Source organism: Mus caroli, unplaced genomic scaffold, assembly GCF_978045245.1.
Source record: "Mus caroli unplaced genomic scaffold, Mus_caroli_1 scaffold_13, whole genome shotgun sequence".
Lineage (NCBI taxonomy): Eukaryota > Metazoa > Chordata > Mammalia > Rodentia > Muridae > Mus > Mus caroli.
This window is the reverse complement of record NW_028227268.1, coordinates 100598977-100670579: the sequence shown is the minus strand read 5'-3', so window position 1 is coordinate 100670579 and position 71603 is coordinate 100598977. Positions and strand designations below refer to the sequence as shown.

At 45.8% G+C, this 71603-nt stretch overlaps 2 protein-coding genes and 1 non-coding gene across 5 annotated transcripts; 2 read left to right on the top strand and 1 right to left on the bottom strand.

Annotated features, from left to right (window-relative positions):
- Positions 1–19564: 19564 nt before the first annotated feature.
- On the bottom strand, positions 19565–44970 carry B3gnt2 (UDP-GlcNAc:betaGal beta-1,3-N-acetylglucosaminyltransferase 2). 3 transcript variants are annotated; one of them, XM_029483244.2, is made up of 2 exons: positions 44693–44970; positions 19565–22032 (listed from the first exon to the last, which is right to left on the bottom strand). In XM_029483244.2, the coding sequence occupies exon 2, from the start codon at positions 22021–22023 to the stop codon at positions 20830–20832; it is 1194 nt and encodes a 397-aa protein (XP_029339104.1). In that variant the 5' UTR covers positions 22024–22032; positions 44693–44970; the 3' UTR covers positions 19565–20829. The 3 variants fall into 3 exon arrangements, with proteins under 3 accessions (XP_029339104.1, XP_021031487.1, XP_029339103.1); XM_021175828.3 differs by lacking the exon at positions 44693–44970 and adding an exon at positions 43968–44196; XM_029483243.2 differs by lacking the exon at positions 44693–44970 and adding an exon at positions 43278–43596.
- LOC110304432 (uncharacterized) lies at positions 44787–47437 on the top strand. Its single transcript, XM_021175830.3, has 2 exons — positions 44787–45054; positions 45305–47437. The coding sequence occupies exons 1-2, from the start codon at positions 44807–44809 to the stop codon at positions 45420–45422; spliced, it is 366 nt and encodes a 121-aa protein (XP_021031489.1). The 5' UTR covers positions 44787–44806; the 3' UTR covers positions 45423–47437.
- Positions 47438–53747: 6310 nt separating this feature from the next.
- Positions 53748–53854, top strand: LOC115032599 (U6 spliceosomal RNA). The gene has a single exon (XR_003838243.1). It is a non-coding gene; the product is annotated as a U6 spliceosomal RNA (small nuclear RNA).
- The last annotated feature ends 17749 nt before the right edge of the window (positions 53855–71603 follow it).

Here is a 71603-nt window from a genome sequence, read left to right as displayed (position 1 = left end):
ACACACTGAATGTGAGAATCGTTATCGACAATGCCCTTCTCCTCCTCCTCCTCCTCCTCCTCCCCCCCATCCTCCTCCTCCTCTTGTTATTATTGTTGTTGTTTTTAGGCAGGACCTCTCTACATGGTCCGAGCTGTTCTGGAATGCCTATGTAGACCAGGCTGGTCTTGAATTCACAGAGATCCACCTTCCTATGCCAATGAACTAAGCAGGGCTCAAGAGATGGCTCAGCATTAAGAGCACTGACTGCACTTCCAGAGGACCTAGATATGGATCCCAACACCCACATGGGGAGGCTCACAACTGTCTCTAACTCCAGTTCCAAGGGGTACTCTTAGGCACTCCATGCACACTAAAAAGGCAAAGCACTCAGACACATAAAGTAATCTAAATCTAAAAAGAACGGAGGGAAGAAGACAGACAAAAGCAACTTACTGGTGAAAGAGGTTTGGCTCACAATCTGAGGCTACTGCCCTTCATGGTGGGGGAGTCAGGGTACCAGGAGCCTGAGGCAGTTGGTCACAGGACACTTACAGTCATGAAATAAAGAGGAACAAAGGCTTGTGCTCAGCTCTGTTCTCATTTTTGTTTAATTTTATTTTATGAGTGTTTTTCCCTTCATGTTTGTCTGTGTACCACACTTATGCATGGCACCTTCGAAAACCAGAAGAGGTCCTTGGATCCCCTAGAACTGGAGTTCTAGATGTGAGTTCTGGGAACCGAACCCAGGTCCTCCGAAAGAGCAGCAAGCACTCCTAAGCACTGAACCATCTCTCCAACCCCTCATTTCTCCTTTTAATACAGTCCCAGGTCCTATCCCAGGGAACAGTGGGATCCACACATATCTTCCCACATCAACAAACTGAATCAAAACAATCCTCCAGAGGTGTGCCCGCCTCAATGGATGGTTCTCGATCTCATCAAGTTGACACCTGAGATCACGTATCACACCAGCCTTGCCCTATCCCACTGAGATGTGGAGTAAATGAGACGGGAAGCCACCAAAGCATGGAAGGGCAGAGCCATCAGAAGCCACCGGAGCACGGAGCTCTTTCAAAGAAAGAGTAGCTGCTGGTTGTCTTGGGCACCTGCATTAAACAGTTCCTGCAGGGTCCTAACTGCCCTAAACAGCTGCGTTTCCCTTCTCAGCTTGGCCTGAGCCAGATGTGTGGTGAGCGTAAACAGTGTTCTCACACAGGAACCCTGCACAGCACACCTGCCTCTCCCCCTGCTTTGTGGCATAGCAGAGAGCGGTAGTCCTGCATCTCATTGGTTTTCTGCTTTCTCCTTATGACACATTTTTATCGGAGTTTCAGGAAAGCACATAGAGTCTTCTTGATTCCGTTTCTTCTCTCTGCCAGGCTGATGTTGTGTGCCTTGCCTACTCTCTCCAGGGATGGAACAAGGCCAGGGAACCTGGGATCACCAGATGTCTGTCCTGTCCCCTCAGGACTTGGGGGTTAGGTTTCAGCAATCTTCAGTAGTGGGGCCTCAGTTACTGCTCACCCCTGGCAAAAGTAGAAGCCATGTCTACCCAACCCTTGAAGAGAAGAGCTCAGCTGAGCTTTCTCTCCTGGTAGCCCTAACCTTGGTGTTTTACATCAAGGAATTCTAGGAGTTGCCTTGGCCTTCGAGAATAACATTGGGCTCCCAGAGAGTGACTGTCTCTGATAGTTCACACTGCTCTCTGGACCATTCATAATTCTTTTCCTAGTTATGAACTACAGAATGTGGCTCACAAGCTTATCTAGAGGAACCAAAGCGGGGGTGGGGTGGGGGTGGGGGCTTTAAACCTGACAGAACCACTTTGTCAGTGAAGGCTTCTATGAGGGGTGGCTGGGGCAAGTTCATGATGGGAAAAAGGCAAGCCTAGCTCTGAAGTGGCCTTGAGGAGTGGCCTGGGTGGGGCCTAATCAGTGGGAAGGTTGGTGGGTAATCCTTGATCTGTGATATTCAAGGAAATTAGGCAGAGGTACATAGCTCTAATGGATGGGATGGGCCTAAGATTAGATTGAAACGCCCTTCATCTAAGGAACAGAGAACACAGGGGTAAAAAACATCAAAGTCTGCAGCAATCATGATGGCTATGCTCTCTGTGAGGTCCCTCTCCCTGGCACCTCACCTGAACCAGGGGGGAGGCACTGACACATAACCCTCATTTTATAGATTGCAAGCAGTTACAATGTACATCAGGCATCCCAGATTCAAGTGCCAGGTCCCCTGCTGGGTACTGTCTCAGGACCAGGGCTATGAATACAAGTCTGCCAGTCTAATCTTCCTGGATATTAAAAAAAGAAACAAATGGAAAAACAAAGAAACAAATGAAAAACAAAAACAGCATCTCTCTGATGCTGGAGTTCACCAGTTTGGTTAGGAGCTGGCCAGCAAGCCCCAGGGATGTCCCTGACTCCATCTCTGGCAGGGATTACAGCCTTGCTTTGGTTCTCAATTCTGTGTTGGTCACATCCTAACTCTTCTACAGTCAGCACTTTACCTGCCAGTCACCTTCACGCCACTGTACCTTTCTACCTCCGCAGCCGGGCTAAATTGGCCCTGCCCTCCAACTGACCAGATGGCAATTTACCAATTAGCTTTGGGTCTCCAGGACCCATCCCACACCCCAGGCTGCTGGAGGGTGGTAACTCCTCCTGACCCAGTCTGCTGCCTTCTGACCGCTAAACAAATCTCAGTGAGAGGGATGAGGAGGGAATAGCTAGGCATGGAAGGGGCATGAGCAGACTCTTTGTAGCAGGATTCTCAGCCCTGGAGCCTGTATTGAGGGTATTTAAGAGTGGCCAGTATGAATGTAAGTATGTATGTATGTATGGTTTAATATATATTAAACCAGAGGTATACTTACCACCTATGTGCTTTCTGCTCTGTTCTTTCTGTTTGGGGTAGCATCAGTCAACCCTGTAAACAGACCAGTAGCAATGTCGAAAGACGGACTGACTGTGCTTGTCCCTTAGCCAGTGGAGTCAGCACTGGGAGTCAGCCCTGGGTTGTGAGACTTCCACACTCAGGAGACTTCCTCCCAGTAATTACCCGAGTCAGGCATTATGGCTCATACCTTAATTCCAGTGCATAAGAGGCTGAGGCAGGAGGATTCCTTTCGAGTTCAAGGTCATCCATGCATCATCCATGGGGGCTACACAGTGAGTTCCAGGAAGAAATAGAGTAAGATACTGTCTTAACCCTGATTTAAAAAAATTAAAAAATAAAATAAAATAAAAAAGCTGGATGTAGTAGCCCATAGTTTCTTTTCTATTGTGATGATTAAATATCATTGAGGCAACTTATAAAAGAGAGTGTTTGGCTGACTTTGCTGTTCTAGAAGGGAGCTGAAACTCTCAAGGCAAAGGGGAGAGAGGAGCGGGTAAAGAACTCGGTGTGTGTGTGGGGGGGGGGGGGAGACTGAGAAGGGAGGCAACCTTTGGATGTAAATAAAGTAATTTAATAAATAAAAACTGAAAACAGTACAAAGCTCCCATATACTATATACAGCTTCCCCTTTAGCAACATGCCATAGTTGTAGGTCATTTATCCTAACTAAAGGGACAGAGTAGTGTTACTGGCGAACACCAGAGTCTAGAGGCGTCTGCCACACGTCCTTGTGTCCTAGAAAGGGAGACTGGGCGTGCTCATGTGGAATAGAGGGTGAGTGGGCCAGGGCAGGGGGAAAGGTCAGAGGTTAGGTTATATTTAGGACTTATTTGCAAGTCAACCACATTTCCTCCGAGGGAGATGTCTAGTCTTCCTCGCTGCCACAGGTTTCACTTCTCTATTTTTTTTTTAAAGTTCGTTTTATTTTATGCATTGATGGGAGTGTCTGCATGAACTTATATGCATACCTCTTACCCAATTGCTTGGTCCCCTGAAACTGGAGCTATAAACAATTATGAGCTGCCAGGTGAGCACTGGGAAGTGAACCCAGGTCCTCTGCTAGCACGGAAAGTGCTGCTAGCTCCTGAGGATCTCCCAGCCCCCGTCATGGGGCCTTTAATGCCTTTCAGAACTCCTGACCTCTCCTCAACTCTTCACACTGCAACGCTTTTATTATAAAGTCCACGTTTTATGTAGTGCCTGGTTTATGTCTAATCTTTTCCTATTCCAGGGTCCAATCTAGGAAACAATACCATGCTTAGTGCTAAGCCTCCATTAGGCTTCACTTGGATATGAGAGTGTCTCCATTTCCTGATTTTTGATGACCTTGGTGGCTTTAATGAGTTCTAGCTTAGGTACTTTTGAGATTAGTCTTCAAATGAAATTTGCCTGAAGTTTTCTTGCAATAGAACTAGGGTCTGGGACCATAGGGAAGAAAACCACTGGAACAAAGTCTTTTCATCATACTGATGGAGGCTGACTTCTCTCCTCCCTCCCTCCCTCCCTCCCTCCCTCCCTCCCTCCCTCCCTCCCTCCCTCCCTCCCTTCCTTCCTTCCTTCCTTCCTTCCTTCCTTCCTTCCTTCCTTCCTTCCTTCCTTCCTTTCCAGAGTCTAGAGGCACCTGGCAGCATCTCTATGTTCTTGGGTCCTAGAAAGGGAGATTGGTGTGCACACATGAGCTAGGGCTGGGGGACAGGTCAAAGGTTAGGTAACATTTATGACTCATTTACACATCAACTTCATTTCCTCCTTTCTTCCTTCTTTCCTTCTTTCCTTCTTTCCTTCCTTCCTTCCTTCCTTCCTTCCTTCCTTCCTTTCTCAAGATAGAGTTTCTCTGTGTAGCTCTGACTGTCCTGAAACCTCAAACTCAGAGATCTGCCTGCCTCTGAACCTCCCACCCCCCTAATGCTGGAATTGAAGGTACACAGCACCACACTGTCCTTCATCATCTTGTCAGGTTCCCACTGTAAAGTTACCCTTGCTTCTGTAGGGGATACAGGTTCAGTTCCCAGTACCCACATGGGGCAGCTCACAACTGTCAATTCCAGTCCCATGGGCTCTGACATGCTTTTCTGGCCTTTGTAGACCCCAGGTATGCACACAGTTCACATTCATACATGTTTGCAAAACATCCATAAACATAGAAACAAATACGTAAATCTTTGACATTACTCTCTGCCTTCTTTGCACACAGCCTTTGAAGGAAGCCAGCTCATATAGCTCAGACTTACAGAGTGAGGCTATGTATTACATAAGTTATCAGGGATTTCCTGCATATGGAGAGTTGTGTTATAATCTGGCACCAGGCATCTCTATGATGCCCAAGCTAGTCTCAAACTCACAGGCTCAAGTGATCTTCACATCTCAATTTTTTTTTTAATCACACTCAGAGCCAAACCAGTAAGAATCCACATGGCCTGTGCACTCCCTCACTCAATCAGAAAGTCACTAAGGGGACTCAGGGAAGGGGTCCCATGTAGTAAAGACTTGTTCACGACCCATCTGGTATTGTGCAAACATACCTTCATGCCTCTGTCCCGTTCCCCCCTCACACACACACCAGGAAAAATTAAAAGCTAGAAAGCTGCAGAGTGGGCAAGATGGCTCAGCAGGTAAGACACACTCAGAGACCCGAGTTCAATCCTTAGAATCCTTGTAGAGGTGGAAGAAAAGCGCTGATCTGAGAAAGCTGTCCTACGGTCTCCACAAACATGTCTTCCCCAACATGCACAGAGTGATGACGATGGTGTGACTTTTGAGAGAGACAGCAGAGGAGATCTGTAGACAACTTTGAGGCAGGGTCTTCTGGAGCAGATAAGGATATCATCAGTGAAGTCTGCTGTCTGACTGGCTACCACACAGGGTGTGATGAATGGACCTGAAAGACTTATTTAAAAAAAAAAAAAAGATTTTAAAGTGTGTGTGTGTGTGAGAGAGAGACAGAGACAGACAGACAGACAGACAGAGACAGAGACAGAGAGTGAATATGTTTGTGCGTGTGAGTGCAGTGCCTCGGGAGTCAGAAGAGAGTAGGAATCGCCTGGAGCTGGACTAACAGGCAGTGGTGGATGCTGGGAGCTGAACAGGGAACCTCTGAGCCATCTATCCCTCAATTCCCTGGAAGACTTATTTTGAACTCACTTTTGGTTCCATCATCTTTGGACATCAAGGAGCCTTGGTAGAGCTGAAAGCTGTGGATTGGGGCTCCGTTAGCTCTACTCGCACTGAGGCAGGACAGAAGGATAGGAAAAATCAGAGGACTTGGGATGGAAAAGAAACCCCACAGCCAAGTGTTGGTTGATGAAGCCCTTTGCCATGCACGAAGCAGGAATTCCAGCACAATTAGCATCTGCTAGAGAGAATACTCCCTTCATATGTAGACTTTTGTTAGGCTTAAGGTCCGGGTCTATTTAACCTTCAGTAGGGCCTCATTTTTCTACTAGACAGCTTATAATATAGATCTCTTAACTTCTGGCATCCAGGCAATCCATGGTGTTATCAACTGCTATCCTGTCAGGTGGCCCTCAGGAAACAGCCTATCAGCGAACTAGGTTTGTTAGGCACCTTTAAAGATGATAGCGTCAAACTCTCAAAAATCCTATAGATGACTATTGTAAAGACAGTGAGGTGCCCCTCAGATCAGCCCACACCTGTTTGCTCTCTGCGTGTCTCTTTCTATATTATAGTGTCTTTGTTAAATCCTGACTCTCCTTCACAATGGCTAGTCCTGAAATCCTCTTCTGACCCAAAGCCACAAATCTCAGGCCCAAGCTGAAGCCCCTGAGAGACTGGGAGAGGTCTGAAGGCTGCTGTAGGTGACAGTGAGGAGCTGTGTGTCCCTTTCCCTGCCCATCACAATGCTGACACCCCACAATAGCTCCATGCTTTGTGCCAAGCCCACAGACTGCTCCCCTGAGCTGCTGTAGTGACCTAAGGGAGGGCTCCTGGCACACGATTTGGGAAATGACATGCACAGAGTAGTGCAGCTAATAGCTCAGTCTGTGGTCACTAGGCTGCTAACACTCCTGGGAGGGAGGGCAGATCCTGACAGGACGCCTCTTCCTTGCCCCAGGTGCATGTTGTCCTATTGGCGCCTGATCATCCAGGGGGTGGAAGGTTGACAGAGGGTGGGGACAACGGAACACCGTGAGTCAGCCTCACTGGGACTGGGACACAGTGACAGTGCAGCTGCCCCTGAAGCACCTTTACCCTGTAATTAACCCCAATAAATTCATGGGCTTGCCAAGCTGGATAGAGCACTCTAGTCTGTTAGTATCTTCTTTATCTGGAACAAATGAATGTCTCTTCACTCTAGGAAATCTTGTGACAGTCCTTGTGAGGACAGTGTTTTGGATGAGAAAACTGGCACTTCATAACAAATCTTAGTTAGTTCACTCACCAAGGTCTAAAAGCTTAGGTTTTCCTGGGCATAACAACTCACACCTTGATCCTGGCTCTCACTCACTAGGTAGAGGCAAGCAGATGTCTGGTATTAAAATGAGGCCCCACTGAAGGTTGAGCAGACCCAGACCTTAAGCCTAACAAAAGTCTGCATATGAGGGAGTATTCTCTCTAGCACATGCTAATTGTGCTGGAATTCCTGTGCCTGTGTCTGGGTGGAGGCCAGATGTCACCCAATGTCCTACTCTATCACTCTCTACCTTTTATGTCTCTCACTGGGATTGTAGGTACAATCCACCACACTCCACTTTTTTATGTGGTTGCTGGGAACTCGAGTTCCCTTACTGATGGGGCCATCTCCACAGCCTCGTTTTTCTCTTTCCTATCTGGTTTTCAGACACCAGCCCACACCCTAAGCCTACCTCCCCAACAATTTCTCACTCTTTCTCTGAAGGACACTCCCCACCACAAGCAATCTCTTGTAGACTTCCCTCACAAAGACTGCCTTCTTGGCCTCTAACAAAGGCAAGACTTTTCCCCACAGCTCTATCTGCCTTCTCTCCACTTTGGTCTCTGTCTGTCTGTCCCCCATCCCATTTCGAATGACACTGTCCACAAGTTTCCTTCTACATGTTTTTAAATCTTTTTCTTTCTGAGGCTAAGACCCTGCTGAGGAGACCTCATGTGCGGACAGTAGAGAGGCTGGTGCTCTCTCCTTCACCTTACACACCAAGCAAGAGTCTCACTTGAACCAATTCTACAGCAAAAATGGCTCGCAGCCTTTCTTCTCGGATGTTTGAGGGAGGTTGTTCAGCTTCATGATTCAGCACTGGTAATCTTATGCCTGTTGTTAATACTTCTGCAAATCTGAGGTCACTATCAGGTTCCTCTGAACTAGGAGCTATGCATCTTTAGGGATTTTTTTAGTGTCCGGTGGCTTGTTACAGATGCTTTCCCAAGACCCTACTCTTCCACTGTGCTGTTAATATTTCATTGTGACTTATTCTGAGTTTTACAGCCACGCCAACATTTCCCAGAAAGACAGAAAAATACCTTAGTGAGAATCTCTACAGATGTGGGTCCATGTATGGAGTGAAGGGTTTGGGGTTTCCACATATGGATTGCAGGGGTTGGAAGGCCTGAGTGCTAGGCCAGGAGTGAAGATGAGGGATGGGGTGTGGTGTGGTGACTGAGGACAGATATCCACTCCTCTATGTAAAGGGGTCAAAACTGCCAACGAATCACCGAGACTATGAAGAGTAACCTAGTCTACTTACTGCTAAACTCATGGAGGATGCCACCCTGGCTTTGAGTTTAACTCTGCCCCATCTAGCAGCCTCTTTATCTGGGTTTCAGGCCAGCAGACCCTATCAGCATTTCTATCTGACTTCTGAAACTCCTAGAACTCGGCTGCGGGGCCCTAACTCTCTGTGGTCTGTAACCAACAATGTACATACATTGAGATGTATTTACTATATGATTTATGTTCATATCAGGAGTTAAGATTGGAATGCAGAACCTGTGTGCTCCTTGGTCAGGACAATCAAGACAAGCAGGGAAATCTGGCAAATCGCTGCCAAAGAAGCTAACCTACCTTGTGAATTTACTGTTAAACACATTTTGATATTGTGAAGAGACAAGATGTTTGTCTGTTTCTGACAGTCCCAGCAGGCTCCAGAAACAAGTTGTGTTGTACAATAATTTCAACTCCTCATCTGACAGAAGAAGAAATACCAGATTGTAATCCAATTGTTCATGCTGTGACTCAGGTCTCAAAATGAATCATGAAATATGGGCTAGGCACCAAAGCAAAGCAGAGGCAGCTTGAAGTTAGAATCCAGGAGAACCGTGTGGCCTGAAGAAACTCTTGAGGTAAGGGACCAGGGTCCACAGCTAACCATCTGGCTACCCTGCACCAGCAGCTCCCTCAAACAAAGCAAAGGGACAGGGTAGACAGAAAGGATACAATAGTGAGATACCATGCAACAGACACATCCCTCCACTCTGGAGGGAGTCTGTCATCTAACTTCAACAATAGCACCATGCTCACCGAGCTCACTCAAGGATCACCTATTGGTCACTGATTACTAACAAGGGATAGATGGAGCTGATCTCAGGAGAGAGCACGATTGCCCCTACGGGAAGGAGTTTTCGTTCACTTTCTCAAGAAAACTCAAGAACAAATACTAGGTTCAAATTAAGTCAGTCTGTGTGACATCTTAGGAAATACCGTAGGAGTTTTAACCACCATCAATTCAACTCTCACACATCTTTTTTCTATAAACAACACTGTGCTTGTTCATTCTGCAACTACCAACCGAGCTAGCTGGTTATGGGCTGGTCGCTAGCCAGAAACAACTTCTTCGCCCTTATGGAACTTCCTACCACTTTCACATAAAAACCAGGGGAGAACAAGCTAAACTCAAAATCAGTCCATCAAGTTGTTACATGACATTGTGAGAAACACCTTGAGAACCTTGAACTGTTGGAACAGGAAGCCACTATGCCCAGGAAATGACTGTTATCTGTCCCACACAGCACTCCTGCTTCCATGCAACCATCTAATGAGCAGGCAGGGGCTCACGGTGTCATGGAGTCAGAAGGCTGCAGTTTTAGTGTCAATGGAGACCTTGGGCCTTTGTCTTGCCACCAGCACTGCAGGTCTGTGTGCTGGATCCGCCAAAGAGTTGCGCTCTCCGAAGGGGAGAGGGAGTCCGATCACTCTTCCAAAGCTGCAGCTGCTCCAGCGTCTGTGGGATGCTGGAAGCTGAGGGGTGCAGCACAGCTGAAGGCTAGGAGCCAAGGTCAGGGCCACTGAGCAGGAAGTGAGGTCGATAGGCTGGAGCAGCTTTCAACAGTGAAAGCTTCAGGAGAGAACTCTCTTCCCCAGTGTTATAGCTCTATTAGACGAGACACTCTCGGACTGTCTTTGATGAAATAGCTCGTGCACTTTAGTCCTTGTGAATAGACAGGGTCTTATATGCATTTGGGGGTGATTTGGGGTATAAAAGCAGATGCTTTCTCCTGGCTTGATTTGAGATGTTAGGGATGCCTCATCTGCATGTGGAGGGGCTTCGGGTGTTGCCCCTATGTGACTGATTGTCACAGTCCTTCTCCATGGAGTGTCCTGGTCCTGTGATCCAGGATAGGACCCTGATCGGGGAGTAGATGGAAATGCCTACTGTACTCAGATATGAGAGTACTGGGATTTCCGAATCTGCTCAACCTTGCCAAGTTTTCTGTCTGATGGCATGGTCCACTGCCCCACATAGCACTAGGAAGGTCAGGGAAAGTTCATCCCATTCTGGGAGACATAGTAAAAGCACACTTCTGATGCCCAGTGACCTTCAGAGCAACTGATAGAAGAGGAGCAGTATAATTTATTCAGTGTGATACCCTTATCTCAAGACTTGGCATTGGGGCCCATGGACATTTTATTGATTTAGGGTCAATGAAATGTTATTCTAATACAAATTTACTAAGATATAACTTTCCTGTTTTTTTTTTTTTTTTTTTTTATTGTTCTGACAAAATACATCACAGAAATAAGGGACAATGTAGTAGGTAGGACCCAGAGGGGGAATGCTTTATGGGTGAGTCAGTCTCTCTCTCTCTCTCTCTCTCTCTCCCTCCCTCCCTCCCCCTTCTTTTCTTTCTAAGATTTATTTTTTACTTATATGTATGCATGTGTGCTGCATGAGTTTGTGTACATGAGTGTGTAGGTGCCCACAGAGACCAGGAGGTGGCATCAGATCTCCTGGAGCTAGAATTATACACAGTTGTGAGCTGCCATGTGTGTGTGCTAGGAATTGAGTAATAAGTACTTAACCTCTGAGCCATCTCTCTAACCCCACTAGCTGGTTTTCTACATTTTCCTTGTCATTTTATCTGTGGTCCCAAACTCCAAAATGGTGCCACCACAATCAGCTCTTCCCCCCACTGCCCCTCCCCCACCCCATTACTATGCCCCACATGTAATCAATCATATATCTGCTTTATTAGCCACCAAAGGCCCTTCTCAACCCAATTAATTTGGTAATAGAGATTAAGCATCTTGAGGCCACCCCGTCAACGTGGCAAGCAAGCCCAAGCACTCTATGACATATAACAGCCATCCTGTATTGTTTCACAGGGAAAATGTGCCCACTCTTCAGAGTTTAAAGTCCCAGCATTGTCCAAAAGTCCAAAATCGAAGTGTCCTCTGGGACTCAAGGTAAACCCTTACCTGAACTGTAGAAGTCAAAGGTCACTTAGCATGCTTTCAAGATATACAGAATAAACATTCCTAATACCAAAGCAAAGCAAACCAGACGGGGTCAAGAATCGTGTCCTGTACCTGATTCCGACTTCAGAGTACATGGGTGAAAGCCTTCCAGCCCCATCATTTGCACCCTCTCTTGGGCTGGCACAGCTTGACCTGTGTGGTTTTTCTTGGCAGGTGTCCCACAATCCTGGCATCTAGAACTTTCTTTGCTCTCACAGCTTCCCACCTCGTCCCCTCAGGGGATCCCCACAGGAATTCCAACCTGCTGCATGCTCATAGGCTCTCTGAAATCAGGCAGAACCCTCCATGGCTGCAGAACTCTCCTGCTTGCCTCATACTGCAATCCAATGTCGTGCGGAGGATGAGTCTAAAACCCAGTGAGAAGTTGGGTCTCCTCATCCAGGAGTCTCCAGACCTGCCCTGCACTCATCTGAAAAAAAAAGGAAGAGCATCCCCATGGCTTCCTATCTTTTGCCACTTGTATTCTTTGCTTCAAGACCAGTATATCTGTGCCCTTTCCAGGACCCAGGAGTATGTCACAAGCTGTCCTCACTGTGGACATCTTGGGGTAGGAATCTGAGGCACCTGCAGCTGGATTCAACCTCAAACTTAGGAAAGCAACTGGACTCTCATGGTCTCAATTATGACCAAAACCATCCACTTCCAGCTAGCTTAAGCCAAAAAAGGAAAAAGGAAGCTCACATGGCAGGAAGCCCAGGGCAATACAGGTCGAAAGCTCAAAGGCTCTCCCATGCCTTACTTACTGCTCCAGAGATGCACAGCTCTGATTCTCACCTTCATAAGCTTTCTTAAGGTCCCCAGAAAGATGCCAGTAACTCTATTACCCCCATTTAATCAAGCAAAAAAGTAGCTTTCATGTCGAAGGCTATGGGCAAGTCACACAGGGGCACTTGTCATTCCTCCCACACCCCACCCCCACCCCCCATCCTAGGCGCATCTGTCTCCAAGCGAAGGGTGCAGGACGGCTACCTGGTGGCCACAGCAGCAGCCACACAATCCTCTCCATGGCAGCTATTTGCAAACATGAGAATCATCCCATCTCTGGGTAAAAATAGAGCCAAACGCTCCAAAGTAGGAAGAGTGTCTGGGAGAAGAAAGCTGCCAAGGACAGCCATCCTGTAAATAAAGTTGTGTGCTGGTACAGAAGGGGCCTCCTGAGGAGCAGTCATAACTGCTGTGCTTGCCTGCTCGCTGGCTGAGACAGCAGAGAGGGACTCAGCTCTGAAGGCCACTCTGAGAGCAGGCCAAGGTTGCCTTGCTCTGGAAGGGGCAGCTTCCCACAGGTTTTGGGGCTCTCTCCACCCAACCTGGCCCTCCTCCTAAAGGTTACTCTTGCAGCAACTCTGTCCTAGCCAGTTGGGACTTACTCCTGCCTCAAGCACTCAGCTATATGGGTTATCTCTCGATCCTGTCCAGCTGGGTATTGTCCAGACCTCCAGCAAAAAGGGATGTGGTCCAGCACCACACCCTCCCTATGAGGCAAGACACTGCTAGCTTAGACACACCCAGAGCAGAGGACCACCTGCCAGTTGCCCCCTATGCCCCCACATTGAGTTCAACTGTCTTGGTTTGCTTGGTTGTTTTCTGAACTGGGGTCTTGCTATATATCGTCTTGCCTGGCGGGTCTTAACCTGGCAGCAATCTTCCAGCCTTTGCCTCCTGAGTGTTGTGGCATATGCCACCATGCCCAGCCTTTCTGACCCCTTAAGGCATTTATCTTTAATATCCACAGATATTGGGAACGGATAGCCAGTGACTGTTGGAGTGGGTCCATTTGAGCACAGGACAACGGGCAGCGAGTGTGAAACAGCAGAGCAGCAGATGCCCACAGAGGCCACACTGATGTAGAAGCAAGCTAATCACTGCTGAGCAGTTGTTACATGCCAGGCTCTGGACACTGCACACACTAATGCCTTTGTTTACCTGTACATTTCAAATGTACAAACACCCCTCGTGACATGTGTCTTAATTACAAAGTTTCTTACTGTGGTGAAACCCAGCGAGTATTATCAGTAATCTCATAAACCTGATGTCACACCTGGCATGGCTCTGTGGTATTCTTGTACACTACACAACACCCAAGCCACTCTAAGACAAGCTCGCACTGAAGAACATGCTATGAATAACCAATACTGACCAAAACCATCAGTCATGAAGACACGGAAAGACAAGACTGAGAAGCAGATGGGAGGCCAAGGAGAAAACAAAATTAAATGTCATGTGGGGCCATAAATAAGGTGCCTAAGCAACAACAAACAGACCTGAGGGTTTGCCAGAGGCCAGCCAAGTCCACGTAAGCAATGCAGCTATAGCAATGTTGATTTCCTGTTGCTGGCTGGTCTGCCTTGATAACTAGCACACAGTTAAAAGTTAAAGGAAGCTGGAAAGAAGCACACAGATGTTCTGTACTGTTTTTGTGTCAAAAATTAATTTAAAAAAAAACCAATTTTAAGGGCAGCTGGAGAGACCGTTTGGCAGTTCAGAGCACTTAGTGCTGTAGCAGAGAAGCTGAGTTCAGTTCCAAGTATCTACATGTTGGCTCACAAACTGCAACTCCAGTTCCAGGGGATCTGGCACTTCTTCTGACCTACTTGGGTTCCTACAGCATGTGGTGTGCATACATATGCTCAGGCAAGTAAGTGTGTGTGTGTTTGCGTGTGTATATGTGTGTGTGTACATGTGTGTATGTGTGTGTGCGTGCATGTGTATGTGTGTGTGCACGTATGTGTGTGTGCATGCGTGTGTGCGCGTGTGTGCGCGTGTGTGTATGTGTGTGCGTGCATGCATGCACACATAAGTATTTTTTTAAAATATACGGGCTGAATAGATGACTCTGCATTTAGGAGCACTTGAGGCTTAGGCTGAAAAAATAACTTCAAGGTTAAGGAAATTTGTTGTTCTTGCAGAAGACCTGGATTTAATCTCTGTGGATACACAGTAGCTTGCAAATGTCTATTAACCCCAGTCCCGTAGGATCTGACACCTTCTTCTGACCTTTGTAGACTGCAAGCATGCACATGGTGTGCAATCATACATGAAGCCAAAACACTCACACACACTAAGTAATAACATAAACAAACATTATTGATATCTTTTAAAGAGCATTTCTTGCAAAGAACCAGTTTGGCTCTTAGCACCTTGTAACTCCAGCTTAAAGGCTGATGCTCTTTCCTGGCCTGTGGGAACCTATAGAGACACACGCATACACATAGTAAAAAAATAAGAGGAAAGTTTACATTTTAAATTATTTTTTAAGGTTTTCCAAATGAAGTCACTCAATAAGTCACTTAGGATATTTAGCTCATTGGGATGGTCTACGGCAATGAAGAGGTGCCCTGACGTGAAATTAAACATACTTTAAATTTTCTGATACATTACTGAACACATGCCACAGGGAGTGGTTTTTATTGTTTTGTTGAAACAAAGTCTTGCTTGGTAGCTGAGGCTGGCCTCACAGCAAGTGCCAGCACAGGGACCTTGTAGGCTTTCAGTTGCTTTGTCCTCGGGATCACCCCTGTAGCTGAGTTTGTATTTGACTGCAGGGTGGGACCCCACTTACATAAGACCTTCTCCCACTTCTGGAGGTATGACTTGTCTGCCTTCTAGCATGGGTGCCCCTCCCAGCTGGAGACACAACTGAGAAGCAGTGGGCTCCCAAGGGGCTGCTTTGCATCTTGTTTGTCTTATTCTTGGGTCCAGCAGGTCTCTGTAAGCTTCCTAGCCTTCTAGACAGTACACTAGCACCCCACCCCCTTCATTCCTTCCGTGGTGACTCACTTGAACTTCTGCAGTGGGATAAATACGGACATTCCCACCGAGTTTAAGCCCTATAATGTACCTTCCACTGCCTACTGTTCATTTCTCATTTCCCACAAGACAAAAACAAGACCGTGTGGCTGTTGCTATGTGAGCGGCTCACACGTGCCCACATTTGATTAAGGTCTTTATTTCTGTGTGCCTGGGCTCCTCCATCTCACCAGACAGGAGAACAGATCCTGCTGCCAGAGAGTCTGAGTGCAGGCCTTAGCAGCAGCTTGGAATGCAGGACTGACTTGTAGCTTGCCCAGTGCTGGGTCTCTGAGCAGGTAGGAGGTTTCGCACAGCTTCCCCTCTGCTGCTGCTGCTGCTGTGTTCTGCCAGCACAGCTCTACGTTTTCAGCTTCCCTTCTCTACCCAACAAAGTGCAGACATGTTCATTCCCATCTCAGTCCTGGCCATGTTTTGCAATGCGGAAGAAGGTATTTTGACCCTAGCTGCCTGGAGCCCTTGGATGAGAGAGAGGGAGAGCTACACAGGGTCACTAAACAAAAGGGAGGCAAGACCTGGGGTTTTCTCTGAGGTCTGAGCCTAGCCACTTACCACCCGTCCCAGCAGGGAGCTGTTGAACAGACTTGGGTGGCTGTGAATGAGCCCAGGAATGAGCTCGCCTTCCCAGAGCCATCCCCAGCTACAGCAGTCTGTGGCACAGCTGCACAGAGGAGAAGACAGGGGCAGAGCTCTGCTGCTGCTCTTTCCTGGGCAATTCAGTTGGCATCAACAGGGTAACATCCAAGCAGGTGGCCATCTCTGCAAGACAGTCAAAGGTGGGTCAGCTCTGGGGCATCTCTGTAAGACAGTCAGAAGGGGCACAGCTCTTCCACTGTAGAGGACAGAGAATGCTGACCCTGACCAACAGGTCAAAAGAGAACACACACTAATCCCACAGACACGGACACTGAACTTAGAGAACAAGTTATTGCCTTGATCTGAGGGGACAATAGCCTGAGTCCCGAGCTACGCAGAGCTAAGGTACTCACCCCATCCCCATACACACCCCATTCCCTGCCTACCAGGTAAGAACACTGCAGAAAAGAAAGGAGGGAGGGAGGGAGGGAGGGAGGAAGAAAAAGAAAGGAAGAGGAGGGAGGAGGAGGAAGAGAACAGGCAAATTATTATTATTTTGTTTTGTTTTTTTCGAGACAGGGTTTCTCTGTGTAGCCCTGGCTGTCCTGGAACTCACTCTGTAGACCAGGCTGGCCTCGAACTCAGAATTCTGCCTGCCTCTGCCTCCCAAGTGCTGGGATTAAAGGCGTGCACCACCGCGCAGGCAAATTATTTTTAATCAGAAAATGGACCCTTCCATTACTATACCAAGTGCTCCTTTGCTACAGAGCATTGGAAAGAGACCCGCTGACCAGGACGGAGACAGGGTCAGAGGCCACCACTGGACTCCACGATACTGGAAAACTCACGAGAGACATGTGGGACCTCTCAGTCCTTCTGCATTTCAGGAAGAACCCAAGACATCCTGCAGAGGTATCTATCACCAAGCAGTACTGGGAAGAGTAAGATCACCGAGTCTAGGCAGGGGGGTGGAGGGCACATGTGAAGGTTTCCTGTTGGCTTAATGACCCAACGGCCTCTCAGGACAGAAGACTAAACAATGAGTCTGACCCAAAGGAAATACACAGTATTTTTAAAAATGATTTTCTAGAAATTGTTACATGTCGTGTGTCCAGATACAACCCTGAGGAGAAAGGAGACAGGTATCTAAGGATAAGGCCAGGATTAGAGAGTTAACAGGAGAACAAAGATTCCAGATGATGGATGGTACATCACCACGCAGAGGTTTCTAGGTGGGATAGTCAATGCTGTAACCCACTGCAGAGGTCAGGACAGCAAGACAACACAAGAGTGTTCCAGCTGAGGAAAATAAATGGAATATTTGCTTCCCTTCACAGTAAAAACACCCCCAGGACACCCAGCGACGGCCTAAATGGAGATGGCATCACCAGTTTCTCTAAGACATGGAGTTCTCTCAGTGCACTGGTGGAAGGGAGAACGTTGGGCGGAAGGCACAGAGTGGCCTTCCCAGAGAAGCTCCTGGTGTGCAGGCAGATCCCTGGAACCACACACATACACACTTGCACACACACAATGGCACACACACCCTGGCTGGGCCGTGTTAAAGCTCAGCTGCCTTCCTGTTGAAGTTCAATCTGTAGGGTAGGAAGGAAACACAAGTTGCAGAGCATAGAAGGCAGTTCCAACATTTGAGATCAAAGCTGTGGGGCCCCATCCTGCTTCGTCAAAGACAGTAAAGGAAGATACCGTCACTGGGCATGGTGGCCCACACCTTTAAATCCCAGCACTCAGGAGGCAGAGGCAGGTGAATCTCTGAGTTCCAGGCCAGCCTGGTCCACAGAGTGAGTTCTGTACAGGACAGCCAAAGCTGAAACAGAGAAACCACAGCATGAAAAACAAAATCAAAAAACCCCAAAAGACTCAAAGGGATCCACCCAGCTGCAGCCTTCACGCTTGGAAGCTGAACTTGGGGTACACATCCTTTAATATAAAACATTTCCTGAGGGGCCAACAGGGCCACTCAGTGGGTGAAACAGAGCCAGACTCTGGAAGCCACATGAAGGTGAAAGGTGAGGACTCCATGACATTGTCTTCTGGTGTCATGGCCCATGTATGTCCACATACACACGATACAGAACAAAAACTTAAGGCGTTATGAATTTTTACACAACTGTGTTCTTCATATAACATACCAAGATCACTTAATATCCCCTTCTCATGAAAATAACAGCAACACAATTTGAGATAACTATGAAATACTAACAGGGCTAATTCATTTTCAACTGAGTTCATAAACAACAGACTCCGGTAACACAAGCAACCAGGAAACATCACTGGGGTTTTTTGTGGACGGGAAGTCAACAGGGCAGGTTCTCGTGTATCCTGGACTGGCATGCAACTTCCTATGTAGCCAAGGATATCCTTGACGTTCTAAGAACCCTGCCTCCACCTCTGGAGAGTGCCAGGACACAGGCCTGTGTCACCACCCCCCATCTAAGTTTATGTTGTCCTAGGGTTTGGTTCCAGGTCTCTGTGCATGACGTGCAAGCTCTCTACCAAATGATCTACACCCCAGGTCCTGGAATGCATTTTCAAAAGGCAAAAAAGGGAAAAGAAAAATGACCACAGTTAGGCAATGGTGCCACAACCTGGTAACCTCAGCATCTGAGAAACTGAAGCAGCGAGTTGGGGGTGGGGTAACACTTTAGAGTCACCTTAAGCCACAAAGTAATATCAAACTGAAAAACCTGTCATGGTCCAACTGACATTTTTCTTCTGTAGTAGATCTGTAGTGAGAGTGGCAGTGTAACCCTGAAGCCTATATTTTTTAGAGCTAGTGTACAAACTTTGTGAGAAAGTATGCCATCTCTAAAGCGGTCTTAGAAAAAGACAGCTCCCTTGGACTTCAGACACAAACCGTGTGCACTCAGCACCTCCTCGGGGGTTCTGAGCCGATCCCCAGTCCCAGCAGGCAGCTGCCTTCACACACTCCTAGCCACCTTAGATCATGTTCTCAAACAAGCCAATCCAAGGACAGAATATGAGTTTTTACTTTGTATGCCTTTCATAAAGACAGGCAGCAGCCATGGGTGCTCCAGGCCAGGGTTTCTCGGTCTGGGTCAAGTCAGTAAAATGGTTTGGTCGATCTCTCAGGGAGGCCTTGGAGGAAGGGCATGAAGGTGTATGTTAGCTGACAGGTCGAGAAAGAAGTGCAACCCATGGTTGGAAATGCCTGGGTCCTTCTTGCAGACGCTTGGGATGCGGGGGTCCAGGTGCTTTATAGCTGGAATGCATGTCTTCAATTCCATCATCACTATGGAGGCAGAGGGAGGAGCAGCTCTAGGAGTTCCAGGCCAGACTGGTCAACGTACTGAGCCCCAGGACAGCCAGGACCCACCCCATAGAGACCAGAGACCCCCTCAAATCAAAAACAGAAACAAACAAACAAAAAAAAAAACCAGATGGTGCAGCTGTCAGGAAGACACACACAGGTGGGAAGTGCTTTTAAGACTACAGATGCAGTGATGGCTAACCCACGGACACAGACTGTTAATATAATGATGACTGTAATGGTTTCTGGGAAAGATAGCCCAGGGGGAATGTCATGAAACACAGGGAAACAAGAACAGAAAGATTATCACTTATTATACGTGATGATTAAAAAATACAATCACTTTATTTCCACTTTTTCCCAGTCCCCTGTAGCACAGGTGAGAACCCTCTAAAGCACAAAAATATTTCAAGAAAGCATGTTACAAGATATTAGTATATGCAATATTTTGGCAGAACTTTATTTTCTCTAGCAGTTCATACCCCCCCCAATCCAAATTTTAAAATTCAAAAATGAGAGTTAACTTTATCTAACATGTTACAGCTTAACATTTAAAACATCATGCTGGATCCGGGAGGAGATGGGGAGGTGAATACAATCAAAACACATTGTATGAAATTCTCAAAGAATTAAAAAATGAGAAAAAATAAAATATCATGCTCTAGTTAAATATTTCACAAACACTGTATACAAATAAAATATTACACAAAATATTTTTTAAGAAAATGTTTTGGTGTTTGATCTGAACAATAAATAAAAGCACAGGCACTTCTACACTGAGACAGGGAAGTGTCACTACCCAGAATTTTATCTAAGGAATACGTGATAATATGGCAAGAATAGAATCTTGGGGTTTTAACTGACTAATCACGTTCAAAGTTCAGAAGTCGCGAATGCTTCCCAGTCTCACTCTGAACACTCACAGATCCACATGGCTGTCGGGCTACTCAGTCTTCAGTTGGCCATTAGGGAATCACACTCATGATCTTCAAATACTACAATTAGGTTAACTACCATGATGCCACCCAGGAAACCAAACACAAGTAAAAGAAAATCCCCTCTGTCCTCACGGCCATAAGCCCTGACAAGATGAACTGCACGCACTGCGTGGCTTTCCTTGCATAAAGGAAGTAACGGTTTCTAGTAACAAGGACAATACTGCTGGGTGACAGGGAAGGTTGACATCAGTTTACTTTCTAGACAACTTTCAAAATCTTATGAAAATACATAGAATTCCATTTCACAAAACCACCAGGTTGTGTCCTACATATATATATACACATACATACACACACACACACACACACACACACACACACATATAATTGTGGAGGAGAGAGAAAACAAATTAGAAACTGAGGACCGGCAGCCAGAGGAAGGGTCATAACCATTCATTCACCCTGCCATGCTGAGCTGTCTTCAGCCTTCCCTCTTCACAAGGCAAGGGAGGGACTGAGGGCTTGGGAGCCCAGGGGCTACCTGCTCATGAAGGCTAATAGCCTCACACAGAACTCACCTATTGTGAGAGCACACCATGGGAACTAGTCAGGCTAGGCCTTTCTGTGAAATGCAGCTCATGTCTATTTCAGCATTTTAAATTAGGACTTTGCAACTGAGACCAGATATCAATCATCTCTTGAGGTTTTCTGCTATGGACTAACATTAGGTCTATATAGGAACAAATATTTTTCTTATTTTTCTCTTCAATATCAAATGTCCTGAAGCCTTTGTGTTTCTCTGGAACAAGGCCCAGTTTCTGAAGGCACATTCCAGTATAAACATCATCAATAGGGTAGAGATGGACCCGGTTAGTTACATTGTACAGCCTCAGGGCAAGGGGGCCGGAGTACAGGAATCCACCGCCCCCGGCATACGGTGGGTAGACCCCGGTGTAGAAGACTTCTGGGATGTAGTACTTCAGTTTCTTATCCCGATGAGGCCCAGCGTTGTGGATCACGTCACCTATGAACAAGTCTTTGGCTTTGCTCTTGGATAAGCTATTCAAGTAATTAAGGATGTGATGGGTGTTCACAAACACATCATCATCGCCCTTGAAGACAAACTCTGCGTCTGGACAGGAAGTGCTCACCCACCTGAGAAACAGCACTTCCTTCAGGGACAGGTTGAAGAATGTGTCTCTATAGTTCCACATGAGGATGTCCTGGTGCTTGTCACTCTCAAACTTAAGCATGTCCGAAAGATCAGGGTGGTTGTCCTCTGGGGGTGTCTTGCCCAACAGGAAGACCCTCACTACCGTCTGGTTCCCTACGTTGGTTTCTCGGCCCCAAGACTCCCGGATTGCTTGCCTTCTGGCAAAATGTGGAATGAGGGACTTTATCGCCAATAGTAAGAAGGGCTTCTTTGCACATTTCTTCGGTTGATCTATAAGCAGCGAGTAATTTCGGCATCTCAAATACAAGAGAAAGTCTTTAAATCTGTCCGGCAGATTATTAAAATCTGTCACAGCTGTCATGACCGTCGAGTCTGGCTCACAGTAGCTCAGGTGACTTGTGTTTGGAGAGGTGGATAGCTCCCCTGTCTGATTGGCCACCCTGTTCAAGATGGGATTGTACCACCTGTTCAGCTTCTCCTGTTCCCTGTTCCAATATGCCCGGGGAGTGCTGGGTAGCTTCCAGAACTTCTCTTTCGGGATTATTACTCCTCCCTTTCCATTTTTGTCTTGGCTACTGTTTTTGGAGACTTCCACAATCAAATAAATGAAGACATTTGCCATCATCAGGATGCCCAGCAACTTGACTCTTCGACGCCCCACACTCATCTCTCATACCTAGGAAAAGGCAGGGAAGTACGTTAGTGAACTGTGACTCTGATGCCCACAGACACTTTAGGCTTAGCATGGACACATACCTTTACTTCCAGCACTCAAGAGGCAGAGGCAGATGAACTGCCCAGGTCCAGGCCAGCCAAGGCTACACAGTGAGACCCATTCTATATTTTTAAAAACGTCTTCCTAAGAATAAATGTTCTAAAATAAGGACTCCTGACTCATCAGCTCTGTTTCAAACTAAATCTCAACTTTTCCATCTACAAAGGGGGTTGGTTGTACAAAATATGCAATTTTTACACACAGGCTTTTGAAATCCTGCCTGGCCCATTACAATCACTATGTAATGGTTAATGTATTTTAGACACTTGGAGGGCAGAAGCAAATATCACTAAGTAAATAACCTTGTGACTGTTCAACTACTTTGCTTAAAAAGGCACATACATACAAATCAGAGCTTTGCAAACTAAGTCACTTACAATTCATAATAGCAAATTTTTAATTCTGTGATCCAATATGTACACATGCACATAATATCACTATAAATTACATGTTACACTAAGTACAGTGTCATGTAATTTGCTCTTAATGTCTGTCATTTAAAAATGCAGACCAACCCCGAATTATTTCCTAACCTACCAATGTAAATAAAATGAAAATTGGTGGATTGTTTTAAGTTCATTGGCTTCCAACAGAGAATCCCAAACTGAAAGGGGGATTTGCTGTGAAACTTCTACTACGGACACTTCAATCAAAGAAAGGCTACTTGTGTCTCTTATATCTAGTAGTGGGTGGGTAAAGAGCCTACTATAGCCAGCTTACAGTTAAGCCCTCCATAAGTCTAGATACACAGATTGTGTAAATACACGAAAGAATGGGCTGGAGAGACAGCCCAGCAGTTAAGCACCCTTGCTGTTCTTGCAGAGGACCCAGGTTTAGTTCCTAGCACTTACATGTCAGCTCACACTCACTCATAATTACAGTTCTGGGGTTCTAGTGTCCTCTTCAGGCCTTCTCAGACACTAGGCACCCACATGTTACATACACACACAGATAAAAAAACACTCACCCCCACACAGAGTAATTAAAAATAAAAATATAAAAGGAAATAAATCTTCTTGTACCATATATTGCAGAGTTCCGGCTTTGCTCGTCTTCCTTAAGCAACCATGTAACAACTCCTGGTATCTGCAACCATGTAACAACTCCTGGTATCTGCAACCATGTAACAACTCCTGGTATCTACATTGTAGCCCACGACTTAAGGAAAGGAGGGATTACCAGAGAGCACAGGAGCCTACAGCACTGGGATACATCCTGATTCCCCATACTTAGAGGGTAAGGAAGGAGACTGGGAGTTCAAAGTCAACCCTGGCTACCTACCAAGTTCAAAGCCAGCCTAAGCCATAAAACACTCTTTCAAACAACGAACAAAATGTGCCCCCAGGAGAATGTGGTAGATCATTTACAAATGCACCACTTCATAAGGCTTGAACATCCACAAATTTTGTTATCTGTGAGGATCCTAGAACCCAAACCTCCATAGATACCAAGGGCCAGTCAATAAGTTAAAGAGTTTGTTTGGGGGTACTTTATTTTTAGGACACAGGGTCTTGCTACAAACACACCGGATGCCTCCTGAGTGCTTCCTTGGTTTCATTGTTTAAGCCACTGCACTCAGGAAAGGGACACTCAAAGAAGCAGCCTTCTGTCCCTCACTACCCCAACCTCTGAACGAGCAGGGGGAAAAGCTGCTTTATACCTCAAGAAAACAAAAACATAGAACAGGTCTTACTCTTTAGTAGTTTTAAAGCATGCCTGGTCACACAGCCTGAATAATATCTAACTGTTCACGTCCTTCTCAGATCAGATGAACTTTTAAGTAAATCTTTGAAAATCTAACCAGTATCCGATGGTGGCTGAAGAATTAATCATTTCACTTAGGGAAAAAAATCATTGATACTTTAACAGTTTGACCGGTTTGTTTGTTTGTTTGTTGTTTGTCTGTTTGAAATAAGGTCATACATAAAACTCAGGTTGCCTTTGAACTTACTATGTAACCAAACACAACCTTTTAATTTCCCATCTTTCTGCCTCCACATCCCAAGGTATGAGATTACAGGAATGGGCCACATATCCAACTCAGTCCTTCCAAAAGACACTTTTCAAAAGTAAGTGGTTCCCATTCTTCTTTAGAACTTTTGTTTGTATTTTATGTATATGAGTGTTTACCTGCATGTATTCATGTGTGTCAAGTGCATGACTGGGCCCATGGAGGCCAGAGAATGGCATAAGATTCCCCTGGAACTGGAGTTACAGATGGTTATGAGCTGCCCTGTGGGTGCGGGGAACTACCTGGTCCTCTGCAAATGCTCTTACTCGCCGAATCATTTCTCCAGGCCCTCCCCAAACGGATCTCTTTAACTTGGCAGTTCTACTGCTAAAATGAGGCCTTTATGGGGCTGAGGGTAAAGCACTTGCTATGCAAGCAGAGGACCTTAGTGTGAGCGTCTAAAAACCACACAAAGCTGCAGAGCATGCCTGCAGTCCCTGTGCTCCAACAGGAAGCAGGGAGCTGGAACACAAGAGAGACCCCATATCAAACAAGTTAGGAGATGAAGCTTGCACTAGTAGTTGGTCTCATCCTCTACTGAGGATGTGTGCTGTAGGAGCCATGTGTCAATATGCACGCACGCACGCACACACACAGAGGAGTGTGCGAGTACACTTCCCTCAGAACTACTAGTCTTTTGGTTGTGAGCTCTTTCTCCCATCTCCGCAAGATGAAACAAGGAAAAAACACAGAAATGAACAGAGAAAATGACCATGAGGCAAACGTCTGGAAAGGGTGTTCAGGAAAAAGAACACTGCACACTGTGATGACAGGCAAAAGCTCAAGGCTACACATAGACTTTTCAATTTAGTAAGAGAACTGAGAGACCCATAAACAAACGATAACAGTTTACAGAACAGAAGCACACACACACTTCTTTAGCATAGCAGGCTGTGAAATCCTAGCGCTAAGTCTCCTTAGGTACAGTACAAACAGTAAGAAAATGACTGCAGGTAAACCAATTAATTACACACCAGGACTGTGGGGCCAGGGATTATTGGAATCCAGTTTGAGCCATGTGACATTTCTCCTAAGACTACCAATCCTTTTTAAAAATCATCTAATTAACTACATAGGAGTGTTTGCCCACATGTATGTGCACATATTGCGGAAGCCAGTGGAAGCTGTAAGATCCTCTGGAACAGCAACTAAGATTGTTGTTGCTAGGGGCTGGCAAGATGGCACAGTGGTTAAGAGCGTCGACTACTCTTCCAAAGGTCCTGGGTTCAATCCTAGCAACCACATGGTGGCTCACAACCATCCGTAACAAAATCTGATGTCCTCTTCTGGAGTGTGTGAAAACAGCTACAGTGTACTTACAATATAATAAACAAATCTTTAAAAAAAAAAAATTGTTGTTGCTAGCTACATGGGTCTTCTGGATGAACAACCAATGTGCTTCAGCACTGGCCACCTCCCTAGTCCCATTAATCCTTGGGACATGTGAATGGACATGAAGCTCTCTGAGGGACAGTGTCCTCCCAAATGCACTTAAGAGGTCCAGTCTACTGAGAATCTTCCTGGACTGTTACTTACCTCAACCCCCAGCCAAGTTCCCAGGATGCCACTTCATGAGTAAAAAAACAGGGGTGGAGGCAGAGTATTACCTAAAAGTCAGGAGTGAACTGGATTCTGAAAAGTGTCTGTCCTTAGCTGTGTGGTGGTGGTGGCAGCACACATGATGAATCCCAGCACCCAGAAGCAAGAGATCCAAGATGACTGAGGTGGGGCGGGTGGGGATGTGTCTGAAAAGTGTCCATCCCTGCTGTCATTCTGACCCAGGTACCTGGTGAAATTTTAGGAGCTGGCTCAAGAATGAAAAGGTTGGAGGCCTGGAGTCTAGCACACACTTCCAGGCCCCTTCAGGAAGCCGTTCTGGACAGACCCTAAGTCTCCAAAGGCTTGGAGGACCCTTTCCACTATTTGCAAGTGGGTATTCTTCCTCACTTACCTTAGGAGAGTGTCTCAAGTACGCATCCCCCAAAGCTAGACAGCATTTTTACTGTGACCTAGACACTGCTTCTTGTATGGGAACTCTGCTTTTAGACTCTGAAATCGACAGAAGTTCACAGAAAGGGAGATATGAGGCAAAGAACCAAGTCTTTAAAAAAAGAAAAAGAAACTGTGGGAAAAGCTCTCTCTAAGTAGTTTAAGTCCCATTGCAGTCCATTTTGTGGGTTTTGGTGCACCCCAGGAAGTTACATTGCTTAAAAGGAATTTAAGAAATACTGACACCAAAGTTAGAGAAATGGCATCACCCAACACTATGAAGCCCTGAACTAAAACAGAAAAGTCCTACTACAACGCAAACACCAGAATCTTAACTTTCTCCCCAACAAGAACACTTTTCAGCAGCAGCACCACCACCCCCATCACACACACACACACACACAGTTTCTCTGTGTAGTTTTGGAACTCTTTCTGTAGACCAGGCTGGCCTTGAACCCAGAGATGCACTGCCTCTGAGTGCTGGGATTAAAGGTGTGTGCCACCACTCAACTAAGGACAGATACTTTTCAGACTTCTACAAAATTGAAGTTACTTCAACAACAACAACAAACTCCCTTTTTATTTTGCAGCTAAAATATCTGGGAAGGCGATGCTGGGGCGAGAGAGGGATTACCAGACATAACCGCTGTGTTAAGCTACGTGAGTACTCGCAGGAAGTACTTACTATTACTATTGGTTCCTGGGCAGCAACACTGTAACTGTAACACTGAACTGTAACAGAGGCTGGGCCCCACGGCCATTCTTATCTGGAGACTTTGTGGATCCCCGAAGCGTGGCTCCCACCCCCCAACCTCCACAGCCTCCTGAGGCTCTGTGCACATCCCATGCCTAGCTCCAAGTGCAATGTCACTCTTTAGAAAGGCTCTCAGAATGAGAAGTAAAGCATGAGTATGTCTGTTGGCACCTGGGGCTGGCAATCCTTCCAAGCCATTCTAAATGTTCTTCTAAATGTTTGTTGGCCTCGTATACACTGAGCACAGGCAGTAGTGACTGGACCGACCCAAGATCATGCAGCTGCCGAATGGCTGAGCTGGGACTCTATGCAAGTGGATGCGACCATGAGGAAAGAGACGAAGGAGCACTAGTCTTATTTCCAGTGATTATTTTTATTTAAAATAAGTAATTATTAAAATTTTATATGCATACATTTCAACTCACAAAAGTACCATAAATTAGAATTAGATGCAAGAGGCAGGTTAGATTAGTAACATTTATTAATTACTCAGGCAAAATGTATCTTATGCTGACATGTCATAAATGAGGGAAGTTTCAGCTGGGGCAGACTGCCCTGGAACCACATTATGAGGCCAGAATCTTTCTGTCCTTCAGAGAGCCAGCTAGTTTCTTCTTGACTTCATTTCTTAAGTTTCTTTTTCCCCCCACACAAAATATGGTTGTCAAAAGTCACCAATTTCCTGTTGCACTAACCAGCAGCTGTGTAATCCTAGCCTATAGCCTACCAACGCCCAGGAGGTCATCACACCACCACACCCTGACAGTTTAACTGTAATCAAGAGCGAAGGAAGGACTGCAGCTACCCAGGCCAGCCAGACTCTTTCCTTTAAGGTTCCAAAACACTGGGCAATTGCAGCGTTTCATAGACAAGACACTGGAAGCTACCGAAGTGCAGGCTGCTAAGAGGTTCCTTCCAGTTCTGAAAGATATGCAAACACTTAAGCAAATTCATGACAACCTGTTCTCACTGAGCCATGACCACCCCACCCCAATAGCTAACCAGGGACAGCCCCAGCAACACATCCTAGTCACACCTAAAGTCTGTACCAAGATGCCCTGCATCTCCCCCAGTACCAAGGTGCTAGGAGGCTTGGACCTTCAATGTCCTCCAAAGGCCTGGTCCTCTGCCTTGCCACTACCAAGTAGTAGTGGGACCTGCAGGGGACATGTCCTAGTGGAAGGAAGTTAGTAAAATGGGGCCCAATCTATTCCTTTCTTCAATTCACTTCCAGTCATGAGGTGACTGGTTCCCTCAGCTGTATGCTCCCACCATGAAGTACTGGGCCACCACAAGCCCAAATGCAATGTGATAAAGTGACCATGGTCAAAATCATGGGCCAAATAAATGTTTCTACCTTTATTTAAGTCTAGCACAGACATTTTGTCACAGCAACAGAAATCTTGCCAACACACATTAGGAGTAAAAGAAAGTTAATAAACTAAAAGTGACCAACCCAGTCAAGCTAGGGTGAGGCTAGAAGTCAGGCTTGTGACCGTACAAAAGAGAATGCATCCTGGTTTACTGCCAGTCAAGCTAGGGTAAAGCTATTAAGTCAGGCTTATGACTGTACACAAGAGAATGGAGCCGGCTCACTGCTGTTCAAATCCAACCAATCTCACAGAGAGTAGGAGAGAGAAGCAAGCCCAAGCCCGATGCTTTACCACAAGACCAGTCACTGTACATTCTTGGGCCCTGCTGCTCTGGGAGCCTGGCTTCCCTAGCACCTTTACCTCCCAAGATCCAATCTGTGGCCTGATCCTTGCTAGCCTTTCCTGGACCCTGCTCAAACAAACAGAAGCAGACACAGTTTGCAGCTAAGTGCTCCTGTGGAGAGAACAGCTTCCAACAAAACGGCAGATGACAAGTTAACAGGAGGTGACCAGCAGGACCAGAAGGCCTGGGCCATTCCTAGACTTCTGCCCTAATTAGTACATGAGGCCTGGCTAGGTATTGCCAGTGAAGCAGGAGAACCCCGGGAGTGCCCATGGCACCAGGTTGGGAAAGTATGTCTGCCAGGGTCTTCTGTCTGCAAGCCACAGAAGAACTACAGGCTGAGCCTAAGGAACTGGGCTCCTAGTTACTAGTTTTCTCCCCTCTATGATCAAAATTAAAAAGGAAAAAAAGTATTTCTAAATATTCTATTCAGCCACATGTCCCGACAGGCAGAAGTATAGATCAAAGTGTCTGGCAGGACATGCTCTGATCTTCACCTTTTCCTCCTCTACAACCCATTATGGTTCTTTTTCTCAAGTGAAATTTATCATTTAAATAAAATTAATCACAGAGCTAGGCTAGAGTTTATCTCATGGCAGAGCACCTGCCCAGCATGCAAGAGGCCCTGAATTCCATCTTTGGCACCACAAACAAAATGAAAAAAAGAAATCTACCTCTGTATTTATCCTTCAAGTAAATACATGCACACCATTCAGAAAGAGAAGAGAAAAAATAAGCAACAAAGGTCGCCTTGCCCTGTCTTTAATAGAGCTGGAAACAATGGTACAGTCCTCAGTGGAAAGGTTATGTAATTTAAAAATAGGACAAGTGCCAGGTAGAGGTGACACACACCTTTGATCCCAGCCCTTGAAAGGCAAAGGCAGGCAGATCTCTGAACTCAAGGCCAGCCTGCTCTATGGAGATGGCCAGGGCTTCACAGAGAAACTTTGTCTCAAAAACCAAAACAAAACCACACACACACACACACAAAAACAAAACAAAAAACAAAACACCTTTAAAAAAAAAAAAACACCCAGGGCTAGCAGACAGATAGCTTAGACCCACTGTTCAGGCTGAAAACCAGTCTGACATCTTCCAACATCTTCCATCCGATAATCAGCTAAACTACTATTTACTTGACCTCTCCAAGCCTGTTCCTCAGTGTAAAATGGCCTGATAACAATCTACAGACCAGCTTCTTGTCTTCAATACCACATCATTCAACAGCTCTCCTCTGGGGCTCCTGCTTCTGGCACCAAATACTAAATACAGCACATTTCTCCAGTTTTGTTCTTCACTGACTAAGACATTTTCATCCACCCACTGAACCTCCAAAAGGAGGACACAGAGATTAACACTTGTAACTCTTGAAATCCTGAACAGTTTCAGAATGTCTAACAGACAGGGTTTTCTCTGGTCCTGGGCATGGGGGAAAACCCAGAATTTTCTCTTTGGCTTCTTTTTTGCTGCTCACTACAACGCACAACTCCCACATTGATCAGTCCCCTGCACATGAAGCTACCCAAGTCAAGCGCCACTTGTATGTATCCTCACAGGACATCTTCCCACAGGACTCCTGGAGCTGAAGCTCAGGGCCCCCATGGAACACCAGCTCACCCTCATATTCTGTCAGGGGGGCCTACACATAGGCATCTGACAAAGTCACTGAAAGCAGTGAAGATAAAGTAGAAGCTGGACCAATAAATACATATAACCTTTTCCTGAAAAAAAAAAAAAATGGGAAAGTCACTTACCCTGGCGACTGTGGGCTGGTGAACTACACATAAGTATTTACATTTCGTAAGTCGGCCTCAATCTATTATTACTGAAGGGAACAGGGAACATAGGCTCTCTGGAGTTCGGGGACCTGAGCTTCAGAAATAGTGATCAGTGTCCATCCTGAGAAGAAATCTCAGAAAACATCACAATGTTCTTGGAGCCAGGAACTGACAGGCCTTCCCTCTTCAGGAGAATTCTAAGTTACTACAGGGACCAGACCAGTGCAGTTCAGGACACAGCTGCTTAGATGGCTTTCTCACTATACAGCCAGCCGCACGCATTGAGCACATGTAGGCTGGGTGCATGCAGACCGCTGCCATCTCAGCCTCACGGCTTCACTGTGCTCCCAGACTGAGAACACAGCACTGCCAGGTACCAGAGGGGGGAGTGCAGGGCGGGGGTGGGAATGGGGGTGGGGGGAGGGGAGACGGGCTGTGCCTGGCGTCAAGGAGCTCGAGAAAAGCAACCCATACTTTAGAAACGGGACCACCCGTTTACAATTCATAGACAAGAGCCCAAGAAAGAAAACCTCTTTACCTACCAGCAGGACAGGAGCCTTCAACTTACAGAGAGTGAAGGGAAATAGCTAACGGCCCAGATCCATTTTCAGAGGCAGGCAACAGCAGGTGCATCTGCAGCAGACGCGGTAAGTAGCCAATGAACCAGTGCAAGCTGACAGTCTCTGTGCCATCAACCCAAAGGCACCTCTAACCATACTATTGTCCCTTTAACCTGGAGTTAAGGGGAGAGGTCACCAAAGAAGAGCCCCCACTGAAATAAGCAGAGGCAATAAATGGCACAGCTTTAACTGACAGCAGGGACCAAGACAGGACCTGAGGGGGTTGTGTAGCAGGGCTAATTTTGGAAGTATGGCGGCGAGTGGCAGGGTGCACAAGAATTAGGGTGGGAAGGCAAAGCAAGTGCAGACAGATGGCTCTGGAGCCACCAGGACAGGAGTGCATGGGGCTGGTGGATGCAGGGGTTCTCCTAGTTAGAAACTGACTGCTGGTGTTGGGCTGGGCTGCCAGACAGATTACATGTTTTCTTTCACACCTCTGCTTAAAAGTGAAAACAGATCGGCTGCATCACATACAAACAAGAAACAGTCTATGGTGAATATAAATGCAGTTGGCATGCAGGTACAGTTACAATGTTTCATTGTCTTTGCCCCTGCTTAAAGCATTGGATGCATTACTATCTCTGCCTAGCTCTACCATAGGGATGGTTTCTAACATTTTCCCCTGTAGCATTAGCTGAAAGTGTATACAAAATAAACAGATAAAGATAATTATTACTTTCTTTTTTTAAAAAACTGCAGTTGGCTTTGGGGTTCACTGAGGCATGTCTTCTGGAAAGCACAGATGGTTTGCCTCCGCCAGGCTCTGCATATCTCAGACGACACAGGACTGTTTCTCTCCTGTCAACCCCTCTAACTGAAAACGTGACAGTGTGCCACCTAACTTTTCCAAGCATCTGAATATTTTAGTAAAATGGCAAAGACGACACATGCTTTCAAAGTCATTTAGCATGGAAGTACTGTGACCTCACCCACCAGAGAGAGGTCAGACTGGCCTCTGCCACTGTATACCCAGAAACACAAGGTCATCCTCTGACCTCCCTCGGACGTTCTTCTTCACTCCACCAGAAAAGAACATGTCTTGGTTTTCTCATTGATCATCTTCTCATGGGCTTCTTTCCCGAGTTTCCTGCTCTGTCCTTTGCCCAGTATTCTGTCCAGATATCCTCATGTCATTCACCTTTCACAACCAGCTCCCAAGTGTAAAGCAACTAAACTGTGGGGAGCTAATCCCAGTAGGATTGAGCTTTGACCTTTGAACCTGACCTAGAGTCTGTGCTCCTGTGCTGTCTACCACCATCAACATCAAAGAGGACAGAAGAGCAGTCTTGAAATCCCAGCATTTGTTGATATTTGAAGGGGCATAAAACAATTCTCAGAAAAACCAAGGACTGAGATTTTTATAAAACAAAAGCAAAAAAGAAAAAAAAATCAAATTGAGAAAGAAATGACCCATAGCAAATGGTCAACGAGGTACTGAAGCAATGCTGGTCTGGTAGCAAGCACCATTGAGGCCATGGCTGGAATCCCCTGGGTGTTTTATGACTCACGAGTTACTCTTGATTAGTTACTTATTCCCACTACAGAATGAAAGATTGGCAAAGGCTCAAACTAGCCCTGCCACAAACATGTTCATGCAATCCTGTTAGAACTTTTAGCCCTCCGCTCCGTCCAGCAGCAGAACCTGACAGAAGGGAACAGTACCACAACCCAGGCTCTCCTGCCCTGCAACCAACCTGTCCGAGACAGAAAAGGCAATCAGATACAGCACCAGGTACAACTGCACTCAACTGTTCGCTCAACAACCCACACATGCATTCCCACGGGATTGCAGCCCAACTGCAGAAAGAAACACATTTCTAATCCAGGCAACCGTATAGATTTCCTTATTTACAGAGGAAAACCAAAGTCCCCAGAGGCTAGGGCCTCACTATGCTGAGGTCACCCACAGGGAGAACCAACATGTCACTGTCAACCTTCAGGGAGAATTATCATTGGTGACAAGGTCTTTTTCCACAGTCTATTAATTCTAGTTCACTAACAAAGTAAACGAAAAAGCTCCATGAAGTTGAACCTCTTGTTCCCCTTCACCCACTTTGGGGCAGCTTTATTACTTCTGCCTTTGGCATCTCCTGCACGTTTATCTGATTTATCACTCTCTAACGACATGTGTGACAGGACAACAGAACTCTTACTTCCAATCAGTCTGCAACTCCACAGACAACAAAGCTGAGGACAAGAAACTCACAGGGCTCCAGGGGCAGAGGAGGAAACAGGAGGACAGAAAGGGAAGACTTTTCTGCCGCTTTTTTTTCAGGCTGGGTCTTCAACCAGGTGGTCTTGAATTTCCTACACAGGGGCAATTTCCTCAAGGGCAGCCTTGAGGTCCTGGTCCTCATGACTTACCTCCCAAGTGTGCTGAGGTAGCAAGCAGGTACAGCCAGCCACGCCCAGCTTTAAGGGAAGTTTCCGCTTTCTGATCAAGTCTCTAACAGTGCTTGAGACAATCATTCTTGGATAGATTCATACATGAACCGCGATTTCTCCTCTAGTCCTTGGCTGGCTACTTGCCAGTTCTTTTACAGTGAGTTTTGTCAAAAACCTTTTCTCCTTAATACCCCACTTGCTGTTACTAAGACATTACCCAGTAATATCCTCAAGACAGTGGAGATACCTGAAAACACCGCTAGGAAACAGTCACAACTAAGTAGGTCTATAAACAAACACAGGCCCAAGGGATGGGGAAAGGGAGGAAGAAGGCAATTAAAAATTAATAAAAATGCACAAGCATAGATTACCGTACTGGACTAGAAACAGAATCCCATTATATAAAGGGTGTAATTGCTTCTGGAAATAAGCAGGCCACTGATCTTGGCTTGGTAATCTTGGTGTAGAGGTAAGCTGGGGGCTGGGTACCCATTTCTATACTCATACAGTAAAAGCCAGTTAAAACAGTTAGAAGACAAACTTTAAGTAACTATTAGAATGATCATGACCAGTGTGCTCCAAGGGCTCTGATGTCCTCTTTAACCCCTAGGGGCAAATGTGTATGTATGTACACACACACACACTTTAAAATAAAAGTAAATCTTTTAAAAATTTTTAATTAAGGGATAGAGAGATGGTTCAGTGGTTAAGAACACTGGCTGTTCTTCTAAGAACCCAAGTTCAATTCCCAGCATCTCATGAGAGGCTTAGCTACATTGTATGTAACTCCAGTTCCAGGCCTTCTGGCCTCAATGGGCACACACATATGTCGCACGCACGCGCGCGCGTGTGCACACACACACACACATACACAAAGTAAAAAAATTTTAAAATAAAAATTTTAAATCACCTATGTAAAGTTAGACCTGGTGTCACAGTCCTATAATTCCATCACTTGGGGAGTCAGGAGAATCACAAGTACGTATGAAGACATCTGGACTACCCAACAAGACTGCCTTAAAGCAAACACACAAACAACACACACCTAAGCTATTCTCAGCACATACTCTATGGGCAAACTCTGTCTTTCTCAATTCTAACTAACTATATTTGGTAATTCCTATGCTCTATGAAATAAAGTTCAAGAGTATCTCAAACACTGTGTTTATTTTAAGTAACCTAATAAATTGCTTTGGGAAGTTTCAACCTCTCTGCTGTTAGGACAGAGGCTTCCAGTAACACATTTTCCCAAAAGAGAACACGTCCTTGATTACTGTGAAGAAGACACCAAGGGAAATAAGAGACCACAGCCTGAGACTCCAGACCTCCTAGACTTACTGTATTACAGTCTCTTAGAGGACAGCTACCTGACTCTTCTACAAACAGGCGTGAGAACTGGCAATGTGGCTTAGCTAGATGAGTGCTTGCCTAGACTGCCAGAAGCCCTGGATTGGATCCTTAGCACCACACATGCTTATGATCGCATTAGGAGTAGAAACTGGAAGAACAGAAGTTCTTCACTACACAGTAGATCCAAGATCAGTGTGGGTCAAACAAAACCCTGGGCATGGAAACCACAGCAGAACCTGGTGGTGCAGCGCAGTAGCAGAGCACATGCCTAGAATATCCAGAACCTGGGCTCCACACTTAGCAAGGCAAAACAGACAAAGATAACGGAACTCATTACTTGGTGTGTTAATTTTAGCCCAGATTTTCTTTAAGTAGAAAATTGTAAATAACAAATGGCACTCCTAAGTCTTCATTGTGCTCCTTCTAGCTGTAGGTATAATCAAGGGCCCACAGAATGCATAAGCCAGGAAAATGGCTACTAAGTCTCCTTCCTCACTTTAGGGAGAAACTGGCCCCTAATGCCAGAAACTTGGCTGAGATTCTGACTTCTGAGAGAAGCAGGAGGCAGCAAGAAGCAGTATGGAGTAGAGGCATAGAGGAAAGACAGCCACCCCATCGAGCACTCTCAGGGACTTGACCCCTCAGAAGTGCTACTGTCAATGCCTTTGACAGGTCTCTTGATTCTTAGTTCTACCCCATCCCTGAAGGGCCAGGCTCAGTCCCTGCTCTCTGTGGGAACTGTATGTACAATCACCTCCTGGTTCTTAGTGGCCCACACAGAGCATCCCACGCCTCTAAAAGAAGAGAATATCTAGTCCCCTCAATGTACATCTCCTCCCAGGCCTTTTTGCCAAACAGAATGGCTCCAGGAAAGCTGAGACTGGCTCTGAGCCCAGAGAGAGGCAGACTGTACATGCCACACCTCAAGAGCCCTAAAAGATGGATGCCCCCCAGCACCCCACCAGTAAGAACCAAGTCTCACTCTTCCCATGCATCCAGACGCCTCTGCCCTATGGTAAGGGACCATCCATCCATCTCCCCCAGAAGACTATTCCTAGGACATCTGGCTCTGGGGTGACACAAACAAGCCACCCTTCCCCTCAGGCCTCACTTCCAAATCTCTACCCTCTTGGACGTTGCTTAGACTTCAATTTACTGAACGGTATCTGCGGACTGTCTTGGCTACAATTTTTAAATATTTGCACATAGATTTAAAACACATTTACCTTCAAAATAGTAATGTATCTTTCTCTGGCCACTCACCAAGAAAAATTAGTATTCATTCAATATATGGGCACACTGAGGAACTGACTGGAAACCCAGTCTCTTTGAATAAGTAATTCCCATCACCTCAGTACTAAATCCCAGCATGTACTACTACTATAGGAACTAGGGCTGCAGCAATCCACCCTCTAGGGCTGAAGGGGTTTATCTGCCTCACCCTACCCAGGACACTTCCCTCTCCCCTCTGCTTAGAGCCTGCAGCAGACAGGATATGGGTAGGGTGGGGCAAGAACAGGATTGCCTGAGGCTTCAACACATTACCGGATTTGAAAATTTCCATTATAAAGAGTTTTTTTCTTTTTAATAGAAGACCCAATGGAACCTTGAGAACAAAAACTCAAAAGAAAACACTCGGTTAAAAATAGGAGTATATTTTTAGTTAAAAATAGGAGATATTTTAAGTTCATTTGAAGAGAGGTAATTCCTTATGTGGCAAAGAATAGTAAAATGGTTGCCTCTCATTTAAACAAGCAAAGCAAACAAGGTACAACTGGTGCCTATCAAAGCCTCAGAAAGATGCCTCAGAAAGATGGCTGGGCACTCAGCTTATCCTACAGAGCCTGCTACACTAGCACAGTGAAGGGCTAGAGTCACATTGTATCTTTAACTTGTGTTACTTTTATTGTATCATTTTCTATTGTTTGGGTTTTTTTTTTTGTTTTTTTTTTTGTTGTTGTTTTTTTTCTAAATATTTCCCATCTTTGGTTGAATTCTCCACTACAGAGCTCCAAGATTAAGAGGGAAGCATCTGTTTATAAACTCACTTTGATCTTTTTTTTGTATTAGACAAATAACTCAAATAATTCAATTTTTAAATGTCACTGGGCTTCCCTTGACAATCTAAGGCCAGACCTAAAGCAGACCTAAAGGATTCATTTAAGGGCACAGGCACTCGAAAGCCAGGGACCAACAGACAGTCAGTCAGTCTGTCTGTCTGTCTCTCTCTCTCTCTCTCTCTCTCTCTCTCTCTCTCTCTCACACACACACACACACACACACACACACACACACGTAGTGCATTCCAAAAAGCAATTTCTTAAAATCCTCAACATGAACTCTAAGTGTGGAGTTCACGGATCACAGAATCTTGCTAGAATGTCAGCACCTTCACAGAACAGACTTGGAGCATACATTCAACCCATGTGTGAATGTGGTCTCAGAGAGCCTGAAGACAGTCTCAGCAGACCAGGCTGGACTAAAACTCAGAGATCTTTCTGCCTCTGTTTCTCAGAGATGGGATTAAAGTTGTACTCACCAGCCAACTCTAAGACTTAATTTGGTTGTTTTTCCCTCCCAAGAAGGGCAGGAAATACTGCCCTTAACCAGTTGCCATAGTTACCAAGATGCTTGTCATCATCCCCAGAGTCAAAAACCACCATCAATAAAATCTCTACTGGTCTGGTTGGTCATGCTACCCACCCAAGGCCACTGCCCTAGAGTCCCACTCCAGTAACAGCAGACACTGGCCCCTAGGGCCAGGGTGAAGCAGCAGTGTCAATTTCTGCCCTCTCTGGTGGTCACAGACATGCTCTCCTAGCTGGTGCCCTACGCTGACCTTCCCAGCTAGACGGTCATAGTTCTTGCATCCTAACACAGCTTACCGTGATTTCAGCACCACTCTCCTCTTTCTCCTGCCGTTGGCAGCTTTGGATCCCAGGCAGAGTCCTCAAAATGGGGACAAATGGCAGTCCCTTAGGTAGAGCTGGGCCAAGTCTGCTGCTGGGCTTTCCCTTAGCAGACACTCTGGTCCCTGGGTCCCTCTTAGACACCACCCCAAACTCTACCCAGTCAGATCTGCCTGAGGTTCACCCTTCCCCACGTCTGCCTTTATGTTTCCAAATGCCACCCCCTCACAGAGTCGGTATTTTCCCACCTCTAGATTCTGTCAAATGAAATGTACACTTTAACCCTGGACCACTCCAGGGACCCTCAACTTTCCCTTTCTAAAACCAATGAGGTAATTGGACAAATACCAACATGCCTAAAACAGACAGAGGCTGGGGAACAAGCTAACGCTGATGGCCAGGGAGAGCAAGGCAGCACCAGCACCCCTAAGGGGAGTGGTAGGCACAAGAGCCAAAGGGCAGAATGGTAATGGGAGGGAGAGAAGAACAGAGGTAGATATTCTAGTAGACCCCAGAACTGCCAATACATTTCAACAGAAACAGGAGGAGTCAGCACAGAGAGGTGACCTCCAGATCTCAATGTTTAAAGGATCCCTCCAGCTTGTGAGACCACATATGCAGAATACCAGGAAGCAGGCAGTCTGCAGATCACAAACTACACCAGCCTCCCAGTGTGCCTCCTCTCCACCTCAAGCTCATTTCTTCAACATCTGCAAAATCACTCAATGGCCCTCCACTACCTCCTGTCTCTACATGGTCACTAAGGTTGTCACCTCCCATGTTCTCCAAAGCTGGGGTGTGGAGCGGGTATTCCTCTGACCTTGCGTGTTTGAGCCTCTTGCTGTGTCCTCGGCCCTCCAACTGCTTTCTCCTTTTGAAGCATTTTTCATTCATCATTGTGAGGTGAAGTCTCAATGCCACTTCCTCAGGAAGCCTTTCTTGTCTGCTCCCAACATATGCTGTAACTGTGTGTGGAAACACTCCAGACCCAACAGCACAAAGGGGACCCAGACCATAGCAATCTGCCTGCAAACACAGATGCCACAAGCAGCCATCACCTGTCAAACAATGTGCCAGCTTCTATGTGGACAGTCTCAGGCCTAGGTTTTCAAAGACTTGCTATCATCTGCTAGCACCCCCTAAGGCAGATCCACAAGTGTCAATGTTACCTAATGCAGCAACAATATGCTTTTCCTAGTTATTCCAGAAGTGCTGAAAAATGCAGAGGTGAGCCCCCTCGAACGGTACAAATGAAGTCAGTGACAGGAGGTTATCCTTAACTTGCCGTGCAACCAAAGGCATTTCCCTTTAAGATATCTTGAATATTGTTTCTAAGTAAAGTAAATAAAAAGATCCTTTTAGGAGAAAATAAACAAACAAAGCAAAAGAGTGAAGTATCAATCATCCAAGTTGCAGTTAAGAATGAGACATGTGCTAGGCAGTGGTGGCGGGAGGCAGAGGCAGAGGCAGGCAGATTTCTGGGTTCAAGGCCAGCCCAGTCTACAGAGTGAGTTCCAGAACAGCCAGGGCTACACTGAGAAACCCTGTCTCAAACAAAACAAAACAAGAATGAGACATGTCCATTAACAGATGAGGGTGGTTTAACCGGTCAGAGTGAAACATGCAATTAAAGCAACTGCAATGTGCTCTCACTTTTGGAATAATTCACTCACAAAACATGAAGTGGTAAAGGCCGTCTGAGCACCTGAGTGCTTAGTCACGGCTCCTCGAGAACTCTATCACCTCACCTGTTACAAGCTAGCTCATACCAGCCAGGTGCCCAAACAGCTCCAGGTGAGACAGCCAAGTGTGGCCCCTCAGAGATAAGTCAATGAAAAAAGAATAGGAGGTCATCAGCTTTAAAGACACAACTTATTTCAACTAAACGCCACAGAGCAAGACCTACATGTGCTAGGCGTGGGGAGGTGCACCAGGACTTGGGAGGCAGAGGCAGGTGAGTCTGAGTTTGAGGATCAGCCTGATTTATATACTGAGTACCAGGGAGCCAGGGTGGAGAGGGTGTTTAAGACTGTCTCAAAAGGACGGGTGTGGTGGCAAACGCCTTTAATCCCAGCACTTGGGAGGCAGAGGCCAGCCTAGTCTACAAAGTGAGTTCCAGGACAGCCAGGCCTATACAGAGAAACCCTGTCCCAAAAAAAAAAAAAAAAAAAAAAAAGAAAAGACAAAAAACAAAAAACAACAACAAAAAAAGACTGTCTCAAAACAAGACTTATTAGCTTTTATATTAATGTAGTTTATTTAAACCGAAAATACAATTCCTTTAGCTATCAGCATCTTAGGTACTGGTGTTTTATTAAATTTGCATGTATGAGCACATACTTGTGAGCACCAGTCATGAAACAAAAGCAGAGGTCAGAAGACAACAAGTGGGAATTGCTTCTCTCCTTCCACCAGACTCATGAAGTCCACGTCAGGCTTGATGACAGGTACCCCCAAACTCACTGAGAATCTCAGCAGCCCAGGTACCATTCACTTTAATTTTCCTATCATCTCACATTGATAAAACTGAGGTTCAGGGAGACCAAGCAACTTACCCACCATCACACAGCAAGGGGCAAATCCAGCTTTCAAATCTCCCGGCTTATAAAACACTACATATGCTACAGCTGATTCCAATTAACTGCAGGATAGAGAAAACCAATCTATGGTGAGCCCAGAGATGGGCTGGTGAGATGGCTCAGTGGTTAAGAGCACTGACTGCTCTTCCAGAGGTCCTGAGTTCAAATCCCAGCAACCACATAGTGGCCCAAAACCATCTGTAATGAGATCTGATGCCCTCTTCTGGTGTGTCTGAAGACAGCTACAGTGTACTTATATATATAATAAATAAATCTTAAAAAAAAAAAAAGAAAAAGAAAAGAGAAAAGGAGCACAGAAACCTAGTGAAGCAGCTCAGGGTCTGACTGCGTAACATAAACAGAACCTCACACTGTGCCTGATTAACTAAAAGGAAAAGCTCAGCTAACAGACTCCAAGTTCATGCTCCTAACTACCTTACCTTAGCACAGCTCAGGGAGTCTTGCTATAGTCCTAGAACTGATCACCATGACTAGTAAGTTTGTTTCTTAAAGGGAAAGAAATGAATGTCTACTAAGCAATATACATTGTAATTACACCAAAGTGAAGGCTCTACACAAACCTAGTTTTAAATGTAACAATGGAAAGTGGCAAGTATCAATTGCTTGACTAATGGGAATTTCCCTACCAAATAAAAAAAAATAAAAAAAATTAAACCCTGCTGGAGGGAATGTCTATAGACAAACAGAAAATAATTTCAAATAATTTCTTACATTTACATAAGGAAATGTGGACACCTAACCTTACATAAATGTTAAAAATGTGCATTAGACTGTAATCAGATACAATGTTGGCTCTCAAAGAGTTTGAATTTTGTTACAGTAATTAAGCCACACCAAGCAATCAAAGCAGGCAGCAAGAGTTTAAAAAAAAACAAAAACCACCACCACCACCAACAACAACAACAAAAAACTCACAGAAGGGGCAACATACAGTTGAAAGGAATAGAAAACTCAGTAGGAATAATGTTTCCCAGTAGTAGCTGCCCCAGGAACAAGTCCTCCACAAACAGTTGGTGCCTCATGCTTCCCACTCAGGCTCTGTGCAGACTGGCAAACTTCTCCAGCAGTGGGTAGTGATGAAATCATTACATCAATTCTCAAAAAGCCTCACCTCACACATGCGCACACCTCTTAAACAAACAGTAATTGCCTCTCCAGAGAGGAACACATTCATCCTACCATTTGAATATATTCAGCAAGTGCCCACTCCGTCCAGAAAGGGAAAAAAAGAGACAGCCAGAGCTCCATCTAGGGAGGCCAAGGTGAGGTGAGCTGGAGCGATGCACTATCTCCTTTACTGGACCACTTCAGTTGTTAGGTAATACTTACTGCTTTCAAATGAAGTGAGCCTCATTCAATTCACGATTTAATCCGTAATCACTAAAAACTGCCAGACAACTGATCATAATGATTTCTGACCCCAAAGCAATTACAGAAGACCAAAAGACCTCTATGATAATTTCTGAGTTTTGGTGGATCTTGTTTCCTAATATAACCCTTAAAAAACAAGCACACACATTTGAACCAACAGTATAGGGCAGAGTCAACAGGAAATTATCGGTTCCCCTTTCCCTTTTTAGCCTAACTGTACTATGTTAGAACAGGGAAATCCAAATTATTTTTAAATTATTTTTTGGCTTTCTGAAACAAGGTTTCTTTGTAACCCAGGCTGGCCTTTTGAACTCGGGCAATCCTCTCAGCCTCTGCCTCTGAGTACTGGGATTAAAGGTGTGTGAACCACCATGCGATTTTTTTTTAAAGCAAGTATATCTTCAAAACCATAAACCATCTCTGTGCTCAGGCCTTCAAAAGCAATGGGTTTGGGGAAAAACAATTCATAAACAAATTATGTTTCTCTCAAAGACTACCTCTCCCTTAGGTCTTAAAAATCTGCTATCTCTGTCGGTCAAGCTTGGGTGGTTTCAGGCTGGACAAATCTGACAAATCTGAACAGTCCAACCAGATGACTGGTTTTTGGCAAAGGTAAGCTGAGGCCACCAAGAACTTCCTTATGATCTCTATAAGCACTTATGCATCTTATTTGTCCTTAAAAACAATCTTACCGTCCAAGTATCCCATTCCCGAAACTAAATAGGGGATACAAGCCTCTTAAGGAAAAAACATTGTCATTTATCAGCACGTGGCAGAGCAAGCCTCTAGAACGGACTCCTAAGTTTAGCAGAGAATCCGGCATCTACACAAAAAAACACTAAATTAAGAACGGCAGGCTGAGTCCTGAGGGGGAAAAGAAGTATTCTACGCCGAGAAAGGAGTTCCAAGCAGATCTGCTGATAAACACATCTGTACACACTGCAAAGGCCGGAAATTACTCGGGCGAGTTCTACAGGGCTCCGGCACACTTCTTTGGTCTTAAAACCTAACCGTATAAAGAGCTCTAGGACCGGCGTAAAAACTTCCCGGGGTTCCATCGGCTTTCATAATCTCTATTCAAAAGAAACAGAAGTTGGACTAGAACAGGAGGGAAGTGACCGGCCTGCCCCAGAGCCGGTCCCCTATCGAGTGCGCGGTCTAAACCCCACAGAAGTGCGCTAAGGCTGGGCCCCGGTCCCGCCCTCCTAGTTCCACTCAGGTCCAGTGGCCCTCTCATTAACCATCCCATCACTTTCCGAGGCACAAAGAAATACCCTGGAAGAATCTGTAATAACACGAAGCCCATTTTCACCCACTGGCTTCGAAACCTGGAAAAAGCTACGGCTTGGCGGGGAGCGGAGGGGGGCAGAAGAACAGGTTTAATCGTTTGAAGCAGTCAAGTTGGGAGACCACAGTGGGCAGGGGAGCGAAGGCCAGCCGCCCTGTATTTGGGGCAGGAGCGAGCATGGGGCCAGCCCAGGTTACCCAAGTGTGCATTACTTTTCAAGATGACCTCGCACGCACTATGACACTAGAGAGGAGTCTTCACTGAGCTTCCTTCCCACACAAGACCCGGGAGTTCAGAGGACCCTAGGTGAGTGCATTTAAGCAGGTGTTAGGTGTTGCGTCCCCAGAAGGGTCCCCGCCCCTCAGGTGCGCCCACCTGCCAGTCGCAGGGCCAGCTCCCCAGGCAGTCCTGAGTCTAGTTAATCATTCAACGCGGGCGGCATGGAATATTTTTTTAGAGGTCAACGCGAAAGGTTCTCCTGAAGTTTCACAGAAACCAGTCTTTGGGGACCCGAAGATAACAGTGCCAGCGGATGGGGGTGAAGAGCGGCAGCCAGCGGCTCACAAACACCTGATCTGCCCCTGCGGCACCCTAGACCAGCGCAGTGCGCGGGCGGGGCAGAACACCGCCCGCGACGCTCCCCCGCCGCCCAGGCCCGCACCTCGTGCGCGGGGTACAGCGCGGCTCAGGGTGTCGCTGCCCTCTCCCTGTGGGTGCAGGAAGAGCGGAGGTCGAGCAGGTGAGAAGGTCAGGAAGGAGGTGGAGGCCGGGAGACTGGGGAGAAGGTGAAGAGGCTGTGAAGGAGGGGAGAAGGACCGGGAGGTGAGGAAGCGGGACAGGAGGAACGGAGACCGGTGAGGATATCCGGGAGGTGAGGAGGCCAGGGAAATGATGTGCGGAGGCCAGGAAAGTGAGACTGGGAGCGGTGAGGGGAACCCGATGGAGCGTATGCGCAGACACCGCAGGAGCCACAGAAGAGCGGCGAGAGCGCGGGGCGCCCACACCGGCCGGAACTGGCGCGGCGGGGCGGGGACGCAGGGCCGGTGCCCACCCACCCGGCCCTACCTTGTCTAGGGACACCTCCAGCTCGGCGGGGCGGGGCGGAAGACCGCGGCCGCATCCACGTCCCAGCCGCTCTTGCGGCTCAGCCCCGCGACCGCCGCCGCTCTCGCTCCATGCGCAATGCGCGGACGGGCGGCCCGGCGGGGTCTGGGCGGCTCCGGCTCGCCTCAGCTCCAGCACTTGTTGCCGCGGCGGCCGCTGCGCCTCACTCCCGGCCCCGGCTCCCGGCACCGCCGCCCCCTGCCGCGTCCCTTCGGTCCCGCCCCCGCCCGACTCTCCAATCACACGCCGCGCCACCGCGCGCGTCACCGCCGGGACGGCCGCGCTCCCGCCCCGTGGCCCAAGTTTGGGAAAGGCCGAACTCGAACCCTCCCGCCAGTTGGCTCCCAGGTCCCGCTGGGACTGCGCCCCCGGGCCCTTCCCGAGCTCTCCGCCCCTCGTAGCACTGAGAAAACCTAAGGCTTCACTGGAGCGCACAGTGTCCAAAAGACTACAGTCTCCCCCGCCCCGCCAGGAAGTAGCCTCCCCCAGAAAAACAGCTGAGACTTGAGTCCCAAACCCTGCTGAGATCCAGGGTCTGGTCTAAACTCTTCAGCTACCAGGGCGTGGCGCTTGGTGAGAATTTTCCAGCCAGCGCTGGCGTGTAGCTAAGCCTAGACGGCTCCGAGTGGCTTGTGAGCGGGATCCACGAGGGGAGGTGAGAAGAGGGAAACCCAAGTGCACCTGACCTTTGCTCTCAGCGTACATAGTAGCGGCAACCACCTAGATAGATGCTCAAGGCCTGAGGGTGGTGCCTATCTGGCGTCTTCGGACCTTCACGTTGTGAAGCCATCAAAGACACGATGAGGCCTCCACGTGTTTCCACTCGGGTCTCGGGAAGCCAAGAATGCAAGATGCGGGAGGCGCTGGGTGCGGAGTTAGCTCGACGACTTCAGAAGTTGGGCTTAGCAAGACATCTGAACGCTGAACCCCCGTGGTGCCGCTGGACTGAGCACCAACCACACCCAAGCATGGATCACGCGGGACCCGGGACGCTCCCCCACCCCCAACCCAGCGCCTCCCCAGGATCCCCAGAGCGCTACGCACCAAGGTGAGGCCCGGGAAAAAGCCGGGGAGACCGGATGGAGAAGTTGCTCTAGTTTGTAGAGCTGGGTGGGCCGGCCGAGTCGGCACGCCCTCAACACCGAACCTAGAGCCTGGTCCCCACAACCCGGGACGCGCTTGGAAGCTGCTTCCTCTCCCCTCCATCCTTATGGCTAAGGCCTTCGGTCGACCCTCTGGAGATAATCACACTGAGAAGTTAACACTCTACACCTGTTTGCTTTTTTTTTTTTTTCCAGAAGGCTGTCAGATGGAGTTAGTCAAAGGGATGCCATTGACTTTCGAGCGCTGGTGACTGAATTTCAGCCAGCTCGACCAAGACCACGAAGTCTTACTTACAGCCGCAGGAAGAAGTAAGTGCGAGTTGTTTGGGTTGAGCGCAGAGCCACGTGTGTACGGTCATCCACAAGAAGGAATTCTGAGTCAGTGGTCCTGGAAATGTTAAGATTGACAGTCTGCAGACCGATCTGTTCTTATGTTTGTCACAACGTTCCCAAACAACAACAACTTGGATTTTTATATGTACACATAAACTGTTAACCACTGTCACTCTGAACAAGAAAGGAAGAGAAATTGTATGCTTTTCTTGACTCTGAGGAATTTTTTTCCCACGATTATATTTATAATTCAGAAAGCCAATAAAAGAAGCAAATTAGAAGTTAGGTCTGTGTACTTGATTAACTGCAGACTGCCGTATTGATATTTAAACGTTCTGACGAGACAAAGCTGGATTCTTGGTGGACATTTTGTTACTGTGTTTCCCCTTAAATGGCTCTTCGTGGCCACAGACATGCTTTCAAGGATTGCTAGGCAAGAAGTTTTGAGTAAAGTCAGCTGGCAAGCAACAGGGAAATAAAGCTTGAGTCTTCCAGAGCTGCCAAAAGCTGCCCAGGCCATGTAGTTTAAAAAAAAAAAAAAAAAGGCGCTGGTGCCATTGAGTGCAGCTGGAAATGTTCCATCCAGCTTCCAGTGTGACTTTGGGGAAATAACTCAAGTGTTGGATTCTACACCCACTTAGCTGTCCTGCTTACTCTTAGGTTATGAAGGGTTCATCATCAAAAGGCAGAGATAATACATTCAACAAATGTGCTGTCCAACCTAGGCGCAGAGGACCAAAGAAGTGCTTAATAATTAAATAAATTAAAACTATTTCATTACAATTAAGATATAGACCAAAAGAACTGTAAGAAGGTAGGACCATTTTGAGGAGTCCAGGAAAAGTGCTTAGTTTTTCTATTGCTGTGGTAAAACACCATGACCAAAAGCAGCTGAAGAGGGTTGGTTTGGCCGACAGTTCATAAAGGGAAACTGAGGAAGGAGCTGACAGAGAGACAATGGAGGAACCCAGCTTACTGGCTTATCCTGCTTTCTTATTCCATTTGGGGTGTGCTGGGCCCTCTCATACCACAGGTAAAAAACAAGCAAATGAACAAACCTACAGACCTGTGGACAATCTGATGAAGGCATTTCTCAGTGGAGTTTCCTCTTCCCAGATAAGTCTAGTTTGTGTCAAGTTGACAAAAAACAATACAAAACAAAAAACAATACCAAAAAAAAAAAAAAAAAAACTACACCAGCTGCTTCGGGCTTTAAGGGGAAGGTATCGAAATAAGCAGAGTTTGGATTTTATTCAATGAAACATTTGAAGTAGAAATTATATTCTAAAATTTGCATTGTGGGTAAGTCGTTCTCTGCCATATGAAGGAGTAGGGATAGGGCAGGGGCACAGCTAGGGGGTGTTGTTCTATACAGCAGTAGAGAATGGACACCACCACAAGACTTAGACAACCACTCAGATGGTGAGGAATTCTGAAAACTCCTAGGTGGTGCAGCTTCAACCAGGCAGATAGCCATTTCTGCACTGGGGAACCTGTCAAGATTCCAGCTTGGCCAGCGCAGGTGTGTGGCGCCTGTGAGATGCCCTTTTGAGTAGTTGAGTACTAGAGTAGCCGGTGGCCCTGTGGGCAATGAAATCCATAAGGTAGTATAAGGGAACTTAGGGGTAGATAAATAAAGAGGGGCATGGACAGGGTGAGCTATCTCACAGAGGGACAGGATGACCAGAAGTGAGGCAGGGAGAAAAGTCAGTCAGCAGAGGGAACAGACACAGTGGGGGAGGAGGAGGCAACTGCTCTTAAAATGGCAGAGACCCATGTGTGATGTGCTTGCTTTAGTGGCTTGAATGACGTTGGGACGTTTGCAGGTCATGACTGGTGAATCGAAGAATGGCCTAAGGAGTAAATGAGAGATGAAAAAGGTAAGAACAGGAAAGAGAGAAATTATATAATTATATTTTAACTTTTAAAAATTGAAGAAAAATCCCACGCAAATAAGAGCAAGAGTTATCACACACACATATGAATGATAGAAATGTGATAGGTATTATATGTGTGTGTGTATATATATATGTGTGTGTGTATATATATATATATATATATATATATATATATATGATAGAAAGGCACTGAGTCTAGGCAACTCATTTGACTGTGAAAAGTCAAAAAAAAAAAAAATAGCCAGAGGCCTGGAGAGGTGGCTCAACTGTTAAGAGCACATGTTGCTCTTTTTGAGGACCCAGGATTAATTCCCAGTTGTTAGAGCAGAAGAGCCAAGAAGAACCTGGCCCACAGTGCCGGGTGATCAGAGAGAAAGGACAAGACATCAAGTCACTCAATAAGGGAAGGAGGTTAGGTCTCAAATCTGGGTGTGCGGAGGTGAACTTTAGGGCCACAGTAAGCCAGAAAGTGATGGAGTAGGGTAGAAGTGAACACCTAGAAGTGAGTGTTAATACCAAGGCTGAGCTATTAAGTGTCAAGGTTAATGCATGGACCACTGGTGTGACTGAAGCCATCTAGGATGTGGGCAGGAATCAGGAACGCATTGTGAAGACACTGAGCCAGGAGCTAAATTTCTAAGAGTGCTGCCCTGGAGATCAGAAGATGGGGAGCGCCAGAAAGGGGAAGGGAATATGGCTGGATGTCAGTCTTCTCAAGGGAGTATGTGCAGGAGACATAGGATAGTGATGAGATCAGGTAGAAGGTTCATCCAGCCCCTGGGTCCTCGGAGAACATGGGTGAGAGCCAGCAGTGTCACCTCCCAGGCCTGTAGGAGAAGCAAAATAGGTGTTTGATTGTGAGTGGCAGCTGCTGTTGGGATGGGTGCACAGTCTCAGGCACAGGCTGGCACTTGGACTGATGAGACAGCCTTTCATTCGCTTCGCTTGCTGAAGTCTGCAGTTTCCCAGAGACCATGTGGAAGGATGTGAGCTCAGCCACTTAGCAGGAGGGATAGTCAGGCACCGGAAGAGCAGAGCACTTTGTGACCCAACATGCTGGAGCGATAAACAATCTTTGGAGGAATGAAGATGAAAAGAACAAGAGGCACAGTGGGATTCTGCCTCAGTTGTTTCTTTTTGAATCTCTGTAAACAGGGCCATACCCTACCACTTCTCCTTTCCAAGGTTTCCATCAGGGTAAGACATCTGTGAGCCCCCTCCTCCAAATAAGCCCCTGTGGGTCCTTTATGGCACAGAACCTTGAATGCTAAGCTTATCCTACAATGTCTGTCACCTTCTTCCAGACATTTGTTAACTTCTTGATCTTATTTTCACTGTCTATGAAATGGAGCTGTTAAAATGCACCTGTCTCTGATGGTAAAGAACAGACAGATTACAAGCAAGCACTTTCCAAACATTGAAATTTTGTATAAATGTGAGTAGTTTCCTTGTTCATATCCCCCAATGTGCCTCTGGATACACCCACAGCTCTCTCAGAGCCTTTTAAAAAAAACTGAGTCTCTGCCTCAGAGGAGATTATAATTTTGCTTCAGAGACAGACAAACACATCCAAAACAATTAGAGAGGAATGCGCAGCTGGGCTGATTAAGTGCAAAATTGTTAGGTGCTTACAATAGGAGAGCTGAGAGCAGAAAAGGAGCAATTAGCCAGGGTTGGGGGAGCCTGGGAGGCTTCCTGGAGAGGGTAGTGCAGAAGGCAGGCACCCAGGCTGCTTACTTAGCCTGAAGAAAACACTTACAGGTAGGCCTGTTCTGTCTGTCTGACCACACTGTGACATGGATCTAGGAAGAGACCTTAGGTCCTAAATTTCATTCTTTAGACCCTATTTGTTCAGCCTATTGCTACTTTGTGGATCCCTGGCCCCTCTGGGGACTTACAGCTTGGCCCACAGAGTAAACTGACACATTGTACACTGAGTGTCACATAGTTGACTCTTGCATCACATTTGGTGAGGAAACCAAAGGTGATCTTGCACACAGGAACTGTGTACCTAGTGCCCACTTAGTAGTTTTGCCTGTACAGACCGGAAACTCCTGAGCAAGTAGGTCAGGCTGCCTCTCCCTAGTTTTTGAGCTCTGCATTTTGCCTCAGTACCTCTGGCTAGCCTACAGCATACCTACAGAACCAACACCCTGGGTTGCATGTGCCTCCTTGCCTCTTGACTGCCCTTGCCTCACAGGCCAGGACCCCCAACAACCTACCCACTCAGAGCTGCCTTTTCCTTCCTTGGTTGTGCCAGACCCAGCTCATGGGATCCTTTGTGTCATGAAGACCTTCTTCCTCAGTGGCATGCCTCTTAGCCCTGTGGCCTGGTTGGTACTTGTACCTCATGCCTTCTCACCTGCAAGCATAGAAAGGGGCCCAGCATGGCTAAGGGACACTGATAGCTGGCACAAATAGCCAGAATTCCCACATTGGAATATGTTGTGAATTTAGGTCGTTTTAGATCAGTGGGTCATGACTCATAGGAGTTTAACAACCTTTTGACAGGGTCTTAGGATCACTAAAACCATCAGAAAACAGATATTTCAATTACACAGAATTACAATTCATAGTAGTAGCAAAATTACAGTTACAAAGTAGCAACAACAATAACTTTATGCTTGGGGGTCATCAGAACGTGAGGAACTGTGTTAAAGGGTACAGCATCAGGAAGGTTCAGAAATTCTGTTCTAAAAGGATAGCAGTGTTTCCATAGTTTGTTACTCTGTTTCGGGGGTGGGACACTATACACAATTGTATTGAGTGAAGAACTAACTATTGATTGGACCTGTAGAATCTTGACAGTGGAATTCTTAGAAATCTATTTTGAGTCCTTTGAAACTGGCAAGTGAGGAAAATAAGCCTCTAAAGTAGTGACTTTTCAAAAACCACAAACCTTAGTACCGAAGATGTTATCTTGAATGGTGGACAAGAAAGTCGAGGCTAGAATCACCAGCTCTAAAACAGATGATTTGCTCCCAGGGTGACTTGCAGCAGAGGAAAACAGAAAGCCACATCACCAGGTGCAGATGCTGGAAACAAATGCCATGATCCCTGGGGGGTCCATAGTACACAGGTTTTAACAACTCAGAATCTCCAGGTTTGTGAAGCCTAGCCTGCACACAATATTGTGACCTTGGTGCACGAGGTCAGCCATTGGAAAGGGCATGAACAACTGGCTGTCCCTATTAAGAACATCGTATTTGGGAAATAGATCACTCAGTAAGAAGAAATGCAAAATCATACTCATAATTATCATCCAGCCGAAACATTACGTTCAAGGAGAGAGGCCTAAAATTGCAGTGTGGAGCCTGAGGCAGCACTGTTAATATGATTATCGGAGCACAAGCCTATTAGAGAGCTTAATGCCTGGTTTTGGCATCATCTCTTGCAAAGCTCCCAGGGTCTAGAAACCATTTCAATTGTAAACACAACTGTTACAAAGCATCCATTTCCAAGGGGGATAGCAACAATCTGCTCACCTTTACCCAAGGCCAAAGCTGCCTGGCTAAGAAGAAAGAAAACGCTTTAGGAAAAATACCAACTGATCGGCAACTCTAGTTGGCCCTTTTGGAGAAAGTTCATCTGGCTGCAAGTCTTACATAGCAGAAGAACAATACATTTATGGATTGAGGTCTAACCACCATATGTATGAACCAACTCAGATGCAGAGGTCTGAGTCTTGCCTGCTACTAGTAAAAAGCATCGTGATTCCAAACTCAGATCCCACTTTGTGGAATTGATGTTTCTAGGGTAATGGTAGTAACCTATCTCAAAGAGTTCATAGGAAGGAGAGATGTCACTTACAACTAAGCCTCATTGGGGCTCCATTGCCTCTGCTGTGGGACCATCCTCACAGGGTAAAATACAGACAGTATCTTCAAGTCAAATGGGAGGCAGTCTCAACCTCTGTCCTGGACCCACGAGTCTTTCTGCCCTTATTCCAGTGGTACCAGCATCATGGGGATGGGAAAAACAATAGCGACCCCCAGGAGGAACTGAGTATCAGTCATCAGGATCCCATGACTCTTGAAACTCAAATGGCAAGTTTGTCTCACAGCAAACAATCATAGGGGGACAGGGCAGAGATCCCTCAAACATGACAGTAGTCAGGGGGAGGAGAGAGCAGCGGACAGTCTTCGTCGAGCAAGAAGGATTATGCACATGTTCAAGTTACAGAACAACACAGTGAAAAAAGCCAAACACAAGAATCACATATTAAGTTCAAGAGCAAGTACAGTCCCTCTATGCTGACAGAAATCAGAACACTAGTTGCCTCTGGAATAAGGACAGAATTAAGTGGAAAGAAACCGAGGGCAACATTCTCCCCACCGCGTGGGACAATTACCACATTCACATACAGGCTTCTCCTAGTCATGCTGCTGCTTTTCCCATTAAAAATAACAGCCCTTTAAATTAGCTAACTGTGTGCATGATAACACATTTTACTGTTTGTAAATTATCCTTCAGAATAGGAAAAGGAAGGGTGACCCTCACCACTCATCCCACCTCTCGGTTTAGGCAATTTAGTGCCAAACCCAGGCAGCCACAGATTAATTAAGTTATGGGTTGCAGGGCATAGGTTATATTCTGCCTGAGCTAAACATTTAAACTTGAGCCCTCTTCCTTTAGGTGCAGAAAGCCTTCATCACTGTTGCCTTCCCTTCTTGCCTAAGTTCATCCTAGGGAGTGGGTTTAAGGAGTCAATATCCCTCCCAGCTAGCTCAGTATGCACATTATTGAGCAAGTTTGGGTCTCTAGACTCCATGCCATAATTTTATAGAAAAAAAAAAAGGGAAGTGTGGTTTAGATAAATTACAAAAGACATATGGCTGGTCATCAAAAACCAGGAAAGGAGAGTTTGGGTCCTCAGGAAACTCAAGAAGAAGGTGCTACAGCCGGGCGTGGTGGCGCACGCCTTTAATCCCAGCACTCGGGAGGCAGAGGCAGGCGGATTTCTGAGTTCGAGGCCAGCCTGGTCTACAAAGTGAGTGCCAGGACAGCCAGGGCTACACAGAGAAACCCTGTCTCGAAAAACCAAAAAAAAAAAAAAAAAAAAAAAAAAAAGAAGAAGAAGGTGCTGACAGGCTTTCAAAGGGCCAGAAACCAAGGCTGGAGCTACAACACAAGTTACAAACTGCAGAGGCAACTCCATCTTTAAGTATTTGTGTGGTAAATCCCCCCTGCACTCTCTAGGGGATTTTATCCCACAGGACTGAAGCTCACAGGTGGGGCAGGCCCTAGCCTAGCATTTAGTGGCTCCAGTTCAGTTTCTTTGCTGTTGTCTTAGCTTTGCTTTCTGCCTACACTGCTCGCTTTCCACAGCTACCTCAGACGTGTCCTTCAGAGCCAGTTTCTTCTCGACCTTTTTTTATGACGTGAAAACTATCTACATAGTTTTCTTTTTCTTTTCTTTCTTTTGGTTTTTTGGTTGTTTTTTTTTTTTTTTGTTTTTCGAGACAGGGTTTTTTTGTGTAGCCCCGGCTGTCCTGGAACTCACTCTGGTGACCAGACTGGCCTCGAACTCAGAAATCCGCCTGCCTCTGCCTCCCGAGTGCTGGGATTAAAGGCGTGCGCCACCAAGCCTAGCAACATAGTTTTCTTATCATTTCTTCCCACCTCTTTTGCTGTTGTGGATTCATATGACTCTCCTACGACCATCACTGGCAAAGGGGGTGAGAAGAGTCTACCCTCTGCAAACACAGCCAGAGCTCTGCTGACCCAGAAAAATGGAGCCTTGCAGGTAGATCCCTGGCACAAGGGAAGCTGGAATCGGCAGAGAGAAACTGAACTTCAGTGCCATCATGGCCGTGTGGCCTGAGCAGATGTTTCAGAGAGCTCTGGGACTGGGATGGCACAGAGTTGATCCAAGCTGGATGAGCGAATGAGCCCTTTTTAATCCTGCATCAGCTAGCCATTAGATATGGCTGCCCTTGGTAATGCAAGCATGACCTGAAGCAAGTTGTTCTCTTCAGCAAAGAACATTTGTCTCAGAGAGGGGCTTAGATGATAGTTGTGGCCACCAACACTGAAGAATGTTGGGGAAATAGAGCACCATTATCTCCATACCCCACACCACTTTCCTTCGAAAACATGTACCTCCAAATGTCAGCCTCTACTCTGGTTTTAAAGGACAGAGGGAAGGTGGCTGTGTCACCTGAGTTTGGAACAGGATCCAAACCCGCAGACACAGGGGTGTGATGCCCACAAGAATGAAAATCCACGGGATTAGTCTTGAGCAAGCTGAGAGTTTGCTAAGCCCCGGCATCTGCTGCACTTCCCAAATCATACACACAGGACCACTCAGTTCTACATCTCCAGAGTAGGCTTCCTGCCAAGTTTCTCAACACAGCTGACACAATAGGAGACCCAAGGCAGTTAAAGTAATTACAGATAGACAGGTCGTGCTCGCTTCGGCAGCCCATATACTAAAATTGGAACGATACAGAGAAGATTAGCATGGCCCCTGTGCAAGGATGACACAGACAGACTGGTAAAAGAAGCCTTACCTGGGGTTGCCAACTTCACCAACAAGGGTATAATCTGACACTTAGCCTTGAACAAAGAATTGGCAAAACAAAAGGGAAGACCTTTGCATGGAATTTTTTCTGTATCACTGGAAACACTAAAGTAACATGTTACCCAGCCCCTCTAGGCTGCCTTGCCCCCTGACTCCCAGACGCTACTTATGTTCAAGGCATGAACATTCCCCGGCTCTAGTACAGTCCTGGCTTCAGAGCCAGCTCAGAGGAGGGTTACACTAGCGAGTGAAGGGAACTAGAGAAACTAATGCCATACACAAGAGTCTGTGTGCACACGCAGGAATCACAGTCATGTGTTACTGAAACCTCATGTATTCCTTTATGAGTTTGTTTGGCCTTTTTTTTTTTTCTTTTTACCACAAACATCTCAATCATATTATTGTGTAGGACTCCTTCAAGCCAAACAGTTGTGATCCTTGGGAATCCAGCCGTGCCCGCATGCAAAGTCATCCATCCCTGCTGGGGTCCTTGTCTGTTGACCTCCCCTCATGGAAAGAAAGGCTGGGGAGGTTCCGGGATCCTCACCTGAGTGTTCAGTAGCTTCATATCACCTGCTGTATGCAACTCTGCCCTAATTGCAGATGGCCTCTGAGAGGGGCTAGATTATGGGGGGGGGGGTGGAGGGCTGCTGGGTAAAGACTCTCCAGGGCGGTCTTTTGGGGTAGGAAACATGCACATTCCTGTACGTAACCCCTCACCTATGCTCTCATGGTAAACCCAATAAACTCGTTGGCATCCAGTATGAACTTTGGTGGCATGCTATCTTGGCTTGTTGTTGGCACCTAAGGGAAGCAGGAGGGTCTTATCTATGTCTTCCCAGGGGAGGAATTTTAGCCACACATGTGACTTGGTAGCTTGAGAAACTTGAATTCAGTACTGCCAGCTGCTGTAGAGTCAGAGGTTCTCAACCAGGAGTTAACCCTTGCACAGGGGTTGCCCAAGACCATCGGAAAACAGATATTTTCGTTATGATTCATAGCAGTAGAAATTACAGTTATGAAGTAGCAACAAAAATAACTTTATGGTTGGGGGTTCACCACATCATGAGGAACTGTATAAAGGGTCGCAACATTAGGGAAGCTGAGAACACTGGTCATAATCTCCATCTCTTCTTTGTGTTTGCTTTCTTCTTTCTGGTGTTGGGGATGGAACCTGGGGCCTCAGGTACATTCAGACAAGTGTTGGACCCTACGGGACCACAGTTCGAGCTCCAACTCCGTTTTCTCAGGAAAAGCTAGTCTAGCAATAGTGGCACTGGATCTCTTCAGAGGGGAGAGGCAAAGGCCTTCTGATATGTAGCCTAACAATTTGTTGCTCCAGAAAGAGGGAAGTAAAAAATGGTCTTGTTTCCTTCCTCCCTTCCTTCCTCCCTTCCTCCCTCCCTTCCTTCTTTCCTTCCTTTGTTTCTCTTTTCCATCTCTAGCCTGACAAAGATTATTAATCTCTACATTTTCAAAACCGTTTCTGTAAAAATTTTTGGCTGCTTGTTTTTGTTTTGTTTTGTTGTTGTTGTTGGTGGTGGTGGTGGTGATGGTGGTGGTGGTGGTGGTCTTGCTCGAAGCCCAGGCTTCAAAGTCCTCAAACTATGATCCTCTGGCTTCAGTCTCCAGAGCACTAGACTTACAAGTATATACCACCATATTCAGCTCCTCTATGCAATTCTTTTTATTTCTATTTTAGTGTCCACATTTCCACAGAACAAATGGGAGGGTTTTTGCATATGCCCCTGAGCCTGTTCTTAGCTCAGATGGGATGGTCCTTGCATATATGCCCTGAGCCTGCTCTTAGCATTGAGCTACACCTAAAGCCCTCTTGTCATTCTAAAGCCCACAGAGCACTGAAATATTAAAGTTTTTTTTCACAAGATGACACCAAAATCAGATTTGCTACAAAATCCCACAGTTATCTATCAGCTGGTAGCTATGGTTTATCAACCCCATTTTATTTCCACCATGTTCCATTACATATGTGTTCGATCAAAAACATTTGCCGAAATAGATGAATATGAATGTAGTGAAACTTGAGAGTGTCAGGTAGTATATGGGATGCTTGTCTGATTCCTTCTCTAAAACTGGGGACATGCTAACTCTTGAATGAAGATTGTGGGCCAGCATTGGAATCTGAAGAAAGGAAATATAACCCCAGTTGAGGTCAGAATAGTAGGTCCTTTGGAATCAAGGTTTAGTTCCAAGGCTTGTATTGGCCAAGAGCAAAAAGCATTGTATACCTCCTACTATGAGCAGTGAATGCCTAATGGGGAACCACCTCACATCTTGTATCTAGGGTCTACAAAAATAAATAAAGTAAAAAGTCAGGACCCCAACCTGTCATATCTTTTGGTGGCCAGAAGCACTCATTTCTGTTGTATGTGTATATGTACATATACATAATACATATACACATGCACATATACATATGTATTTATGATGAGAGAATAGAGCCCTTGGAAATTATAGCTAGTGAGTGAATGGGTCAAAAAGGCAAATCTAGCAAAAGGAACCGAAGAAGAAGTAGGAAGAAACCTCAGGTGTGGCCCACAGCCGCAGAGAGCTCACCTCATAGAGATGAGCAAGAAGCAAAGAGGGTTCACGCTGCTCAGACCTTGTCTCACAGAGGCCTGGGGATATGCTGAAGCCCAGTTTATCTTCTTAAAGCAAAACTGAAGAGTTTTCATTGTAGGTTCCCAATAAAGGCACTTTTATTCACTTATCAGTGACAGCCACAGAGCAGGGGTGGATTTGGGACAAAAGGCTGGGAAAAGAACAGAAAGCACAGATATGAGAAGTGGGGGAATTTGCTCAATCCATGAACGTTACTTCCTGCCAAATGGAAGAGCAAGAGATCTGGGTAATGAGAACTGGGGAGAGCAGTGTGCTGAGCAGCAACAGGAAGGGCCGTGGCAGATGGAGAAAGGAGATTAATGCAATCAACATTTATCCCAGCTTTAGAGATGGAGCAATTTATAGAAATGAGAGAAATGAAATCAATTGTCCTATTTCAAAACTATGAGGAAGAAGGGAAAGCGAAACCAACAATGAGAGAATCTCTTTGGAGAACAGCTCAATACCAACAGAGCTGGGACTCACACTGAGGCTCAGCCCCCAGTCTGGTGCTGTTTCCACTATAAATATAAACGCTTACTACTGCCTCTTTCTCATTTCCTGCCTATTTCCTTCCTTGTATGAGAATGAGGGTTGGCAGCTGTCTCGTGCATGTGAACTCCCAACTGCTCAGACTGAAACCTTCTCCTTGCCCATGGGTGCCTGAGTGGGTGGGGATCAAGGTTGAAGGTTTCCTCACATCCTGTGGGGAAAGGGCAAGTCTGACAGCACATTTGTAAACTGTAATGGTAGAGAGGACAGCATGCTCCGTTTTCCAAATGGTAATTATTATTTTCATAATCAGCATTTATTGTTTTTAAATGACAGTGTGGGCAGCCGGGGATAATGATTAAAGAGAAACAAGCTCTGTCAGTGTGACGAGAAATCAGCAGGATGTGCCACTGAAAAACCAGGCAAGGCTCCACGAGGAGTCAGCTTCTGCTTCCTTTAGGCTTGGTCTGCTCTGAGGGTAAACTTCTGTGTAAGGTCACAACTTGGCTAAGGGAGACACTGCACTAACCAAGGATAAAAAGCAGACACCAGAAGGTGATGTGGAGGGTCACGTCTGCAATCCCAGCATTAGAGAGACTGAGGCAGGGGGACCAAGACTTTTCAGGACAGCTTGGGCCTCATGGTGAGTAGGAAGCCAGCTTACTATCCAGAGAAAGACCCTGTCTGAAGATAGAAAAGCATTTGAGAACGAGAGGAAGTTGAATTCCTCTGGGGTAACACTCAAATAGTACCGGGTTACTTCCCACGAGCAGACAGAAGAACGAAGCTGGTCCTTGCCCTTCACACATGCGGTGTTTGGTCTCTGCTTTGTTCTCCTGCATAAACGTGCCGCCTCACAAACAGCAAGACAACGTATGTCAGGTCTTCTGGGATCCCACACATCCTTTCCACAACATTTTCAGACATATTAGTCTCAATGGGTGCTCTGTGTTCCAAGATGTCACAAGCCACTGTTTTCCATTTCCTTTAACCAATGCTGTACAGTTGGCCATTACAGAAATGGTAGCCAGGCACTGCCAGAAGACCAGACCCTTACTTATAGTCATCAATGGAACAGGCATTTGCCTCAAGACTGGAAAATCCTCAGGCTTAATGTTAAAACATGCTGTTCTGGATGGACAGGGACTTCAAGGACAGTTTCGCCCTTGTTTGGTGGGAAGAGCCTTGCTGCTGTGTTAAGTCGGAAGCAGGAAGATATTATAATTTGCTTCCAAAAGGCATTTTTTTGGTATTAAAAAGGAGCGTTCAATGTCTACATCTTAGAAGGCACTTCTCAGTAGCTGAAAAAAACTGCCTTGGAAATGTCTCGGGTGTGAATTTAAACCCTTCCCTCCTGCAAGGGTCAGTGCTTATTGTTCCTTCCACTCCTCCTGCGGAGTCTCTTGGTGAATGAGTCTTCCAAGAACTGGAGATTTGGCTTGGGAAACTGTCCTGTTGAAAGTGCCAGCTGTCCTACAAGGGAAGTGATCATTTTCTGCTTTAGAAACTGTAAGCCACAAGCGTAGGACACCCAGAGGTATTTCTGCCAGAAGCATTTCCTGCAGGCCATAGTTCCAGTTTACATCAATGGAATTCTGTCCCAAGTCAACCCAGGAAGAACCTCTCTGGCACTCAGCAGAGAAGCATGCTGCTCACATCAGGAGGGCCATCTTGCTCTGAGCAGACCCAGTGGTGTCTGTTCCCTCCATCCAGTGTCAATAAGCTCATGTCACTGGCACAGTATCAGAGTCCCCATAGCACTGTGACCACACATCACTTGCTCTCTTGCTAGAGCAGGATATTTCTTAGGTCATGGGATTGAACCCAGGCCTGGTTCAGCTCCCAAGTGCTAGGAGGCACTTCAGGAAAGAGGGGGCCATTGTGCCTAACAGAATGCACAGCTAGATCGCCTATCCCATCATCTTCTGTATAGATCAACAACATCCTCAACAAACGTCAAAGACCTTTGTATTTTAAGTGATCCTTATGAACAGTTGTGCTGAGGTATCTAATTGTAATTTAGGAGGTATTTCATCCAATCATGTTCCATAAGTATTCCCTGAGTGGCTGGCTTGTATGCTACTATTAACTATTATTATACTATCAGACCAGAGCCCAAGCATGTTGGCTATGGTCCTGCCCTGTCTTATATCCCACGTTCTAGGAGTAACTATCTGTTTTTCCTCTGAGTTCTAATACCTTCTGCTCAACTTGATGAGCAGAATGCTCATCACGTCACAGAAGCAAGTTAGGAGGACATTTTCTAAAACTGGCCTACTAGGAGTTGAGGGTGATGCGGTAGCAAGAGGGAAGGGAATCACTTCCTCAAAGCTAAGAAATAAAGCCAACTTTGTGGTCCACGCTGGGAACCCAGGAAGAGTACAATTCAAAGGCAACTGGAACTACCTATCTAGTCCCAGCCTGCCCATGCCTGAAGGCACACACGTGTGCTCGCACACGCGCACACACACACGCACACACACACACATACACCAAAGCCAATAAATGTCTTGCATAAGAGCTAAGTGCGGAAAGTTTAACTTGGGGGCTTTCTTCCTCAGAATGTAAGTCTGGCTCCAACTGCTTCTAGTCAAGGAAGTTTTCCATCTGAAATAAAACTAGTTTTCTTTGGATAGAAATGCATTCTTTTCAGTGTTTTATTACATAATCACAAAATACTGATCTAAAAGTTTCTCTGGGTAAGGAGTCCTTGGCCTGATCAGCAGTTTACTGGAACTGAAGTAGCCTATGCCTGACGGGAGAACAGCTTTTCTTCCATTCCATTTTCTCTTTTTAATCCTGATGTGCTTGCTCTCAGCCTCGGGCTGTGGGCACATCAAGCTGTGCTCCTGCAGCTGTGGTGTGAGGCTAAGGAGTAAATGGAAACAGCAGGATTATTTTTTACAGTAATTTGCCCTTTCAGAACACACTAATGGGGAGAAGCACATTTCAGATCCACCCAGAAGGCCAGTAAGTGGTCTCAGATGATCCCAAGCTTTCTCTTGCCTCGAGGGGTAAAATCTTTTCTCAGCAATTTGGGGCATATTATCTTACCTGCCTGAGAATCTGCCAGGCAGATACCCCTCTATGATAGAAACATCAGATTTCCTACCTACTATGCAGATGGGAAAAGACAAAACTTGAATTCTCTGTGCTCTCCTTTCTCCCCTGCCAGGATAACATTTACAAAGACTGTTTCTTTAGTCCTGGCTTCTAACAGCAACCATTTGAAGAAAGAGTCATCCAGCAATTATTAATTTTGCATGGGATCAACTCAGCTATCATTGGAGATGCAGTTACATGAAAACAGCCTGTGTTAATTTCATCCCTCTGGGGTTGCTTGGCAACAAGGCCTCCTTCCAGACAGTCTCTTCTTGGCCTAGGGTGATCTCTTTGGGGTGTCACTCAAGCTAAGACAATCATCACCCTATTACTGCTGCTTTTGGATGTGTCTCTGTGGGTCGGGCTAGTCCAGGGCCCTGGAAGCTCTGCTTCAGCCGCCCTGGCCGAGGTCTGTGTAAGTCCTGGCTCTGTCAGTATAGAGAATGAATTGGGCCTGGGGGATCTGGGATTTGTGCAATGCCCATTAGATAGGAAAGAGAGAGAGAGAGAGAGCCTGAGAATGGCAAAGGGAAATGGGGCTTATATGGAATAAAATTAGAATAAAATAGAATACATTACTACGTTCTTATGTGAAAGTACTTGAAGCAAGTGCTCTACCACTGAGCTATGTCCCAAGCAGGATATACTTCTAAATAATCAACAGGAAGTCCAATATGTACAACGCACAGGATGCTGGATTCCAAATGTGTACAGAAAGGGAATTAAAACTTTAAAAGATAACAAAAAGAAAAACGCCACCACCACCAACAACAACAAAAACCATGGATGTGGTGGTACATGCCCTGAATCACACATTGACTCAGGAGTCAGGGCAGGCAGATCTCTGGGAGTTCAAGCCCAGGCCTGGCTACATAGTGAGACCCTGAGGCTAGAGAGATCAGCCTGGAGCACTTTTTGCCCTGGCAGAGGACCCAGGTTCAATTCTCACCACATTATTGCTCACAACCATCTGTAACTCCAGTTCCAGGGGATCGGATGAACTTGATGGGCACACATGTAGTACACATACATACATGCAGGTAAAGCATTCCTATACATAAAAGTAAAAACTCGCTAAAAGCCGGGCGTGGTGGCACACGCCTTTAATCCCAGCACTTGGGAGGCAGAGGCAGGCGGATTTCTGAGTTCAAAGCCAGCCTGGTCTACAAAGTGAGTTCCAGGATAGCCAGGGCTACACAGAGAAACCCTGTCTCGGAAAAAAAAAAAAAAAAAAAAAACTTGTTAAAATATTTTAAAAATAAGACAAAAACATTTCGTTTATGTTTGCATAAAGTACAGGTGGCCAGCTATGACTGTGAGTGATGTACAAAGTGTAGAGGCTAGAACAAGCAAGAATTTTTGCCTGCTCTTCTTAATACTGTTTTGCTTTGTAAGCGAGTAGAAAAGTTAATATGAAAACTTTAAAAATAGACATAAAAAGTTTGCAAGCCAATGCAAGTTCTTAACATTTGGGGTTTACAAAGCTCACCTGAACTCATCTTTGTGCTAGCTTCACTCTCCCCTCAGACAGGGTTCTTCTGTGTGGCCCTGGCAGTCCTGGACTCAGTGTGTAGACCAGGCTGGCCTTGAACTCACAGAGATCTGGCTGCCTCTGCTTCTGCTCCAGAGTGCTGGGACTAAAGACGTGTGCCACCATGCCTGGCCTCACTAGTTTCACTCTTGATGGTGGTGGTGTGTGTATGCACATATGTTGAATTATTACAAAATTAAAAGTGAAAAACAAAGGACAGTTTCAGTATTAACCCAAACAGAGTTTATACAAATTCCCTGTGCTGTTTAACCCTTCCTGCTGTTGTGGGTGAAGGAACATTTTGAGTGACTGGATAAGTGAGCTACAGAGAAAGCCTTGGGCTAAGAACACTAGCTTTATGGAACCAGAGTGTGCCTTAGTCCTGCCGATAAGAAGTCAATGCCAGCCACCCCAGGGAACACTCAGAGTGCAGAACTCTGATAAAAGCATCACTCCACTTCAGATGAGCCTTGCTGTACCTTTCTGTTCATCTCAGAATGCTGTCCAGTTCTGCCGCAGTGTCTCCACCTCTCATCGCCTCCTTCCCACTTAGCTCCCAGAGGCTCCTTATCACCATATACGGCTCATCTGATACATTCTTTTTTTCTCAGGCTTTATTTGAAAATATTTGTATACACATACCTAATTACAAACAAAAGTTCTTTGGCCACATTGTGCATTCCATCCTGGAATTCTTCAACTTCCCAAAGACTTTAAATTTGCATCTATTAAGATTTTCTTAGCTGAGCATGGTGATGAAAGCCTTTAATCCCAGTACTCAGGAGGCAGAGGCAGGAAGATCTCTGTGAGTTCAAGGCTAGCCTGGTCTAACATAGCAAGCTTCAAGTGCTTGCAAAGTATAGGGATACACAAGAGAGAAGAGGCTCCTCAGAGTTTATGGGCCAGCTAGCCTGGTGGTTGGTGTATGCTGTGGGGAGTAAGAAGAGACCCTGCCTCCAACAACATGGAAAGTGAGACCCACACTTGAGGCTGACCTCTGACCTTCACATATACACCTGCATGAGCAAGCGAGAGTGAGAGTGCGAGCACACACACACATACACCCTTTTAAAAAGTACTTTTAAAAAGAAGGTATTTTTGGCTGGGCATGGTGGTGCATGCCTTTACTCCCAGCACTTGGGAGGCAGAGGCAGGCAGATTTTTGAGTTTGAGGTTTACAGAGTGAGTTCCAGAACAGCCAAGGCTACACAGAGAAACCCTGTCTCAAAAAAACAAAATCAAACAAAAATTTTAAAACTATAAAAATTAAGAAGCTCTGCATACATACACACACACATATATGTCTTTGAGAATGACTTTATATATTAACCTCAAAATTAAAACTCTATTCTAAGATTATTTTAAATTCAAAGAAACAAGTCCTTGTAAGACCAAAAGAACCTACAAGCTATGAGGTTGGTTTATCCCTTTTTTGTTTAAACAAATACTTGCCACAATGTTTCAATAAGGAAGGCAAACAACATGACTGTGAGAACTAGCATTTGCATGGAACCGTGTAACAACCCAGTGAGTCAATTAGACAGAAGTGGCAGTCATTCTAGTTAAAACAGCCAGCTAGCCAACATCTTGACAAGTTGCTTTGCAGCCTCTAAAAATGATGGGTTTTGTTTTGTTTTCTGGTTTTTAATTTTTTTTCCTGTTTTGTTTTGTTTTTGCATTTTGTCCTTCAAGACAGAGTTTCTCTGTGTAGCCCTGGCTGTCCTAGAACTCATTCTGTAGACCAGGCTAGCCCCTGGAACTCAGAGATCTATCCACCCCTGCCTCCTCTGAATGCTGAGTGACAGTTGTGGCGCCTCCCAGCACTGCAGTACACATCTCTAAAACTGGAGATCTCTGCTGGTGGCATGTCTGCTGGTGGCATGGCATGTCTGCTAATGGCATGTCTGCTGGTGGCATGGCATGTCTGCTGGTGGCATGGCATGTCTGCTGGTGGCATGGCATATCTGCTGGTGGCATGGCATGTCTGCTAATGGCATGTCTGCTGGTGGCATGGCATGTCTGCTGGTGGCATGTGCTGCACTATTCTTTCCTATGTGAAGCTCTACTGCAGTTGTACTGTGATGATGTCCAAGAGAATTTTGTGACAGCTAGATAGCAGGCAGTACTATGGCACAGCAGCAGTGTGGCACCTGGTCACAGTATTCTGGAGGCATCCTTACTTTTGAGACCTGTGCCCTAGACACGGAGCACAAACAGGCACCCAAGAACATGAGGCTTACAGTAGGAGAAGTAGGCTAGGGACACCACCTGCTTCCTTTGAACTTTTCTGTTTTCTTTTCTTTCTCTCCCGAGGTCCATTTGAGTCATTTTCTACATTGTTTGTTTTTTATCTTGTTACAGAAATCTATGCTGTGTGAGTGCCAGAGTTTACTTATCTCTTCTCTTGGGTGAAAGACAGTTGGATTGTTTCTTCATTTTAACAACTATGGGAGGGAAATCTGCTATAAAATTCATATGCAGGTTTTTGCCTAAGTACAGGTTTTTATTAGGAGTGCAATTGCTTGGTTGTACATAGTAGTAAATGTTTACATTTGTAAGAAATTATAGTTTGCTTTGCAGAACAGCCATAATTTGTATAATGCTCAGCTTAAGTGATACAATTTTCGTTATTCTTGCTAGTAATTGGGACCATCACCAATTCTGTTTTTACTTCCTTCTGGAAAGCTATACACATTTTAAAAGCAATGGAGACCTGCTATGCTAATTTGAGTTTTGTTTAAGTAAATCTCCTTCAACAAGGAAGGCAAATGCGAGGAATAAAAGGACCTGAGACAATCATCTCAGAGAGACATCAGAGCAGAAGCCATTGTCCAGGTGAAACCACTCACCTAGAGAGAGGCCAGCAATAAGAGAGGAAGAGGGGTCACCACCCAGGTCCTGAAGCTTCCCAGTAGGCTCTGCTGCTTTTGGTTTCGACTCCACCCCCAGACCTTCCTGAGGTGCAGCCTCCTATTAATACACAGGCCTTTTGAGAGGTTGGGAGAGCAAAATGCGTGTAAAGTTCAGGAAACCAATAACTGCTATCACCTGGCTCCAGGGTCTGCTCTTAGAACATGGGGGAGTCCCTCTCCTGCTTGTGAAGGATGCAAGCATGTGACAGGAAGCCAGTTCCTCCAGGGTCAGCCCCCAGAGCTTTAATAATTCATGAGCAGTGATGTTGGTTGGATGAGCCCTGAACCCCTGACAGGAGCTTACATCAGGGACAGCTCATCATGGACCACCCAGCTCAGGGAGGATTCAGTCCTCTGGAAGGGAAAAGAAGGAAACTGACTATCTGGATCAGTGGAGGCTCAATCAGCCATTTGGGGGGAAACAAAACAGCATTTATTTATTGTCTCCAATATGTTCAGGTCAGGCCTGTGTTTCACAGGGAAGTTGGATGAGGCTGGGGGAGTTCTGGCCCTGGAGAGCAAAACTAGATCGAATTTGAACTTTCAAAAGCACCTTACCCCTTCCCTGTGGGTTCTGGTAACAAAGACCCCTGAGTTACAGCCCAGGGTCAACTATAGCCTCGTGGTTTCCAGATCTTAGTCTAAGTCTAGGGTGGGGAGTTCCATTTGCTGACAGTTGTGAATATGGACCAAATTTCATTTCTGTGAAATTAATGGGAATGGGTTTCCATCTCTAAGGAGCAGAAGGGCTTATATGAAAAGAATTCAGTTTAAAAGAACAAAACACTCAACTTTTCCCACAAAGGTCAGTTTTGTCTGGAACAGCACAGCACTCTTCTCAGGACTTCACAGAGCAAGCTTGCTCTCAGGGAACTCTCTGTCCTCCAAAGGCTCTTCTCCGCCCAGCTCTTCCTGCCCTTCATCCCAGGGGAGATCTATTGTCTTTATTCTAATTGGACTTTTAAAAAGTATTTATTTATACTGCATCCTACTTTGAAAAAAGCTTTGAAGAAATTTAAAAACTAAAATATCTTCCTCATTAAGCAGGACAAAAAAAAAAAAAAAAACAACCGAAATTATTCAAAAGGGAACAGAAAAATAGATGAGAATGAGTAAGCACTTGCCTTCAGGAGTACTTCGAACTTCTAGCATCCGAATCAGAAAGACACAACAGTATGAGGCAGCATTTGGCTTTTCCCATGTGATGCTGTCAAAGTTCAGAGTAGACTCCTGTGTTTCCATTTCACTATCTTGCTTTGAATTACTGGCTTATCCACTTAACAAACATTTGGAAAGGGCTTTTCCAGTCCTTTGGCTCCATGTGGACTGGACTTTTATCTAAGGTGAAGCTCTAATCCAAAGTGTGGTGGTGTTTGAAGGTGGGGCCCGTGGAAGGTAATGTTGAGTGGAAGATGGGACAGAGGAGCCCCTCCTCCCAAGTGAGGAACCTCTAAACCAGGAAAAGCCTTTCCATAATTGAAAAGCTGGTATTTTCTAGATATCAAAACTGAGAGAAAATAAATATGTACTGGGTAAGCTACTTAGTTTATGGCACATTGTTACAGCATTTGCAGCTAAGATGGCAGAACCAAGCAAAGAATAAACATACTTTGAGTCCCTCTTGTTAACGCTGTCTGAGGGCCTTGTCTCTTGTGCACTGCCATCTATGGTGCACTGGAGCCTGAAATATTGAAATATTGAGTGCTGGTGGTTTGACCCCTAGGCTCATATATCTGAATGCTTAGTCACCGGGGAATAGAAACCCTTGATAGGATTAGAAGGATTCAGAGGTGTGACCTTGATGGAGAAAGTGTGTTCCTGGGAGCTAGGGGAACTTTGAGGTTTCAAAAGCCCATGCCAGGCCCAGCTTCTGTCTGCCTGTCTCTCTTCTCTCTCTTCTCTCTCTTCTCTCTCTCTCTCTCTCTCTCTCTCTCTCTCTCTCTCTCTCTCTCTCTCTCTCTCCACACACACACACACAGATCAGGATATAGCAGCTCTCAGCTACTGTTCCAGCATCATGCATGATGTCATGATCCTGACCATAATAATAATGGACTAAATCCCTGAAACTGTAAGCCCGCCCTCAATAAAGAATTGCCTTGGTCATGGTGTCTCCTCATATCAAGACAGAAGACCTGACCATGCTACTTGTTGGCAGAATGTAGATTTGGGGACTTTGGACTAGAAAGGCAGTTCAGTGCTTTAAGTGGGGCTCGATGGGCTCTCAGAGACGCTGAGAGTAACACAGAACATGACTCCCTGGCTTGAGAGGTTTCAGAGAGGAAGAACATTAGTCAGTGGCCTGGAGACTGTTCTTGTGATATTATGGTGAAGATTGTGGGTACTTTCTGCCCTTGTCCAAAAAAATATTTCTGAGGCTAAATTGAAGAAAAATTTGTATTATTGGTGTTGGCAGAGAGATTTCAAGATAGCCTAGTGTTGATTGTATCATGTGATTTTTAGTAATCATCTTTTTTTCTTAACAGATTTGGATCTTATTTACTGGGGTGGGAGGGAAAGCACATGTCCCATGGTACCTTGTGGTGATAAAGAGGACAACTTATGGGAGTTGTTTCTTTCCTTCTACCAAGTCCTAGGGATTGAACTCAAGTTGTTAGGCTTAGTGGCAAGCACCTTTACCTGCTGTGCCATCTCTCCAGCCCAGTAATCCCTCTTACACAGATCTGTAAAGAAAAAGAGAAAGCTGGACAAAGAAATACAAAATGTACAGCTTGAGAAGAAAAGGAGCATTGAGAATACAATTTCTGTGTCCAAGGAGATTAAAACGTTAAAAACAACAACAACAAAAAAAAAGCCTGACGCTAAATGGAATAAAGGGAGAGGTGACCTAAGGGCAAGACCCCACCCAGCTAAGCTTCTAACTGTGAAAAGATTTAAAGAAAAGTTAAAGCAATGAAGGAATCCAACAACAACAGAAAGCTGGTACAGATGTAAGTGAACAAGAAGGCCAGGTTCCAGCCCCAGCAGGCAGCAGAACTTGGCAGCTGCAGCCTTGTCTTTCTGGCTTTAGAGTCAAGGATAGAAGAAGGGGGTCATAGAACCTCCCTCTGCAGCTATGGAAAGCCCCTGAGGTCAGGCTTGTGTCAGGGGTGTCCCTGCATGGAAGCCCTCTGTGAAGTTGTGATTTCCCTCAAGGTGCTGGAGATGCCAGAGCCATTGAATACCTGATATGGAGAACTGCTAACAGAGTATAGAACCAGACCAAGAAAGAGAAGTGGGTTGTAGTCAACAAAGCTGATAGGAGCTGGAGATCTGAAGAGCGCTTTGACATCAGACGTCCGAGATGCAGAGTTTGGAGTTTGTCCTACCGGATCTTGGTCATGCTTTATCCAGCATTTCCTTGCTATGATGCTTCCTTTCCTCCGCTTTGGAACCATGATGTGTGTGTGTGTGTGTGTGTGCGTGTGTGTGTGTGTGCGTGTGTGTGCAATATATATCCTGTGCCTTTGTATGCAGGAAGTTTATAATCTGTATATCCTGTGCCTGTGTACGCTGAGAGTATGTATTCTGCACTTTCATGTTTTAGGGGTTATAGTTATGCCATGAGTCACAGAGATCTTAAACTTTGGACTTTTAAACAGTGTTGAGACTGATAGACTGTGGGGACTTTTCAGATGGACTGAATGCATTTCTGCATTATGATATGGCTACAAACCTATGGAAGCCATGGAGTAGAATGTGTGGTTTGAATGAGAATGGCCTCCATAGGCTCATAGAAGGAACACTCAGTTATCAGGGTGTAATAGGCAATTTGACTACATCTGGAATGAACTATAATCCAGACATGGAGGGCACACCTGTGAGAGATTATTTTTGCTTGGTTTGAAGTGAGTGAATCCATTTCTAGTCCAGACCTTTCAGGTAGGAAGATACACACTTTTGACCTAAATCTTGAGTGAGGAAGACAGACCTTTAACCTGGGCCAGAAAGCCTGCATAAGGACGTGGAAGAAGGGAGCTTTTGCTCTTTGCCTGCTTGTCCTCTACTTGCCAGCACATCCATTCCTTCACTGGCACTAGAGCCTACTTCTTCGAGATTCCATCATATACATACGACCAGCTGAGATATGGAGCCTTGTGGACTGAGCAACTACTGAATTCTTGGACTTTCCTTTCACAGCTAGTCATTGTTGGATTAACTGGCCTGCAGCCTGTAAGTCATTCCAATAAATTGCATATACGTGTGTGTGTGTGTGTGTGTGTGTGTGTGTGTGTGTGTGTGTGTATGGGTTCCCAGTCCATAGACCTCTGGCCGGGTTGCTGTAATGTCTAAGGCAAGGCAGTTAGTTGTATGAGGAGTGTCTGTAGAGGAAAGCTGCTTACTTCGTGGTAACTGGGAAGTTAAAGAGGGCAAAGAGCAGAGGTTAGACCAATGACCTACTTCTTCTAAGTAGGCCTACCTCATAAAATTTCTGCTGCCTTCCAGAAGTACCATCAGCTGATGAGCTGGAGCCTGTGGGGACATTTCAAATTATAACACCAGGTCATATGGGAATAAAGTAGTCCTTTATCCAGCCTGCCTGACGTCCTTATATAGCAGTGGTTCTCACCCTTCCTAATATTGTGACCCATTAATATAGTTCATGCTGTGATGACTTCAACCATAAAATTATTTTCATTGCTACTTCATAACTGTAATTTTGCTACTGTTAAGATTCAAAATGTAAATATCTGACAGACCTTTAATCTGTGGAAGGTTCATTCATCCCTAAAGGGGTCGCAACCCACAGGTTGAGAACCACTATACGAAGGGCCAGAGAATACCATGTAATGAGGGGGCAGGAGGAGGGGCAGGTGTCAGGGTTCCACCACTGTGTGCTGAGGAATGTCAAGGTTGTTAGTGACACCAGAAGCTCAGAGAAAGGAAAGGAGCAGATTCTCCCCAAAACTTTGGAGATAGTGTAGCCCTCCCCACAGCCTAATAATTATGAGACAACAAATGTCTGTTGTTTTGAGGTGCCAATTTGCTGTTGTTTGTTACAACAGCCCAAGTGAAACAGAACACAAAATGAAAGATGCCAGATTCAAAGGCAGTAGCTTGTAAGCACCATCTCTATGAGAAGATGGAATGGCAAAGGAGAACAACCAGAGGTGTCTGGGGCAGGAGGAGGGAGATTTGGGTCGTGATAACATGTACTGGAGCTGGCTGTGGAGATGCATGTGGTAACCACTCATAAAACCAGACTGAGGCTGGCAATCTCTTGAGTGCGGCCTGGGTCCAATCCCTTATACTAGCAAAAGTTATAAATTAATCTTTAAACTGACCAAGGGTGAATTTCTAGTCTATGTAGATTATATGTCAATAAATCTGGTTCTTCTTCCAAATCCAAAAAGCAAAGCCAAAGACATACTCTCTTACTTCACATCCAGATGCAAAGGCAGCTGACCTCACACTGTTTAATTATATATACACTGTACATAAGTGATCATGACTGAGTCATTTGAAATAAGTTGTAGGCATCAGGACAGTTTAATTTCTAACCATTTCAATATACGTCTCTTAAGAATCGTATTTTATGGGGCTGGAGAGATGGCTCAGCAGTTAGGAGCACTGGCTGCTCTTCCAGAGGTCCTAGGTTCCATTTGCAGCAACCACATGGTGACTCACAACCATCTGTAACAGGATCCAATGCCCTTTATGACATATAGGCATACATCTGCAGACAGAACAAATAGCTTTCTTCATATCTAAGAAGAGCAGCAATAATACCAATTATTAATTCTACCTTCCCATAATCAAAATGTTTCAGGTTTGCTCTCTCTCTCTCTCTCTCTCTCTCTCTCTCTCTCTTTCTGTGTGTGTGTGTGTGTGTGTGTGTGTGTGTGTGTATGTAGTTGCCTCTTTCTAGCCAGTTTTTAATCAAGGACCATAAGATGCATTTGAAGCTGGGGTGGTGCGTGACTTTGGAAGGTAACAGTGTGATTATTATGAGTTCTGAACCAGTATGTCTATGTAGGGAGACATTATCTCAAACCACAAAAGCAAGTGAAAAATAAATTTGGCTGTTAGGTCTCTTCAGTCTCTTATTCTGAAGCAGTTATTCTCAACCTTCCTAATGCTGTGACCCTTTAATACAATTCCTTATGTTGTGATGACCCCAGCCATAAAATTATTTTCTTTTCTACTCCATAACTATTATTGTGCTACTGTTATGAATCATAATGTAAATACCTGTATTTTCTGATAGTCATAGGTGACCCCTTTAAAGGCTCGTGATCCACAGGTTAAGAACTGCTGATCTAGGCCGGGCGTGGAGGCGCACACCTTTAATCCCAGCACTTGGGAGGCAGAGGCAGGCGGATTTCTGAGTTCAAGGCCAGTCTGGTCTACATAATGAGTTCCAGGACAGCCAGGGCTATACAGAGAAACTCTGTCTCGAAAAAAAAACAAAACAAAACAAAACAAAAAAAGAACTGCTGATCTAGAATGATCTTTGTATCTTTTTCTTTCCACCACCTTGGTCTAAAACGGTTGCTTTAATGCCCAGAAGTCTATCCTTGTCTGAAGTTCTTTGTGGTGTTATCAAATGTTTTCTCTACCCTTGGGTTCCCTATAAGATAGGTATTAGGACTAAAGGTTTGATTAGATTCAAGGTAAACTTGAAGCAAGAATTATTCACAAGTACTAGAGACTTTTTTGTAGTCTAATGCTATCATCATCATCACCACCATCACCACCACCATCATCATCACTGTCACCACCACCATCATCATCACTGTCACCACCACCATCAGCAGCATTGTCACCACCTCCACTATCATCATCAGCATCACTACCTTTGGCCTTCCTAAGGACCATTTTCCTACCCTTTCCTCTCTCATTGCAGAAAGACTTTGTTTATCTGTGCAAATAAACCTTATTAGACTGCCTGGTCTATCAGCTAGATATGGAGGCCTCAAACTTCAATAAGATGGTCCTGACCTAGAGAAGAATGGTGGGTAAAATTGCACCTTTTATCTCCCAATAAATCCTCAGTAACTGTTAGAAGGAATCAATCACGACAATCATGGTCCTTGCTGCCAGTGAATTTAGACAGACATTCATTAAAATAGGAACATCT

Bases quoted from the DNA above. Each gene is read 5' to 3' on its own strand.
- B3gnt2 (XM_029483244.2), bottom strand. From the start codon at position 22,023: ATGAGTGTGGGGCGTCGAAGAGTCAAGTTGCTGGGCATCCTGATGATG.
- LOC110304432 (XM_021175830.3), top strand. From the start codon at position 44,807: ATGAGGCCTCCACGTGTTTCCACTCGGGTCTCGGGAAGCCAAGAATGC. The intron at 45,055-45,304 runs GTGAGGCCCGGG...TTTTTTTTCCAG, and splicing joins CCAGAGCGCTACGCACCAAG to AAGGCTGTCAGATGGAGTTA.